Below are 72,089 nucleotides of genomic sequence, written 5' to 3' on the forward strand. Positions count from 1 at the left end.
TATGGCCTATTTATAGCCATACCTCCCTATCTTACTACATTTGCACACACTGTAAATAGACTTTTCTATTGTGTTATTGACTGTACGTTTGTTTATCCCATGTGTTTGTGTCGCACTGCTTTGCTTTATCTTGGCCAGGTCGTAGTTGTAAATGAGAACTTGTTCTCAACTGGCCTACCTGGTTAAATTAAGGTGAAATATAAAAATAGAAAATGTTTTTTTAAAGTCCCTGGTAGTTTTTGATGTCATATTCCATATCAAGGAGAACACAGCTTTTCATGTCCTTTGTTGTTCTAGAATGTGTCTCAGTTGCAGGATTCGCCCCCAACTGTTGAGTGCGTGCGCGCATTCATGCTTCAGCAGATTAGAGTGCAAACAGCAGACACGGCTGCAGAACTGGCAGAAGTATTCATCATAGTTTTGTGTGTGCGGCAGTGCTGCAGGTAGGTTGAACGATGGGTGAAGTTCCCTCCACAGCCCTCATCCAGGCAGACAAAGGTCCTGCTTCCCTTGTTGAACTGCACATGGTCCCTGAGTGACGCCTCCCATTTAAAAGGTGCGACCACAAATGGTGCAACCGAAGAGGTAATCTTTGGTGTGGACTTTCTGATGCTTGGTCATGCAGCCTGCCATCTTGAAGCATTTACCACACTGGTCACAGGCAAAGGGAAGAACATCTTCATGTACCACCAGATGCTGGTTGACATCACCTTGCAGCTTAAAGACTTTGCCGCAGGTGGGGCAGGAGTATGGTCTTTGGCCAGAGTGGAACTTCGGATGAAGCGCTTGTGATACTGGGAGCACTCATATTGTCACACCCTGATCTGTTTCACCTGTCCATATGATTGTCTCCACCCCTTCCAGGTGTCGCTTATTTTCCCCAGTGTATTAATCCCTGTGTTTCCTGTCTCTATGTGCCAGTTCGTCTTGTATGTTTAGTCAAGTGAACCAGCATGTTTTTCCCTGTACTCCTTTTCTATTCTCTTTTGCTAGTCTTCCCGGTTTTGACCAATGCCTGACTCTGGACTACTTTCCCGCCTGTCTGATCATCCTGCCTGCCCTGACCTTGTATTTGCATGCCCTTCGGTACCTAATGGACTCTGAACTGTTTTTGCCCTTTTGCCTGTACACGACCATTCTCTTGCCTACCCCTTTGGATTATTAAACATTGTAAGACTCCAACCATCTGCCTCCTATGTCTGCATCTGGGTCTTGCCTTGTGCCTTGATACGTTTGGCCTCTCTCCACCATGTGTCTGCAGCTGATCCTACAGGACATAATGCAAAAAACCCTACTTTTTGACACAAGGATTCTATGGGTGTGCTCTAAATAGCCTATAAGCAGGATTTACATTTTTGAAATGTAGTGAAATCACATTGATACTATGGACAACAAATCATATTTGGGATACTGTGATATGAACTACATAAACTGACCTGATTGTGCAGAACATTTTTTATATCCTTGGGTTATAGTTTCACAGTGTGTGGTGGTGAAATGACGAGATTATGTTATAATACTGTTATTGCATCAAATGTTTGTTTTATGCAACATAATAGGGGGTTCTTAGAACTATATTGTGTCTGTGTGAACTGAAAGGAGCTTTTGAGATTTAACTCTGGCAATTGATTCACTACACAATATTTTGTTTCATGTCTGCCAGGAGTTTGCCCAAATGTGCCGAATTGGTCAATTTATACATTTTCAAGTACATAACTACAGAGAACATACGAAAAAGCTATGGTATTAAAAAATGTAAGTTTACAGTCATGGCCAAGTTTTTGAGAATGACACAAGTATTAATTTTCACAAAGTCTGCTGCCTCAGTTTGTATGATGGTAATTTGCATATACTCCAGAATGTTATGAAGAGTGATCAGATTAATTGCAATTAAATGCAAAATCCCTCTTTGCCATGCAATTGAACTGAATCCCCCCAAAAACTTTACCACTGCATTTCAGCCCTGCCTCAAAAGGACCAGCTGACATCATGTCAGTGATTCTCGCGTTAACACAGGTGTGAGTGTTGACGAGAACAAGGCTGGAGATCACTCTGTCATGCTGATTGAGTTCGAATAACAGACTGGAAGCTTCAAAAGGAGGGTGGTGCTTGGAATCATTGTTCTTCATCTGTCAACCATGGTTACCTGGAAGGAAACACGTACCGTCATCATTGCTTTGCACAAAAAGGGCTTCACAGGCAAGGATATTGCTGCCAGTAAGATTGCACCTAAATCAACCATTTATCGGATCATCAAGAACTTCAAGGAGAGCAGTTCAATTGTTGTGAAGAAGGCTTCAGGGCGCCCAAGAAAGTCCAACAAGCGTCAGGACCGGCTCCTAAAGTTGATTCAGCTGCGGGATCGGGGCACCACCAGTACAGAGCTTGCTCAGGAATGGCAGCAGGCAGGTGTGAGTGCATCTGCACGCACAGTGAGGCGAAGACTTTTGGAGGATGGCCTGGTGTCAAGAAGGGCAGCAAAGAAGCCACTTCTCTCCAGGAAAAACATTAGGGACAGACTGATATTCTGCAAAAGGTACAGGGATTGGACTGCTGAGGACTGGGGTAAAGTCATTTTCTCTGATGAATCCTCTTTCCAATTGTTTGGGGCATACGGAAAAAAAAGTTGTTCGGAGAAGACAAGGTGAGTGCTACCATCAGTCCTGTGTCATGCCAATAGTAAAGCATCCTGAGACCATTCATGTGTGGGGTTGCTTCTCAGCCAAGGGAGTGGGCTCACTCACAATTTAGCCTAAGAACATAGCCATGAATAAAGAATGGTACCAACACATCCTCCGAGAGCAACTTCTCCCAACCATCCAGGAACAGTTTGGTGACAAACAATGCCTTTTTCCAGCATGATGGAGCACCTTGCCATAAGGCAAAAGTGATAACTAAGTGGTTCAGGGAACAAAACATCAATATTTTGGGTCCATGGCCAGGAAATTCCCTAGACCTTAATCCCATTGAGAACTTGTGGTCAATCTTCAAGAGGCAGGTGGACAAACATAAACCCACAAATTCTGACAAACTCCAAGCATTGATTATGCAAGAATGGGCTGCCATCAGTCAGGATGTGGCCCAGAAGTTAATTGACAGCATACCAGGGTGGATTGCAGAGGTCTTGAAAAAGAAGGGTCAACACTGCAAATATTGACTCTTTTCATCAACTTCATGTAATTGTCAATAAAAACCTTTGACACATATGAAATGCTTGTAATTATACTTCAGTATTCCATAGTAACATCTGACAAAAATATCTAAAGACACTGAAGCAGCAAACTTTGTGGAAATAAATATTTGTGTCATTCTCAAAACTTTTGGCCACGACTGTACACACTCCCAGGAATGTCATTCATGATAGATCATTAGCTTCCCTCTAGAAAAGACACTAACCTTCACACATCCAGATGGCCGGGCGGGGTGGGTGTGGAGCCAGAGACAGCAATGGGGTCAAACTGTAGAACCAATTCCTACAATTGAATATAGAAATGTCTTTTTTCAACCAAAACTACACTACATTTTATCTCTGGGAGCCTCAAGATGACAAATCAGAGTAAGATTACTGAATGTTAGTACATTATTTACCTTCAGAGGTGAATGTATCAAACCAGTTACCGTGATAAAAGTATTTTGTTGTCATCAAACAATAGCATGGTATTCTTTTGCTGTAATAGCTACTGTATATTCGACACTGCAGTTAGATGAACAAGAATTTAAGCTTTCTGCCCATATAAGATATGTCTATGTCCCGGAAGTTGGCTGTTGTTTACAACATTTTCTAGTCACATTATCGCATATTGAGCAACAACTGCCCCGGTTTAGGGACACCGATCCTGTAGAGGTTAAATAATTTCTTCAGTTGTTTAATATGAATTAGTATATTGCAAATAACTAACCTATGGGTCATTCCATGTTATTTTACCCACCATCTCAGATTGTTCTGAAATCATTTCTTATGTTCGAAACAGATAAGATTAGCATTCCTGATTTTTTTGTTGTTTAAATTGTATTTGATCTCTGATAAATTAGGCTAATTTCTTGCACCCAAATTGGCAATTTTTTATTTATAGGATTCACATAATATTCAACAAATATAGTACCCAACTACCGATTTGGACCAAAATTCTTCCTACCCTTGAGTAAGACATGAGGAATCCAAAAAAGTGTTAAGTCACCCATGGACCCCCACACTCCACAGCAATCCCACCCCAACAACCAGTAAACAGCATCAGTTCTCCATGTTTGATAAGTAGTATTGAGCTGAGGCTTGGAGTATTGTTCTTCACCCTTTGATATATATTACCTGTGAATATGTTGATGTTTTTCCCCCCTTGTTCAGAGAAATTTGACATTGAAGTCGCTTGCATTATCTACCATAAGTTAGTGTGAAAGTACCAGATTTTGTCCACTAGATGCTGCTGTTTTAGTCACAACATTTTAATCACAATCCAGACCTTTTTTTGAACGGAATGAATCACACACAGTTTCCAGGACAAATTAAGCCTAAGAGAAGGACAAACTGAATTGCTTGAATTGTGAGGATGGCCATACAATGTATTTTATCATGAGCAAAATCTATTGGTTTTCTACCCAAAGTTACAAAGAAAATGTTGTGATCCATTTAATAAACACAAAAGACCAGCAACACGGATAAAATAGTGTGGTGTCAGTAGCAGGAACAGTGGCATCATGTGGGCAAAACGTGGTACTTTCCCACTAATTATTACAGTAAATAATGCATCAACTTCAATTCTCTAATTTCTTTGAAAGGAAAAAGAACATCACCAGATTCACAGGGAATACATTACAAAGGATGAAGAAGCAATAGTCTAAGCAGAAGCTGCACACTACTTGTCAAACATAGAGACCTGATACTGTATACTGCATGTTGGGGTGAGATTGGCGTGGGGTGTGTGAGGTCCGTTGGTGGCTTTTGATTATTTCATTGGATTCTCCGTGTCTTATTCATTGTTAGATGTAGTTATGGTCCAAATCAGATTAAGATACTATATTTATTGAAGATTACAAGAATCCTATAAATTAAAATGGCTAATTTGGGTGCAATACATAAGATTTGGAATGCTAATCTTAACCATTTCTAACTACAGAAACGATTTCAGAACAATCTGAGATGGTGGCTATCGAAATCCTCTTTCTTGTGCTTTTTTGAGATGTAATGACTTCTTTCTCTGTCATTGGGCGTCATCATTCTCATCCCTATGACAAGTATACCTTGAGGATCAAAAGGCACCGGGTCAGGGAGGGTATCTCACCGTTGGCTCTCCCTCAATGAAATGCTGTGATATAACAATTTTAAGTCAATCAATGTTGAGTTGTTAAATCCCAATGTAGACATACTGTAGTTCAGGGGTACTCAACTCTTACAGTACGAGGTTCAGATCCTGCTGCTTTTTGTTCTATCTGATAATTAATTGCACACACCTGGTGTCACAGGTCTAAATCAGTCCCTGATTAGAGGGGAACAATGAAAAATGCAGTGGAACTGGCTTCGAGATCTAGAGTCGAGTTTGAGGCCTGTAGATGCTATACACTGAACTAAACTCCCATGTAAATTGTAATACAGTGAGGCTCACAGTAAAACTATGAGCAGTCAGGATCAAAGCCCTGGAAACCTGCTAACAAAACTGGTTAGTTGTGTCGGATTAGTTAGCTACATCCAAAATACACTACATGACCAAAAGTATGTGGACACCTGCTCGTCGAACATGACATTCCAAAATCATGGGCATTAATTTGGAGTTGATCCCACCTTTGCTGCTATAACAGCCTCCACTCTTCTGGGAAGGTTTCCACTAGATGTTGGAACATTGCTGCAGGGACTTGCTTCCATTCAGCCACAAACGATTAGGTCTGGCTTGCAGTCGGCGTTCCAATTCATCCCGAAGGTGTTGGATAGGATTTCTGTATGGACCTCACTTTGTGCACAGGGGCATTGTTATGCTGACACAGGAAAAGGGCTTTCCCCAAACTGTTGCCTCAAAGTTGGAAGCACAGAATCGTCTAGAATGTCATTGTATGCTGTAGCGTTAAGATTTCCTTTCACTGGAACTAAGGAGCCTAGCTCGAACCATGAAAAACAGCCCCAGACCCTTATTCCCCCTCCAAACTTTACAGTTGGCACTATGCATTGGAGCAGGTAGTATTCTCCTGGCATCCGCCAAACACAGATTTGTCCGTTGGACCGCCAGATGGGGAAGTGTGATTAATCACTCCAGAGAACGCGTTTCCAATGCTCTAGAGTTCAATGGCGGTGAGCTTTACACCACTCCAGCCGACGCTTGGCATTGTGCATGGTGATATTAGGCTTGTGTCTGGCTGCTCGGCCATGAAAACCCATTTCATGAAGCTCCCGACGAACAGTTCTTGTGCTGACAATGCTTCCAGAGGCAGTTTGGAACTCGGTAGTGAGTGTTGCAACCGAGGACAGACGATTTTTTACACGCTATGCATATCAGCACTCGGCGGTCCCGTTCTGTGAGCTTGTGTGGCCTACCACTTTGAGGCTGATCCGTTGTTGCTCCTCGATGTTGAATGTCACTGAGCCCTTCTGTATGGGCCATTATACTGCCATTATACTGCCAATGTTTGTCTATGGAGATTGCATGGCTATGCGCTCGATCTTATACACCTGTCAGCAACGGGTGTGGCTGAAATAGCCAAATACACTAACTTGAAGAGGTGTCCACAAACTTTTGGTGATGTAGTGTATATCTAGCCTAGCAAATGCACTGGCTAGCTACTCACCTCAGTGCAGACAAAATGTTTCTTAAGGTTCTACACATGTTACTGTCAGCTCTTCCGCAAAGTGTTATCCTCGGTTTAGGGAATGGCATACACCAACCGGACACCTGGCCAGAACTCAATATGTCCCAATATGTAATAACCCAATATGTCATGGTTAGTTGTTGTTTTAACTTTAACGGCACCTCTCCCAACTCTGCCTGCAGCGGTGCCACCGGGGAGATCCCAACTGCTCCACCACCTATTCATAGAGCTTGTGCCTGCCCCAGGAACATCGATCTTTTCACGGTCACCATTTTGGGAAATTTTTATCAAGTTGTGCCTTCTGTTGTGATTAGTGAGCCGGTTCTTGTTCATTAGGGGAGACAGTGTAAAAATGTTTGCAAGGAAAAGGGAATAAAACGTATCTTATTGGGCTAGTCCAGATAGTACCTTCCCGTTTTCTGACCATTTTTGTCCTTTCATGCGTACTGAACACCACCCTGGCTGTGTACTGCTAATTGGCATCCGTGTAGCAGCCCGGCGTGAGAAAGAGTTGGAGGAGACCCAGGCGGGAGTTTTACTGACTCTGTCCAAGGCCTGGGCTATTGCGGTGGAGGTGGTAAAACTCATGACTCATCGACTACGGCAGTGGTTTTCAAAGCTCTCTTTGGGGACCCCCAGTTTCACAATTAGGTTGTAGCCCTGAACTACACTAAACAGAAATATAAACGCAACATGCAACAATTTCAAAGATTTGACTGAGTTACAGTTACAGAAATCAGTAAATTCAAGTAAATGAATTCGGCCCTAATCTATGGATTTCACATGACTGGGAATACAGATGCATTTGGTGGTCACAGATATCTTTTTTTTTTTAAGGCAGGGGCGTGGATAAGAAAACCAGGCAGTATCTGGTGTGACCACCATTTGGCTCATGCAGCGTGACACATCTCCTTTGCATAGAGTTGATCAGGCTGTTGATTGTGGCCTGTGGAATGTTGTCCCACTCCTCCTAAGTGGCTGTGCGAAGTTGACGGATATTCCCGGGAACTGGGGCACTCTGTCGTACACGTCAAGCCACACTCTAGAGCACCCCAAACATGTTCAATGGGTGGCATGTCTGGTGAGTATGCAGGCCATGGAAGAACTGGGACATTTTCAGTTTCCAGGAATTGTGTACAGATCCTTGCGATATGGGGCTGTGCATAATCATGATGCCGGTGGATGAATGGCACGACAATGGGCCTCAGGATCTTGTCACGGTATCTCTGTGTATTCAAATTGTCAAAAAATGCAATTGTGTTTGTTGTCCTTAGCTTATGCCTGCCCATACCATAACCGCCACCATGGGGCACTGTTCACAACGTTGACATCTGCAAACCACTCACCCACACAACGCCATCGGCCCAGTACAGTTGAAACTGGGATTAATCCGCACACCTCCAGCGTGCCAGTGCTCATCAAAGGCAAGCACTTGCCCACTGAAGTCGGTTACAATGCCAAACTGCAGTCAGGTCAACACCCTGGTGAGGATGACAAGCACGCAGATGAGCTTCCCTGAGACGGTTTCTGACAGTTTGTGCATAAATTCTTTGGCTGTGCAAACCCACAGTTTCATCAGCTGTCCGGGTGGCTGGTCTCAGACGATCCCGCAGGTGAAGAAGCCGGATGTGGAGGTCCTGGGCTGGCGTGGTTGCATTTGGTCTGCGGTTGTGAGGCCGGTTGGTTGTACTGCCAAATTCTCTAAAACAACGTTGGAGGCGGCTTATGGTACAGAATTGAACATTAATAAAATCTCTGGTGGACATTCCTGCACGCTCCCTCAACAATTGAGACATCTATGGCATTGTGTTGGGTGACAAAACTGCACATTTTAGAGTGGCCTTCTATTGTCCCAAGCACAAGGTGTACCTGTGTAATGATCATCCTTGTCTCAGTATGTAAATGTAATAAAAAAATGTATGCACTCTACTGTAAGTCGCTCTGGATAAGAGCGTCTGCTAAATGACTAAAAATGTAAATGTAAATCATGCTGATTAATCAGCTACTTGATATGCCATACCTGTTAAGTGGATGGATTATTTTGGAAAAGGAGAAATGCTCACTAACATGGATGTAAACAAATTTGTGCACCTAATCAAGGGCTTGATAATTAGTTGCTTAGTTGAATCAGGTGTGCTAGCTCTGGAATAGTTCAAATACATGACTGGAGGTCCACTAGTAGAGGTTTGAAAACCCCCTAGAAGGCACTATAGCATTCACTCGCGCTACATCGGTTGGCTACATTGGTGGCAGCGATGGGATGCCTATAGGTATTTGTTTACCTTAGAACAATGCCTAATGCCTAGTGACTTCATCAAGTATTTTTGACCTTATGGTGTAATATGCAGTGTCAGGTTTGAGCTGCCTACACCCACCCTGAATTTGCTTCAATGGTCAGAAGTGGGGTTGCTCAAGACTTTATTTGGCTTTAATACCCTATTGAGTCTTCACATAGGAATTAATAGTGGCAGATGATCAATAGCTTTGTCCATTCATATATACAGTCATTGAACTCAAGTTGAAGGCGTTAACTCTCGCAAGGCTACCGGAACAGACGGCATCCCTAGCCGCGTCCTCAGAGCATGCACAGACCAGCTGGCTGGAGTGTTTACGGACATATTCAATCTCTCCCTATCCCAGTCTGCTGTCCCCACTTGCTTCAAGATGTCCACCATTGTTCCTGTACCCAAGAAATCAAAGGTAACCGAACTAAATGACTCTCGCCCCGTAGCACTCACTTCTGTCATCATGAAGTGCTTTGAGAGGCTAGTTAAGGATCATATCACCATTACCTTACCTGACACCGTAGATAGACCCACTTCAATTTGCTTACCGCCCCAATAGATCCGCAGATGATGCAATCGCCATCGCACTGCCCTATCCCGTCTGGACAAGAGGAATACCTATGTCAGAATGCTGTTCATTGTCTATAGCTCAGCATTCAACACCATAGTACCCTCCAAGCTCATAATTACGGTCCGGGCCCTGGGTCCTGGACTTCCTGATGGGCCGCCCCCCAGGTGGTGAAGGTAGGAAACAACACCTCCACTCAGCCCTCTCCTGTACTCAGTCCCCTCCTGTACTCCCTGTTCATCCATGACTGCATGGCCACACACGCCACCAACTCAATCATCAAGTTTGCTGACGACACACCAGTAGTAGGCCTGATTACCAACAATAACGAGACAGCCTACAGGGAGCAGGTGAGAGCCCTGGTAATGTCGACAAAACAAAGGAGCTGCTCATGGACTTCAGGAAACAGCAGAGCGAGCATGCTCCTATCCACATCGACGGAACCGCAGTTGAGCAGTTGGAAAGATTCAAGTTCCTCAGCGTACACATAACTGACGGTCCACTGCTCCATCGGAATTGGTCCAACCACACCGACAGTGTGGTGAAGAAGGTGCAACAGCGTCTCTTCAACCTTAGGAGGCTGAAGAAATTTGGCTTGGCACCTAAAACCCTAAACTTTTACAGATGCACAATTGAGATCATCCTGTCTGGCTGTATCACCGCCTGGCACGGCAACTGCACCGCCCGCAACCGCAGGGCTCTTCAGAGGGTGGTGCGGTCTGCCCAGCGCATCACCGGTGGCAAACTATCAGCCCTCCAGGGCAACAACCAGCCGAGCCACTGCCTGTTCACCCCGTTAAATAGCCATCACTAGGCGGCTTCCACCCAGTTACGTAACCCTGCACCTTAGAGGCTGCTGCCCTATACATGTAACCAATGTGAAATGGCTATCTAGTTAGCGGTGGTGCACGCTAATAGCCTTTCAATCGGTGACGTCACTTGCTCTGAGACCTTGAAGTAGTGGTTCCCCTTGCTCTGCAAGGGCTGCGGCTTTTGTGGAGCGATGGGTAACAATGCTTCGTAGGTGTCAGTTGTTGATGTGTGCAGAGGGTCCCTGGTTCACGCCCGGGTCGGGGAGAGGGAACGGACTAAAGTTAAATTGGTGCCGTGACCCGAATCACTGGTTGCTGTGGAAAAGGAGGAGGTCGAAAGGGGGGTGAGTGTAACGGATGTGAAATGGCTATCTAGTTAGCGGTGGTGCACGCTAATAGCCTTTCAATCGGTGACGTCACTTGCTCTGAGGCCTTGAAGTAGTGGTTCCCCTTGCTCTGCAAGGGCCGTGGCTTTTGTGGAGCGATGGTTAACGATGCTTCATGGGTGACTGTTGTTGATGTGTGCAGAGGGTCCCTGGTTCACGCCCGGGTCGGGGCGAGGGGACGGACTAAAGTTAAAACTGTTACATATACATAAGACTTGAAATTACTGGCCACTTTAATAATGTTTACAAATTTGTGCTTTACTCATCTCATGTGTATGTACTGTATTTGAGTCTATGCCACTCCGACATTGCTCATCCTAATATATTTATATATTCCTTAATTCCATTATTTTACTTTTAGGTTTGTATGTATTGTTGAGAATTGTTATATATTACTGCATTGTTGGAGCTAGAAAACAAGCATTTCGCTACACCCGCAATAACATCTGCTAAACATGTGTATGTGACCAATTACCTTTTGATTTGAAGGCCGACTGGGGTACTCCAGGCTGCAATTAGCAACTAAATTATCATTATTACTTTTTCTGTGTGTGATTTTAAAATATTTGGTTCAAGGAAATACATCTGGTCTATTAGAAGCAATTATTGGTAACATGATTATCTTAAAAACTTTTATTTACAAGAAGATTGACCACGAAGATCGCCATGTTTCGATTCACAATAATGAGGGATCCTATTTTCTGCTAACAATGCTGCAGTACCATGGTTGGCCTTGAACTCCTTGGCTTCAATGACAGGGAGTTCACCTCTGCTTGAGTTCAAGGGCCCAGGGTTCGACTGCTCCTACAGTTTTGCTTCGGTACTGCTGTTTAACACAGAAGTCAGATTTGAACATTGCTAATAAGACACATTAATTATCACCTTTGTGCTCAAAACATCCATTGAATTATTCAAATCATTGTAGCTGAGGCCGATTTATTTTTTCTATCACTCACAGCCGAGAATAACATTTTCTATTCATACAATGTCTGCCATGTTTTTGGATGACGTGTTGACCTTGTGCGCATTTGACGTTGTTTCCTATAAACCGGATGCAACCCGAATATAGCCGGTCCATGAATCGGCGTGTACGAATGTGAGTAGATTACCTTGAAAACAATGGTCAGATATCTTGGGAGCATTCTCCAGTTCATTTTATACCGCGGTGCTTAAATTAGTCAATGCAAGGGGGCAGCACTGACCTAGCCTGTAACGTCACTTCCTGGAGTAGCTCAAACGGTGCATGTTATGGGTGCGTTCCTCTGCACACTCATTGCTGACACATGCCATCTCTCATATTTTATTTTTTATTATTATTTTATTTTTATGCCATCTCTCATATGTTACAGTTATGTTAGTCGATGACGTGGCATGCAACCATTGGTTGATGTATGCAATGTTTGAGCAGGGGACACAACCTTTGTTTCCATGAGAAACCATTTTTAGGGTCATGTCTAGCTGGGATACAGCTTTTTTCAAAGTGTGTGTGTGTGTATATAAATATATACACTTTGACAAAAGCTATATATTTTTTTGTGGGGGTATTTTAGATAATCCTAACCTGCTACGTTAATTATCATAACCTGCTGCATAAATCATCCTAAACCTGCTACGAAAAGTCAATTTTGACAAAAGCTGTAACCCTTCTACACAACTCATTTTAATCGACTTAATTTGGCATCAATGCGCTATTGAGTCTAAACATAGGAATGAATGGTGTCACGTGATCAATGGCTTTGTCCATTCATATTATATACAGCCATTGGTTCCTTGATAAACACACTTTAAGTAAATTGAGGAAAGCAAACGACCTCGGTCTGCTCCATCCAAAACATTGTTTTTATTGTTCACTGTCATCATATGCAGTGAGTAATCGAGTAAAATGGTATCTCCCGCCAGTTGTCCGTTATTGTTCCCGGGAAATTCTAATTCAAACTGTTTTATACAGAGGAGAATGGTTGGTTGTTTTCGTCATACTCATCTTTCGAAAAGTAATAATCCGGTTGTACAGCCCCGGTAACCGTTGATACTTCCCATGCTCCGACTGCCGCCCCCCACATAGACATTGAAACAGGTCCCCCTCCCTGGCGTTTCTGTCCCTTTGGTAGTGACCGATTTTCACGCCGGGCAAGATGGCGGCTGTACTGCCGAGGTGTAGGAGCCGCTCGGCATGAAGTAATTTTTTAACAAATTGATTAAAATCAAACAAATATTTGAACACCTGACTACAGGGCGCGTGTACCACTTACCACTCATCGAGATATAATTTTATATGTTGTGATAAGGATTTTTTTCTGACAAAATGATAATTGTAGTAGCTCGGTAAACTAGCTAACGTTAGCAAACGCCGGAGAAAGTGTAGAATGGGAGAAAAGCTAGAACTCAAGCTGAAGTCGCCAGTTGGAGCAGAAGCTGCTGGCTACTCGTGGCCATTACCAGTATACGTGAGTATTTAATTAAACCAACCAAGTTGCCAGCTATAACTTGGCCAACCAAGTGAGGATTAGATGTAGCTATTCATCTCTTAATGTACCTACCTAGCTGTTGTTAGCTAGCTATGTGTATAGCTACTAGCTTATGTGTTAGCTAAGGTTACATACATACAGGCCAGACAGACGGTCCACCACAGGGCTAGCCAGAAGCTGTTCGAAGTGGGTATCATTAACGTTATATCCACCGATTCTCAGTGGAGTGTATAGCCAACAATATGGCTACTGACTGTGCGGAACATCTTACTAGTAACTAGATAACTAACGGATTAAAGTACACACATCGTTAGATGGAGCATGACACAAATTACACACGAGAAGCGCTGCACACTTGGCTAGCTAACTACAGTATATTAGCTAGTTATTGGTCCCGGTAACTCTTTAACAAGTCTAGAAGAGGCTCTCCACCATTTGGTTTCTGTTGGGGCAGTAAGTTAAGTTAACTAGTTAGCTACAGTACTTAGCTAAGGTTCAACCACAGAAAGGGTTAGTTATACATATATTTGGTAAAACTCGGCTAGCGAGTGTATTCTGAACGGCTTTCTTTGACTCGCATTATAGTTCTGAGTAACGTTAAGTATTTATTTAGCTAATTTAGAACGCTAACTCGCTAACTTGTTATTTTATGCACCTATCCATAATTTAATGTAACTAGCTACCATGCCATCATTTTAAAGTGAGTCAGAGAGCGATGTTTTAACACCACGGTCATTTGCAATACGTGTAATTCGACTCATGCATGCAATGCCTTTTTCCAGAACTTAAACAATATATAAAATATTGTACAATGTTTTGCAAAATATTTTGCTAAAACATTATTACTACGGTAGCTGGACTTCAAATGGCTCTCTGCCTGGTGCTCACTGTCTTGTTGATATCTACTGTTACTGTTATTGCACAGAAAGATAGTTGCATACTCCAGTCTGACTGAATCTAGGGTATAGCTGCCAGCTGGAATTATACCTAAAATCCTGCACTCATGATGCAATCCTGCACTCATGCCAATAGGGTACAATCTGAAGGTATAATTTGCGTTAACATAGCAGGAACACTACACAATTCCCCACAACTCTAGTCCCTTAAATGGAGATATAAGTTGCTTTTCCACTAGGTCCAAGAAATCAAATAAATAGGGCTTCTGGGAAGTACCATCCCATATGACTCACATGTGTCTCACATGGTTTGACCAGTTATCCATCCCACTTCTAAAAACCAGTTCCACAAATTCAGTGGATTAGCTGACAGACTTGAATTTGAAACCTAGTTTCAACCATAAATGTGAACATCCAATACTGTTTTGCTGTATGTAGATTATTCAAAACAAGTTTTAGTTAGTGTTGAGGAGACTGCTAACAGCCAACCGAAAGGGTGTTAGACAGAAGCCTAATTACAACTATTTTGGCATCCAGAAGAGAGCCTGATAGCCTGAGGACTAGGCTACGTTTTGGTTGTTCGAAGCAAGTGCCACTGAATAAACCGGTAGTGTGGGCAAAGGCCTACTGAATTCCATGTAAAAAAAAAAAAAGTTTTTACTTTTGCATGCACGTCATGTGTAGATTAAAAACAGTGAATCATTGCTGTGTGTTATGACATTATTACCAAGCTTCTCGATCTTCCGTAGATTGCTTTTTTGTTGTTGCATGCACATACTATGATGCTGTAGTATTTTAACCTATGTGGATCTTACTAGATAGGCTATATGTAAAAAATATATTTGCCTAGTTAGGCCCTAATGTGTTAAGGCAGAGTTGATTGTGTTTGCACCTTGAGTGTGTGCGGCATGCTTTGAACATATTTTTTTAGCTGAAGTTCATGCTATAGTTTGCCAGATTGTACAAAGGGGAACGGAAATGGAAGCAGATGAAATAATTGTGTTTTCTCTGGTGGCTTCACGTGTGTTTCAGCTGTTTTACTCATTTATAGTAAATTGCGGTAAGACGGTGCTGGGGGGGACTACCTGAAAGTGTATTTCTCAGAACGCCGGAGTGTTGTCTGTGGCGCGTCTAGTGTTCTGTGTCACACTGGGTAATACCCCTTAACGTCAGAGTTCAGGAACTAAGCAGTGCTGCTGCTTACGCAATCCTCCACAGTTGGCCTTGGCTGACTTCGCTCCCATTACACCAGAGACTGATATCGGACTGTTGCATGACTGGCATCCTCAGAAAAAGGCAACGCAAACAAATCAATATTTTATGTCACATGCTTCATAAACCGTTGTAGACTAACAGGGAAATGCTTGCTTACAGGCCCTTCCCAACAAAGCAGAGAGAATAGTAGAAAAATAATAACACAATCAATAAATACGTAATGGTTTGGTGATGGCACTGCCTCACAACAACTGCTTCGGTGTTATACCATGGCATTGTTGAATACTCGTTTCTAATTGACTTGAAGGGTATTATTTAAGTGATAATGCCTGAGAAACTGGTGTTTGGAGGATATATTGGCATGAGACTGCTTCGAGGGCATTATCACTTTTATACAATGGGTTACCAACATATTCAAATAATGATTGCTATATTTTCATAAACTTTATTTTGAAAAATTAATTAATACTGTTTCATCCTTCCACAAGATACAGTCCTGACAAATATAGGGTTGCTACTAGAGGTCGACCGATTATGATTTTTCAACGCCGATACCAATTATTGGAGGACCAAAAAAAGCCCATACCGATTAATTGGCCGGTTAAAAAATATAATTAAAATAAAAATTGTAATAATGACAATTACAACAATACTGAATGAACACTTATTTTAAGTTAATATAATACATCAATAAAATCAATTTAGCCTCAAATACATAATGAAACATGTTCAATTTGGTTTAAATAATGCAAAAACAAAGTGTTGTCCGTACCTCTCCTCACCCCTAGCTGGGCTCGAACCAGGAACACATCGACAACAGCCACCCTCGAAGCAGCGTTACCCATGCAGAGCAAGGGGAACAACTACTCCAAGTCTCAGAGCGAGTGACGTTTGAAACGCTATTAGTGCGCACCCTGCTAACTAGTTAGCCATTTCACATCGGTTACACCAGCCTAATCTCGGGAGATGATAGGCTTGAAGTCATAAACAGCGCAATAGCTGCTGGCAAACGCACGAAAGTGCTGTTTGAATGAATGCTTACGAGCCTGCTGGTGCTTACCATCGCTCAGTCAGACTGCTCTATCAAATCATAGACTTAATTATAACACACAAATACGAGCCGTAGGACATTAAAATGGTAGAATCCGGAAACTATCATTTCGAAAACAAAACATGTATTATTTCAGTGAAATGCGGAACCGTTCCGTATTTTATCTAATGGATGGCATAATCTAACGGATGGCTCCCTAAGTCTAAATATTGCTGTTACATTGTGCAACCTTCAATGTTATGTCATAATTATGTACAATTCTGGCAAATTAATTACGTTCTTTGTTAGGAATAAATGGACTTCACACAGTTCGCAATGAGCCAGGTGGCCCAAACTGCTGCATATACCCGGACTGCTTGCACGGAATGCAGGAGAAGTGACACAATTTCCCTAATTATAAGAAATTCATGTTAGCAGGCAATATTAACTGACTTGCCTAGTTAAATAAAGGTGAATTATTATTTAAAAAAATTATTTGGCAAATCGGTGTCCAAAAATACTGATTACAGTTTGTTGTTAAAACTTGAAATCAGCCATATTTAATCGGCCATTCCGATTAATCGGTCAACCTCTAGTTGCTACCTAAGCCGGCTGGTCGTTCATTCTATCGTTTCAGTTGCCAGGGACGTGTACCAGTTTTTGTTATAAATCTATGGACAAGATTGTTTGTTCTAAATGTTTCGTTGCCATGATGACTGGCACCATTCATATCCCTTTCTAGCTAGCCAACTTTGGCTAACACAGTCATGTCAAACAGTGCAACCAGAATAACAGCGAAGTAGTTGCAGTTGCGTTTATTGTAGCAATATGTAACTTTTTGGGCAAGCAATCAAATTCACATAGAAATTCTAGTTATGGATATCTCATTTTACTTGAAAGCAAGTTTAGGAAGGGGTAAATCTGTTCTATGTGCGCTATTTCTATGCTTCCCGTTAAGCACAGAGTTGTGGGGCAGCAGGTAGCCTAGTGGTTAGAGTGTTGGACTAGTAATCGTAAGGTTGCATGTTCGAATCCCCGAGGTGACAAGGTAAACATCTTTCGTTCTCCCCTGAAAAAGGCAGTTAGCCCACTGTTCCTACGCCTTCATTGAAAATAAGAATTTGTTCTTAAACGACTTGCCTAGTTAAATTTAAGGTAAAACATTATTTTTTTAATTTTAGAGTTTGTCTTTTACATTCGGTTTTGTACACCAGCTTCTAAAAGCTGAAACAACATTATTTTTGTTTATGGAAAGTATAGTTCACAGTGGCTTTGATGGTACAATGTTACTCTGCACTATACTAGCTTATTTTGTCACATAAACTGAAGTGAGGCGAACTATTAGTTCTAACAACCAGGAAATGGCGGAGCTTTTTTGGTATAGTGTAAACATTTTTGGGGGGTGGTGGATACATCCATAACAATGCATGAGCTAATGATGTGCAATTTCGCCTGGCATAGAACATGTGCTCTCTCTCCAGGCCACTCTTCAGAACAGAGCCAACTAACACAATCACTTCAAACTGAAGCTGGAATGTCAGCATACTTGCTGAATTTTGTGTGTTTTCTATTGACATTTCTGTGTATATATCCATAAAATATTATGCCAGCTTATTCATGATTTTGCCTGGCTGAGAAGCTGCCAGCCTGTCTGTTTCGTACTAACTCCCAACGCGTTTACCATAGGACAGATGGAGATCAAATTTCAATATTATAACAATGTTGCAGATAAGAGACAGGCAGCATGGTTATTACAAATCTCCGCTGTTGAAAACCAACTGCTCGTCGAACATCTCATTCCAAAATCATGGGCATTAATATGGATTTGGTCCCCCCTTTGCTGCTACAACAGCCTCCACTCTTCTGGGAAGAATTTCCACAAGATGTTTGAACATTGCTGCGGGGACTTGCTTCCATTCAGCCACGTGTATTAGTGAGTGCGCGCACTGATGTTTGACAATTAGTCATGGCTCGTAGTCAGCTTTCCAATTCATCCCAAAGGTGTTGAGGTCAGGGCGTTGCAGGCCAGTCAGGTTCTTCTGCACTGATATTGACAATTTCTGTATGGACCTTGCTTTGTGCACAGGGGAATTGTCATGCTAAAACAAAGGGCCTTCCCCAACTGTTGCCACAAATGTTGGCGGCACAGAATTATCTAGAATGTCATTGTTTGCTGTAGCGTTAAGATTTGCCTTCACTGGAACGAAGGGGCCTAGCCCGAACCATGAAAAAACGCTCCAGACCATTATTCCTCCTCCACCAAACTTAACAGTTGGCACTATGCATTCAGGCAGGTAGCGTTTTCCTGGAATCTGCCAAACCCAGATTGGTCCGTTGGACTGCAAGATGGTGAAGCGTGATTAATTCCAGAGGACGATTTTTCACGCCCTTCCTGTTCTGTGAGCTTGTGTGGCCTACCACTTCGCGGCTGAGCTGTTATGCCTAAACGTTTCCATTTCACAATAACACCACTTAGTTGGAGGAGGAATAATGATCTGGGGCTGTTTTTTCATGGTTAAAGCAAACACTGACATTCTAGACAATTCTGTGCTTCCAACTTTGTGGCAACAGTTTGTGGAATGCCTCCTGTTTCCAACAAGACAATGCCCCTGTGCACAAAGTTAGGTACATAAAGAAATGGTTTGTTGAGATCAGTGTGGAAGAACTTGACTGATCTGCACAGAGCCATGACCTCAACCCCATTGAACACCTTTGGGATTAATTGGAACGCCAACTGCGAGCCAGGCCTAACTGCCCAACATCAGTGCCCGACCTCACTAATGCTCTTGTGGCTGAATGGAAGCAAGTCCCCGCAGCAATGTTCCATCATCTAGCAGAAAGCCTTCCCAGAAGAGTGGAGGCTGTTTTATATCTAGCTTAAGGGGGACCAACTCCATATTAATGCCCAGGATTTTGGAATGGGATGTTCGATGAGCAGGTGTCCACATACACTACATGACCAAAAGTATCTTTCTGCATTTTCTAAAGGCAGATTTAAAATGCTTCTAATTGTAATTTCCGCACGGCATCAGACTAACTGGATTCCAGTCTTTATCTGTGTGGTGTTCTAGCCATCTCAATATGCACCACTGGGAGGGGCAGAAGATAAGATCAGCATTACAAAGCACTTGATTAGCTGCAGATTCTGCCTGGCTCTGCAGTCTACACATCACAAGCCTGTGGATGTTTCATTGGGGCGGTTTATTTTGACTATGTGACTAACTCCTGAGCATATTAATGTATAATGGTGCAATATTTTGGTATTCATTGGGTTGTATTTGGTTAGTTCATCTTTCTCAGTAATAATGCTTCAGGCCAGGGGTGTCACTCATTCCATAGATGACCTAGTGTCTGCTGGTTTTTGATTTTCTTTCAATGAAGACCTAGACAACCAGGCAAGGGGAGTTTCATACTAATCAGTGACTTTTTAATTCTTCAAGTTCAAGGGAGGAGTGGAAACCCACAGATACTCGGCCCTCCGTGGAATGAGTTTGACACGTGCTTTAGGCCCTGTGCTCCTGCCCAGCCAAAAGATGCTGTACATCATACATATTCCAGTATTTCTGACCAAATTGCTCCACTCCCCCCACAGAGAAGGAACATGCACTGTTCTGTTCTGTTCACTGAACAACATGATAGTAATATATGCTGCCTTCCTCTCTCCCCACGCTGAAGCTGCTACCAATCACATGCTTAAACGCTCATTCTCTCACTGTCACCATCTGCGGATTTAAATATGTAACTGCGTCCATATGAGGAACAGCTCTTGTGCTGCGGATCCCTTAGTTCAATTATTTTCTTGGCTAAGCCAGAATGCTTTCGCACATGACTGCATTTGAATCGATGTCATCTTGCCTATTTTGTGTTGTCAGTTGTGTTTCTTCTTCCAGTATTTCTACCTGTGTTAAAGTGAAACTAACAAGCTATACATCGATGAATTAAGAAGCACTCCTTGGGCCAACATGTGACCTGTGGTGTTATCAGGGAAGATCAGGCATATTAAGGCAGTTCTGCCTAAGAACTAGACTGATGGATGGGTTAATGAATCAGTTTTTCTCTGTTGTAATATCGCTGCTGCACCTGGTTAGTTACTTGTTCATTGGTTGTGAGTAATGCGTAGTGGACCGGTATTTTTCCTCTGCAGTGCGTCATGGTGAGGTAACGAGAGAATGAAAAGGCGGGGAAGGTAGTGAGTGGTTGAGTCAGTTCCTTCGTCGTGCCCACAACAGGGGGCTAGGAGGGGAAGAGAGGATGATTGGCCGTTAGTGCCTCTCAGGCGTCACACGCATTCTTTCTCTAAGCCAGCGTTTATTTTTAGAAGCAGCGCTGGTGTTGCTGCGTGCTGTCTGTGTGTGAGCGGCAGGAACTCCCCTCTCTCGCCGCCTCCACACACACACTGAAGAGACTGATTTGTATGTGCAACCGCTGTCTGTCTGGGACCAGCACATTAACCCTTCACAAAATTGTAGCACAGTAAATTCATTGGAGCCCTCTAATTTAGAGGTCGACCGATTTAGGATTTTTCAACGCCAATACTGATTATTGGAGGACCAAAAAAGGCCGATATCGATTAATCTGCCTATTTATTTGTAATTATGACACTTACAACAATACTGAATGAACACTTATTTTAATATAATACATCAACATCAATTTAGCCTCAAATAAATAATGAAACTTGTTCAATTTGGTTTAAATAATGCAACAAAAAAAAGTGTTGGAGGAGAAAGTAAATGTGCAATATGTGTCATGTAAGAAAGCTAACGTTGAAGTTCCTTGCTCAGAACATGAGAACATATGAAAGCTGGTGGTTCCTTTTAACACGAGTCTTCAATATTCCCAGGTAAGACGTTTTAGGTTGTAGTTATTATAGGAGTATTTCTCTCTCTACGATTTGTATTTCATATACCTATGACTATTGGATGTTCTTATAGGCACTTTAGTATTGCCAATGTAACAGTATAGCTTCCATACCTTTCCTCGCCCCTACCTGGGCTCGAACCAGGAACACATCGACAGCAGCCACCCTCGAAGCAGCGTTACCCATGCAGAGCAAGGGGAACAACAACTCCAAGTCTCATAGCGAGTGATGTTTGAAACGCTATTAGTGCGCACCCCGCTAACTAGTTAGCCATTTCACATCGGTTACACCAGCCTAATCTCGGGAGATGATAGGCTTGAAGTCATAAACAGCGCAATAGCTGCTGGCAAACGCACGAAAGTGCTGTTTGAATGAATGCTTACGAGCCTGCTGGTGCTTACCATCGCTCAGTCAGACTGCTCTATCAAATCATAGACTTAATTATAACACACAGAAATACGAGCCGTAGGTCATTAAATTCTACTTCCTCCCAATCCCGGGTCCGGGAGCACCCCCACCAGTAAAAAAGCTGACTAGCATAGCCTAGCATAGCGTCACAAGTAAATAGTAGCATCTAAATATCATTAAATCACAAGTCCAAGACACCAGATGAAAGATACACATCGTGTGAATCCAGCCATCATTTCTGATTTTTAAAATGTTTTACAGGGAAGACACAATATGTAAATCTATTAGGTAACCACGATAGCAAAAGACACAACTTTTGTCCACAATTTTTTTCCTGCATAGGTAGCTATCACAATTTCTACCAAATAAAGATATAAATAGCCACTAACCAAGAAACAACTTCCCCAGATGACAGTCTGATAACATATTTATTGTATAGCATATGTTTTGTTAGAAAAAGGTGTATATTTCGGGTATAAATCATAGTTTACCATTGCAGCCACCATCACAACTCTTACCAAAGTAACTAGAATAACTACAGAGACCATCGTGTATTATCTAATTACTCATCATAAAACATTTCTTAAAAATACACAGCGTACAGCAAATGAAAGACACAGATCTTGTGAATCCAGCCAATATTTCAGATTTTCTAAGTATTTTACAGCGAAAACACAATATAGCGTTATTAGCTTACCACAATAGCAAACATCACAACAGCAGTGATTCAAGTCAAAAATAGAGATAACGTATAAACCACCAAAATATATAAAACATTTTCACTAACCTTCTCAGAATTCTTCAGATGACAGTCCTATAACATCATATTACACAATGCATATAGAGTTTGTTCGAAAATGTGCATATTTAGCGGCGCAATTCGTGGTTATACAATGTGATTAGTGGCCAAAACTTCAAGCAATCTGTCCGGCGCCATCTTGGAGAGGCACCTATTCTAATCGAAAACTATTCATAAACTTGACTAAAAAATACAAGTTGGACAGCAAATGAAAGACAAATTAGTTCTTAATGCAATCGCTGTGTTACATTTTTAAAATGAACGTTACTTCAGCATACAGCGTGCGCTAAAGCGAGACCGCACCGAAATTCCGCCATGAATTATTATTTGACATTTGTCAACATAAATACGAATTAACATAAAGATTGCTTACTATTTGCCGAGCTTCCATCAGAATCTTGGGCAAGGTGTCCTTTCTCCAGAACAATCGTCTTTTGGTTGAAAGATGTCCTCTTCTCATTGAGAAATAGCAGCTAACGATAGCCACTCACTGGAGAGGTGTCCAACTAGTGAAAGCGCGTCACAAAGAAATCCAGGAAAATCGCAATAAACTGATATAAACTGCTATACGTCTGTTTAAATTAACTACCTTATGATGTCTTTAACACCTATAACGAATAAAAACATGACCGGAGATATAGAACTGCTAAAACGAAAGCGTTTGCAGGACGCCATTGTGATGTCCCCTTGCGCCAGATGCCCAGTTGAAAAGAATGGTACTTCCGTTCCATGACCATTTATAGTGGCCCAGATTGCGCAATCCACTCCATTCAAATTCTCCCCGCTTACTGACATCTAGAGGAAGGCGCATGCAGTGCATGTAGCCCGATGGCTTACATGGGGACTTATAAACTGGCCTCAGAACAGGGACCTCGATTTCTGAAATCTCACTCCCTGACAGGAAATGTGCTGCAGAATGAGTTCTGTTTCACTCAGAGAAATAATTAAAACGGTTTTAGAAACTAGAGTGTTTTCTATCCAATAGTAATAATAATATGCATATTGTTCGAGCAAGAATGAGTACGAGGCAGTTTAATTTGTGAATGTAAATATTACAAAGTCCCAACAGCACCCCCTATTGAGAAAAGGTTTTAATATGGTCGAATCCGGAAACTATCATCTTGAAAACAAGACATTTATTCTTTCAGTGAAATACGGAACCGTTCCATCATTTATCTAACGAGTGGCATCCATAAGTCTAAATATTCCTGTTACATTGGACAACCTTCAATATTATATCATAATTATGTAAAATTCTGGCAAATTAGTTCGCAACGAGCCAGGCGGCACAAACTGTTGCATATACCATGACTCTGTGTGCAAGAGAAGTGACACAATTTCACCTGGTTAATATTGCCTGCTAACCTGGATTTCTTTTAGCTAATTATGCAGGTTTAAAAATGTATACTTCTGTGTATTGCTTTTAAGAAAGGCTTTGATGTTTATGGTTAGGTACAGTCGTGCAACGATTGTGCTTTTTTCACAAATGCGCTTTTGTTAAATCATCCCCCATTTGGCGAAGTTGGCTGTCTTTGTTAGGAAGAAATATTCTTCACACAGTTCGCAACGAGCCAGGTGGCACAAACTGCTGCATATACCCTGACTCTGTTGCAAGAGAAGTGACACCATTTCCCTAGTTAAAAGAAATTCATGTTAGCAGGCGATATTAACTAAATAGGAGGTTGCAGGTTTAAAAATATATACTAGTGAATTGATTTTAAGAAAGGCATTGATGTTTATGGTTAGGTATACGTTGGAGCAACAACAGTCCTTTTTCGCAAATGTGCACTGCATTGATTATATGCAATGCAGGACACGCTAGATAAACTAGTAATATCATCAACCATGTGTAGTTAATCAATCATAATCACTAGATGTTTTTTATAAGATAAGTTTAATGCTAGCTAGCAACTTACCTTGGCTTCTTACTGCATTCGTGTAACAGACAGGCTCCTCGTGGAGTGCAATGTAAAGCAGGTGGTTAGAGCATTGGACTAGTTAACTGTAAGGTTGCAAGATTGAATCCCCGAGCTGACAAGGTAAAAATCTGTCGTTCTGCCCCTGAACAAGGCAGTTAACCCACCGTTCTTAGGCCGTCATTGAAAATAAGAATGCGTTCTTAACTGACTTGCCTAGTTAAATAAAGGTGTAAAATATATATATATTCAAAAACCGGCCAAATCAGTGCCCAAAAATACAGATTTCCGATTGTTATGAAAACTTGAAATCATCCCTAATTAATCGGCCAATCCGATTAATCAGTCAACCTCTATTCAAATTTTTGTGCCTTCAAAATATTCATACCCCTTGACTGACTTCACATTTTGTTGTTATAGCCTGAATTCAAAATAGATTAAATAGATTTCTCATCCAGCTTCTTTTTTTAATTTTTTATTAGTCAAGTCAGTTAAGAAATTTGTATTTACAATGACGGCCTACCCCGGCCAAACCCTCCCCTAACCCGGACGACGATGGGCCAGTTGTGTACTGTCCTATGGGACTCTCGATTACTGCCGGAACCCGGGTCTGTAGTGACGCCTCTAGCACTGCGATGCAGTGCCTTAGACCGCTGCGCCACTCAGGATCCATACATACAATACCCCATAATGACAAAGTGGAAACACGTTTCTAGAAGTATTGAAATGTGTAAATGAGATTTCTTTTAAGTATTCACACCCCTGGGTCATTACTTTTGTAGAAGCACCTTTGGCAATGGTTACAGCTGTGAGTTTTTCTGGGTAAGTCACTAAGTGCTTTCCACACCTGGATTGTGCAGCATTTGCCTTTAAAAAAAAAAAAGTTTTTATTCTTCATGCTCTGTCAAATTGGTGGTTGATCATTGCTAGATGAGCCATTTTCAGGTCTTGCCATAGATTTTGAAGTAGATTTAAGTCAACTAACTCAGCCGCTCAGGAACATTCACTGTCTTCTTGTTAAGCAACTCCTGTGTTAAACACTATTGTACAAAAGCTGAAGAACATGCCCACATCCAGGTGCTGGAGTTGTAGGCAAACTAATGGAAAACAGAGAGGAAAACGCTGCTCATGCTCCCAGGTGCTTTTATTTATAACATTTCGACCCGTAGGTCTTCATGGGGCATCCATATCCCAGGCAAGTGGAAGGTCCTATACAGTGCCTTAAATTATTCAGACCCCTTGAATTTTTTCACATTTTGTTATGTTACAGCCTTACTCTAAAATGGATTGAATACATCAAACATCCTCATCAATCTACACCCAATACCCCAGAATGACAAAGCCAAAACAGGTTTTTAGAAATGTTCGCAATGTATTTATAAAAAAAAAACGGATACCTTATTTACACAAGCATTCCCTTTGCCACAGACCCTTTTTATTTACACACGCATTCCCACAGACCCTTTGACTCTAAATTGAGCTCAAGTGGTCATCCTTGATGTTCCTACAACTTGATTTGGAGTCCACCTGTGGTAAGTTCAATTGATTGGACATGATTTGGAGAGGCACACCTGTCTATATAAGGTCCCATAGCTGACTATGCATGTCAGAGCAAAAACCCAAGCTATGCGGTTGAAGAAATTGTCCATAGAGCTTAGACAGGATTGTGTCGGCTTTTCTGCGGCATTGAAGGTCCCCAAGAACACAATGGCCTCCGTCATTCTTAAATGGAAGAAGTTTGGAACCACCAAGACTCTTCCTAGAGCTGGCTGCCCAGCCAAACTGGGCAATTGGGGAAGGAGGGCCTTTGTCAGGGAGGTGACCAAGAACCTGATGGTCACTCTGACAGAGCTCCAGAGTTCTCTATCGAGATGGGAGAACCTTCCAGAAGGACAACCATCTCTGCAGCACTCCACCAAATCAGGCCTTTATGGTAGACTAGCCAGACGAAAGCCACTCTTCAGTAAAAGGCACATGACAGCCCTCTTGGCGTTTGACAAAAGGCATCTAAAGACTCAAACCATGAGAAACAAGATTCTCTTGTGTGATGAAACCAAGATTGAACTTTTTGGCCTGGATGCCAAGCGTCACGTCTGGAGAAAACCTGGCACCATCTCTATGGTGGTGGTAGCATCATGCTGTGGGGATGTTTTTCAGCGACTGGGAGACGAGTCCGGATTGAGAAAGCTGAACGCAGCAAAGTGTATAGCAATCCTTGATTGAAATCCTGCTCCAGAGCGCTCAGGACCTCTGACTGGGGGAGAAGGTTCACCTTCCAACAGGACAATGACCCTAAGCACACAGCCAAGACAACGTAGGAGTGGCTTCGGGGCAAGTCTCTGAATGTTCTTGAGTGGCCCAGCTAGAGCCTCAACTTGAACCTGTTCTAACGTCTCTGGAGAGACCTGAAAACAGCTGTGCAGCAACGCTCCCCATCTCACCTGACATGGCTTGAGAGGATCTGCAGACAAGAATGGGAGAAACGCCCCAAATATAGGTGTGCCAAGCTTGTAGCGTCTTACCCTAGAAAAATCGATGCTGTAATCGCTGCCAAAGATGCTTCAAAGTACTTAGTAAAGGGTCTGAATACTCAAATAAATGTGATATTTCAGTTGTATTTTTAATAAATTAGCAACATTTCTAAACCTTTTTTTTTGGTGTGTAGAGATGACAATTTTAGAATAAGGCTGTAACACAATTTGGAGAAAGACAAGGGGTCTGAATACTTTCCGAAGGCACTGTATATAGGGGCAGTACCCAGTGACCTCACTTCCTGAAATAGGTGGTAAATGTAACATGGGTTCACAATATTAACATTCAATGTATCAAAATATGTTAACATAAACCCTTGACTTTTTCCATGTTTTGTTACGTTACAGCCTTTTTCTAAAATGGATTCATATTTTTTTCCCCTCCAATCTACACACAATACCCCATAATGATAATGCGAAAACAGGTTTTTTGATTTTTTTGCAAATGTATGAATTAAATAACCTACCGTATTTACGTTAGTATGCTATGAGACTTGAAATTGAGCTCCGGTGCATTGGGGTGGCAGGTAGCCTTGTGGTTAGTGTTGGGCCAGTAGACAAAAGGTTGCTAGATCGACTCCCCAAGCTGACAAGGTAAACATCTGTCATTCTGTCCCTGAACAAGGCAGTTAACCCACTGTTCCTGGCCGTCATTGTAAGTAAGAATTTGTTCTGAACTGACTTGCCTAGTTAAATATAAAAATTCTGTTTCCATTGATCATCCTTGATGTTTCTACAACTTGATTTGGAGTCCACCTGTGGTAAATTCAATTAAGTAAACAAGATTTAGAAAGGCACACCTGTCTATATAAGGTCCCACAGTTGACAGTGCATGTCAGAGCAAAAACCAAGCAACAACATAATTCAACCTTGACATTATGGGGTGTAGGCCAGTGGCGTCAAATCTCCATTTAATTCTGTTTGTAAGACAACATGTGGAATAAGTCAAGGGGTGTGAATACTTTCTGAAGGCACTGTTTTCATTGGTTATTTTATTATTAGGCTATTCATAGCAGCGTTTGCCTGTTTTGTGAAATGCTTTGCTTCCCTTGTGGCTAAATATATTTTATTTCATGACATGCTCTCTGGTCCTGTAATCTCAGACCTGATGTTATTGTAAGCGTTATTGTAAGCGTGGAGGTATTGGGCAGGAAAAGCAGAGCCCTGTAACTGTAGCCTGCTGTTGTGCCAGAGCCAGTCCAGCTGAGTGTAGCTAGGCCTGGCTTTCTACCACCTTCCCTTCTTCCTTCCCGCCGAGGCCCTCCCAGGAGGTCCCTTGTTGCAGCAGGGAGCAGAAAGTAGGTCACTGGGTTATCTTAGGTTGCTGGCAACCAGACTGACTGAAATACTGCAGTTCCTCCCATGCTGCAATGGCAGTAGGTACAGCAGTGGCCTGACAACCCAGCTAAATAAGTTACTGAGCTTTAAATGCACTCATTCTCCCAGACCACAGCCATTTTAGAGAATGTCAGCTTGATAAGTGATACACTCAGTGGTCTCTTGAATTGTTATGCTGGCAGTCATAGTGAATGAGTCACACTAACTACTGTGGTTTGCACTGTGTGGATTATTAAGTCATTGAGTGCTGCTGGCCTTATATGAGCCAGTTGTCTGAACTCGTGTTGGTAGCTGTTAGCACATCTGTGTACATTCTTTGTCTCCTATTTGGATTCTGACTAGGGCTGTTGTGGTGACTGTATTACCGCCACACCGGCGGTCACAGGTCATGAAGGCAGTCAACAAATATGATCTTAGCAACTGTTCAAGCAAGAATCATATCATTGTTAAGCGTATGAGAACCAAAAAAGTAATTTTGTTTGGAAGTAATAAAAACGTAAATATGTTGAATGGCAGCAGTAAGAAAGCCATCTGCAGCCAAGAGTCGTGTGTGACGTCAGTGTGTCATGTACTGGAAAAGGGTCTATACAAACCCACTATCTTTTCTCCCCTTTTTGTTTACTTTATCTCCAGGATAAACACCATGATGCTGCTCATGAAATCATTGAGACCATTCGGTAAGTAACTACCACCTTTCTATCTCAAAAGCATGGTGCATTGAGTGACTGCACTTCTTGACTGAGTTAGGCTAGGTCTTTGTAAACTAAACCCTGTATTGATCATTGTTCTCAGTTGGGTGTGTGAGGAGATCCCAGACCTTAAGCTGGCCATGGAGAACTATGTCCTCATCGACTACGACACCAAGAGGTGAGCTGAGCGTCAGACTATGAAGAACAAGGACTGTGATGCTGATCTTAAGCACAGTCTACCAGAGCACCCGTAGTCACAGTCCAATACCATAGTAACATCCAGAGTATGAACAGAATGGACTTGCACTCCACTTTCTTTACATGTAAATGTTCTTCCCAGGGGGGTAATGCAGACGCTAATGACATGGATGCTCATTTAGGAATATTTTGGTTTGGTGTGGCAGCAGCCCAAGAGATGAGTCTAGTAGAGTGGAGGCAAACTGATTGTATCTGATTTCTATCTTGTATCCACTGTCCTGGCCAAACTAACATTAGCACAAAAATACAAGTCATGGGCTGCTAGCTTCCTTATCCGTGTCTTGTCATAAGATGTTGATAGATGTCATCCCCACCCATGTTATTTCTTTTTCTGTGTGTTACAGTTTTGAGAGTATGCAAAGACTTTGTGACAAATACAACAGAGCCATCGACAGCATCCACCAGCTGGTGAGTTGGAATGTCCACAGTTTAGTCGAAAGCTTATTTCTGAACACGTTATGTTAAAAACGCTGAAATGTTACATTTAATGATTTTTCTTGTTGCCGTTTGTCACCGAAGGGAAAACCTAGCCCCCTTGTGCACAGCGACATGTTTATAACCTAGCTATGTAATATAGTCATACTGAACTCCCTGTCCTGTGTGTCACAGTGGAAAGGCACCACCCCGCCCCTGAAGCTGAACAAGCGACCGTCCAACGGGCTGCTCAGGCATATCCTGCAGCAGGTGTACAACCACTCGGTCACGGACCCAGAGAAGCTCAACAACTATGAGCCATTCTCCCCCGAGGTGTACGGTGAGACTTCCTTTGACCTGGTGGCCCAGATCATCAACGAGATGGAAATGATGGAGGACGACACCTTCGTAGACCTCGGCAGCGGTCAGTGTTTACCTCAATGTTTAGTTCCTAATGAGATAATCAGTCTTAATGTGACTCGCAGCCCGGTGCATTATTTGCCATCTTAATCATCTGTAATTGCAGGAGTGGGACAAGTGGTGCTGCAGGTTGCTGCAGCAACAAACTGTAAACACTACTTTGGTGTGGAGAAGGCAGACATTCCAGCCACTTATGCGGAGGTAAGTTCCTAACATCCCACAACAAGCATGATGGTTTTTGTAATCTATTCCAGATGGTTATCATAAGTAATCTGTGTGCTTTTTCTTTCAGTCCATGGACAAAGAATTTAAGAGGTGGATGAAGTGGTATGGGAAGAAACATGGGGACTACTCGGTAAGATTCTGAGTTGATCTGACAGAAGTGTCATTTGGAAATAAACATGGTTTCGGATTGCAGACGTGCAACTTATTTTCCTGTTTATTTTCAAGCTGGAGAGGGGTGATTTCCTGTCTGAGGTGTGGAAGGAAAGGATAGCCAACACAAGGTACAGTACCTCTATATAATCTGGAGGCTTCCACTCCCACTGAGATGTCACTGTGTATTTACACACGTCTGAACACAAGGGAAACGTCTGCACAGCTTTAACTCTAAATCGTTTTCTCCTCTTCTCCCTTCTCTTCTCTTCCCCGTTTGTCTAGTAGTGTTATTTTTGTGAACAACTTTGCTTTTGGTCCAGAGGTTGATCACCAGCTGAAGGAGCGCTTTGCTAACATGAAGGAAGGTATGTAGTAAATGGCCCTTTTGTTACCCTATGTCAAGCCCACCCTGCCATATTGTTACAGCGAATTAAGAACCTTGGATCATTTCAATAGGTTATTGATTCAACTGCTTTCATTAGTGATAACAAGAGAGAGGGTAACATGCAGGTAGCTAATGTCAGCTGTGTCAATACCACACACTTGACCTCTGAACCCTCAGTCATTTGACCTCTCCTCCACATACCCCTTGTGTTTTCAAAGCTAGACATGAAAGCATGATCTATGCTGCCATTGATTATTTATTGCAGCCACATACACAGATCAATCTGGGAATCATTATAGATGAGTGTTTGTATTGTTTAGTTTTAAGCTGTCATTCTCAAATAGCCTTTTGTGAAGTGCCTTCATGGGAAGATCATGTTTTTTCTCTTTTAGGTGGGAAAATTGTATCCTCAAAACCTTTTGCACCTCTAAATTTTAGAATCAACAGTCGAAACTTGAGTGGTAGGTTTTCATCATGTGCATATCATTCTTATGGATCTCAAAGATTCTAGTGTGTTTTCATGAACTAAATAGATTGCCTTTCTGCTCTTTGTTTCTCCTTTTCAGACATTGGCACAATAATGAGAGTCGTGGAGTTGTCTCCGTTGAGGGGTTCAGTGTCCTGGACGGGAAAGCCAGTTTCCTACTACCTTCATACGATAGACCGCACCATAGTGAGTCAAGCTTTCCCCTCTTGTACTCTCATCCCCTCCGTCCCAATACACTCACAATGTTGCAATGGCAGTTGCTCTACAGTGCCACCATTTTACTCATGCGCCTAAATATGTTGCTGTACGACCTAGAATTTTTATTTGGGAGCACCCGTGCGCCTACAAAAAAAATATAAGGATTCTAGCTTTATTACCTCCAATATTTTTTCATTGTGCTCCTACATTTCTATGTGCGCCTACATGTTCCAACTTAGGTGCACATGTGCTCCTTGTAAAAAAAGGTCTGTTTATAGTAGGGCAACTGAATTGAATGAGAGCTCTCAATCAGTTCATGTATATAAAATACCAATGCGTACGGTAGCAGTACTCAGAACATGTTTAGTCGGACATATCCCTGCAGGAAACAACTGTATCTGCTGGTATAGCCCTGCAGTGGACAGAGGAGAGGTGATACTGAGACAGGTGATGGCGCAACCAACATTACTACTAGCCTACATGTTGTACCATGAGTGTTTTCAACTTGTTTAGAAACATTAAAAACAGGACTTGCTTGCTTACTTTTCCACTCAGTTAGCCTGACTGCAAGCAGGAAATCTTCACTTTTCTGCCTGTTGGTCGTGGCGGAATATTGTGCCAATAGAACCTAGAACAGGCCACTCCAACCCTGTTCCTGGAGAGCTATCGTCCTGTAGGGTTTCTTGCCAATCCTAAAGTAGCGCACCTGATTCTAATAATTATACTGAAAAAAAATATAAACACCATGTAAAGTGTTGGTTTTATGAGCTGAGATAATGTCTACATTTTTCCATATGCACAAAAAGCTTAATTATAAAATTGTCCATGAATTTGTTTACATCCCTGTTAGTAAACATTATGCCTTTGCCAAGATAATCCATCCACCTGACAGGTGTGGCATATCAAATAGCTGACACAGGTGTAGCTTGTGCTGGGGGACTATAAAAGGCCACTCTAAAATGTGCAGTTGTCACAACACAATGCCACATGTCTCAAGTTTTGAGGGAGCGTGCAATTGACATGCTGACTGCAGGAATGTCCACCAGAGCTGTTGCCAGAGAATTTAATGTTCATGTCTCTGCCATAAGCCGCTTCCAATGTCGTTTTAAATAATTTGGCAGTAGGTCCAACTAGCCTCACAACCACAGACCACGTTTAACCACGCCAGCCCAGGACCTCCACATCCGGCTTCTTCACCTGTGGGATCGTCTTACATGCTGACTGAACCGGGGCACGCAAATGTTGATTTCTGTCCATCCACACCAGACGCGATCAGGAAACGCAGGTTAAAATATGAAAATGAACGCTGATCCAACTCATTTGCGGACAGGTTAATAGGCATCAAACATTCATTCTAATTTGTCCTGGGATATAAACATTGGATTATTTTACCTGAAATGCACAAGGTCCTCTACTCCCGACAATTAATCCACAGATAAAAGGGTAAACCTAGTTAGTTTCTAGTAATCTTTCCATTCATCTGTGGACTTTATATGGCAGTTGGCAACCAACTAAGGTGCATTACCACCACCAACTGGGCCGGAGTGTGGACCTCACTTCATCTTTCAATCATCCACGTGGGTATATGCTCCTAAAAACCAATGAGTAGATGGGAGAGGTGTGTAGGCAGAGGAGAGGTGTGTAGGCAGCACATCAATCATAAAAATTATACCAAGTTCAGTGAGCAGTTTGGATTGAATAACGTGTACATTTTATTTTGCAACTTGCCCGTAACAAGAGCGGTGTGGTCTGCATGTTAGACCAGCCACATGGACAGCTGATGAAACATAGTATTTTTGTCCGTAATAAAGCCCTTTTTGTGGGGAAAACTTCTGGTTGGCTGGGCCTATGGCTGTCCAGTGGCTGGGCCCCTGCCCATTCATGTGAAATCCATAAATTAGGGCCTAATGATTTTTTTTTTAAATTGACTGATTTGATTTATATGAACTGTAACTCGGTAAAATCGTTTCATGTTATGTTTTATTTTTGTTCAGTATTGCTGGTTGATAAGATGAATCAGGTTAGTAAGACAACCTACAGGACGGTAAGCTCTCCAGGAACAGGGTTGGAGAATCCTGACCTAGAAATGTTTAGTTATGTTTTGTCTTGATACTGGTCTGTACCGGTTTGTACCATCTCAGTGCAAGTGAAACATCTGGCTAAGTCTTTAATCCTTAAATCTATTTACGCATCCGTCAGTTTTAAGATAGAGATATCTGTTTTTTTGCATGGGCTGCGTCTCAATCCACCATCTGCCTATGTCGGCCTTCCGCACCTGCGGTGGAAGGTGGCTGAGCTACAGCGGTGTTTGTCAGACCATGAGACATCCTGAAAATCGATCTTCTCACAAACGTCTGTAGCGTCCGAACGGTTTGGCCTACAAACTAATATGACCACTCTATGGAAAGATGACTCTTTTGCTCTACGGGACTCGTCTGAAGGTAACCCATACAAACAAATAGAAGTATGGAGGTAGTTTTGTGAACAAAAATAAGGGGTTTAATGTGTCCAGAAAACAAATATTTCCTGAGCTTTCTTATGTCCTAGAAATAGGACAGACAATTCAAAAACGTATTCCTAATGATTTATTTTGATATTTGTTATATCAAAGTTATTCATTGCATTTCTGTGAGCTGTAGTAGACAATTTATTTTTAACATTTAATTAAATTATGGAATAGTTAAAAAGAAATTATAACTAGGTGCCCTAAAATTCACAATCAAATAGCTAAATGAGCCAACGGCTTAGACTTAGTGGTTAATGTATCCATTCACTGGAGGCAGTGGAAACGGTAAGGTCATCGCTGTATTGTTTCTGTAGCTCCTCACTAACTCATGCACGTGTTGGAGGGATTATGGACAGTGTCAAACAAGGTCACTGCACTTAGATAGCAGAGGCCACTCTCCCCTATGTCCTTGTGCAATACTTGATACCTTCTTTTTCCTTTTCAGCTTGAAAACTATTTTCATAGTCTCAAAAATCCAAAACTCAGGGTAAGCTAAACATTTTTTGTTCCTTTTGCACTATTTTATATTGTCATTACTCTGTGGGCAATCTTGGTCACCTCCAGCTTGTCTTTACAATTGCTCCTAGTTCGTGCCCTGCTGAACAATTCACATTGTAAACAACACAGATGTTCCTATGTGTTTTTAGGAGGAGCAAGAAGCAGCTAGGCGTCGTCAAGAAAAGAATAGTAAAAGCAACAGTGCCACGCCAACCAAGGCAAAGGAGCACAAGGCAAGTGACTTAGCTGACTTTATAGTCTTTTCACGTCTCTATGCTAAGTTCTTACGCTTTTCCCTATGATATGAGATCACTTCTAGCAGCTCTAGGTCAGCTTTTTCTCTCTCATGCTGGTCCCTTCTCTGTATGTCTCTCAGGATTCCTGTGAGGAGGTTGAGCGACCAGGCCTGTTGGCAGTCGTGAAGGCGCCACCCAAACCGCGGCGCGCCAAACTCCTCAACAAGGGCCGCAAGCTGAGTGCTCGGAAGCGCGGGCGTCCCAAGAAGGCTGCTGTGGCCGCAGCTGAGCGAAAGAGCAAGAGCAGCCAGAGTGCCCTGGATCTGCTGCATGCCAAGACCCTCTCAGCAGCACCCCCTCAGGGTGAGCCACCTGCTGACAGTTTTACTCAGGGCTGTGTCCATATACCCTTGTGCATTTGTGTTATTCAGCCCTTTACTCATTGTGTTCCATGTTTGTTTAGCTGATTTTGTGTTTCTACAGATGCATACAGGTCACCTCAAAGTCCCTTCTACCAGCTACCTCCCAAAGTTCAGCACTATGCGTCTGGCCAACTTCTGCTGGGCCCCAGTCCTCCTGGCCTACAACAGCTTCTAGGTGAGCACCGCTACCCTGACCCCACCCTTAGTTATCACATCCATCAGTCAGTCAGAGCCAGCAGTCCTGATAAGCCATCGCTCTCTCCTCACACAGACAACATTAAAGTCCAGTACCTCCAGTTCATGGCCTACATGAAGACACCTCAGTACCGCAACAACCTGCAGCAAGTCCTGGAGCAGGAAAAGGTAAATGGAATGTCCAAATCACTCATTCCATCTTGTGAACTCTGACAATCACTCTAATGGTATCGCCACCTTTAAAAAAAGTAATAGATTACTCACTCCCTCAGACTCACACCGCAACTCTCGGCCCTCTAACAGTCATGTTGGATGAGACTATCCTTCTGGGAATGTTGCCTCTGATTTAGCCTCAACCTGTAAACCTTCCTCTCATGTTTCTCCTTCTGTCTCCCTCTCCTCCAGCTCAAACACAGAGGGCTTTCTGGGCAGGCGGAGCATCTGCAGACTGCGTGTCAGACCCACAAAGAGAAAATCAAAGGGCTCTTCCACCACAAACTGGATGAGGTAGGCAGACAGTGGTGACTGTCTAATGAAACAAGCTGATATTGAGTCGCAAATAGTGGTTGAGTACTCGATCCCTGAAAGTGGTACCCTGTCTGTTCCACTCAGCTGGGAGTGAAGGCCCTCACCATGGAGGACCTATTGGAGGCCCAGAAGGAGATCTCGGCCCACAACCGTCAACTGAAGGAGCAGACCAAGCATCTGGAGAGGGACATGGCCGAGCTGAGGGATCACAGCCTGCTCCTGGTGAGACCTCTCTGCCTTTTTGTCATTTAGGAGACGCTCTTATCCAGAGCGACTTATACTGTACTCCTGGCTGCCTTCTCTCTGGCCGCTTTCACATTGGATTTCATCTGCATGCTTGACACTGTCGGACAGTTGGACCAGAGGCATGTAACTAACTGGTGGTGTCTATGTTTGTCTCAGTTGAAGTCTCGGTGTGAGGAGCTGAAGCTGGACTGGAGCTCTCTGTGTCTTGAGAGCCTGCTGAAGGAGAAGCAGGCCCTGCGTAGACAGATCTCAGAGAAACAGCGCCACTGCCTCGAGCTGCAGGTACACCTCACTTCTATCCAGGACTCTAAAGTGTGGCCATGTTGGTCGCTTATGCTCCTTAAAATTTTACTGTGCGTCCTGGATTTTTTAAATTTGTGACCACATGTGCATCTAGGGAAAAAAATATCCCAGATAATTGTAGTGATTAGGCTTTTCTGTACTGTTGCGAAGTGTTTTAAAGAAAAAAAAAGCCCCAGCACAGATTCGTTAGTGTTGTGATTGCTCCATTAAAATCAAATTTTATTTGTCACATACACATGGTTAGCAGATGTTAATGCGAGTGTAGCGAAATGCTTGTGCTTCTAGTTCCGACAATGCAGTAATAACCAATGAGTAATCTAACCTAACAATTCCACAACTACTACCTTATACACAGAAGTGTAAAGGGATAAAGAATATGTACATAAAGATAAATGAATGAGTGATGGTACAGAACGGCATAGGTAAGATGCAGTAGATGGTATCGAGTACAGTATATACATATGAGATGAGTAATGTAGGGTATGTAAACTAAAGTGCATAGTTTAAAGTGGCTAGTGATACATTTTTGATAAATTTCCATCAATTTCCATTATTAAAGTGAGCTGGAGTTGAATCAGTATGTTGGCAGCAGCCACTCAATGTTAGTGGTGGCTGTTTAACAGTCTGATGGCCTTGAGATAGAAGCTGTTTTTCAGTCTCTCGGTCCCTGCTTTGATGCACCTGTACTGACCTCGCCTTCTGGATGATAGCGGGGTGAACAGACAGTGGCTCGGGTGGTTGTTGTCCTTGATGATCTTTATGGCCTTCCTGTGACATCGGGTGGTGTAGGTGTCCTGGGGGGCAGGTAGTTTGCCCCCGGTGATGCGTTGTGCAGACCTCACTACCCTCTGGAGAGCCTTACGGTTGTGGGCGGAGCAGTTGTCGTACCAGGCGGTGATACAGCCCGACAGGATGCTCTCGATTGTGCATCTGTAGAAGTTTGTGGGTGCTTTTGGTGACAAGCCAAATTTCTTCAGCCTCCTGAGGTTAAAGAGGCACTGCTGCGCCTTCTTCACAACGCTGTCTGTGTGGGTGGACCAATTCAGTTTGTCCGTGATGTGTACGCAGAGGAACTTAACTTACTACCCTCTCCACTACTGTCCCGTCGATGTGGATAGGGGGTGCTCCCTCTGCTGTTTCCTGAAGTCCACAATCATCTCCTTTGTTTTGAGTGTGAGGTTATTTTCCTGACACCACACTCCTCCCTGTAGGCCGTCTTGTCGTTGTTGGTAATCAAGCCTACCACTGTAGTGTCATCCGCAAACTTGATGATTGTGTTGGAGGCGTGCATGGCCACGCAGTCGTGGGTGAACAGGGAGTACAGGAGAGGGCTGAGAACGCACCCTTGTGGGGCCCCAGTGTTGAGGATCAGCGGGGTGGAGATGTTGTTACCTACCCTCACCACCTGGGGGTGTCCCGTCAGGAAGTCCAGTACCCAGTTGCACAGGGCGGGGTCAAGATCCAGGGTCTGGAGCTTGATGATGAGTTTGGAGGGTACAATGGTGTTAAATGCTGAGCTGTAGTCGACGAACAGCATTCTCACATAGGTATTCCTCTTGTCCAGATGGGTTAGGGCAGTGTGGTTGCGATTGCGTCGTCTGTGGATCTATTGGGGCGGTAAGCAAATTGGAGTGGGTCTAGGGTGTCAGGTAGGGTGGAGGTGATATGGTCCTTGACTAGTCTCTCAAAGGCCTTCATTAATGACGGAAGTTAGTGCTATGGGGCGGTAGTCATTTAGCTCAGTTACCTTAGCTTTCTTGGGAACAGGAACAAAGGTGGCCCTCTTGAAGCATGTGGGAACAGCAGACTGGGATAAGGATTGATTGAATATGTCCGTAAACACACCAGCCAGCTGGTCTGCGCATGCTCTGAGGACGCGGCTGGGGATACCGTCTGGGCCTGCAGCCTTGTGAGGGTTAACACGTTTAAATGTTTTACTCACGTCGGCTGCAGTGAAGGAGAGTCCGCGGGTTTTGGTAGGGGGCCGTGTCAGTGGCACTGTATTGTCTTCAAAGCGAGCAAAGAAGTTATTTAGTCGGTCAGGGAGCAAGACATCCTGGTCTGCGGCGGGGCTGCTTTTCTTTTTGTAATCTGTGATTGACTGTAGACCCTGCCACATACCTCTTGTGTCTGAGCCGTTGAATTCCAACTCTACTTTGTCTCTATACTGACGCTTGTTTGATTGCCTTGCGGAGGGAATAGCTACACTGTAATAGCTACACTGTTTGTATTCGGTCATGTTTCCGGTCACCTTGCCCTGGTTAAAAGCAGTGGTTCGAGCTTTCAGTTTCGGGCGAATGCTGTCATCAATCCACGGTTTCTGGTTTGGGAATATTTTATTATTTGCTGTGGGTACGACATCGCCAATGCACTTTCTAATGAACATTACTAGGCTACATAGAAAACAGATTGTTGCTAGGCAGTTCAAAAGATTAAATTGCTTAAGTGTATCATAAGACATGAACAGAATGCGTCAGTGATTCGTATTTCCTGCAACTTTCTGAAGAGGCAACGCACAGGAATGCCCGTCTGTGCGGTTTGAGTATTTCTACCACTTTGTGTTGTGACGTTAATGGTAGATTGAAATGCTTTCTCAAAAACCTCAATTAAATGTTAAGTACATAGTAGCTTATGCCTACCCGGCAGCAAGACATCATGATTTTTTGCATCCATTTGTTTTGCAAACCCTACAGACGTGAGCTACAGAAACACTGATAACCAAACAATAGTCTGTTGCTATAGAGGGGCATGGTGCGCACTTAAATTAAAGGTTAACTACACTCAACAACAAGTGGTCAGCTGATGTGGTTTAAGCATGGTTGTGGACATGGAACATGCTTTTTAGTTTTGATTAAAAAAAATGTTTTTGTTTGAGGGCACAACCTGACAACTTACATAACCTAATCAACAAATTACTTGGAAATTTCAATGAGTTATTTGTATCAACATTTTTGCTTTTTATAATAAGCAGATGTATTTACAGGGTTACTTTTTTGGTTTGTAGGGCACAACATGTGCTTCAGAAGTAGCTCACATTCATATAGGCCAGCTATAGGCTATATCTCAATCTATTTAAAGAATTGTATTTTCTGGTGCTCCAACTTTTTTTTAAATTTTATTTTATATGACCCTGCCTGAATCCCCTCTTTCCTCCCCTGCCTGTTTCTACTGACATACTCAGAAATAATTGAAGGAATCCGTCAACTGTTAATTGTGAAGCGGTGGCATGTTCTCATAAAGCTATGTTCCTCTCCTTACCTTATGCAATGGCTCCCCCTGTTGTCGGTTCTCAGATCAGCATCGTGGAACTGGAGAAGAGTCAGAGGCAACAGGAGCTGCTCCAGCTCAAGTCCTACAGTCCCTGTGAGGGCTCCCTCTACCACAAGGGCCTCCCCGGCCTGGAGGCCCTCCCTCGTCCTCCCCTGGACCACCACACCCCCAAACTCAGCCTGGCTGCGGCCGGCCTCAACAGTCTTAGCCCTGAGCTGTCCATCAACAGCATCGCCTCGCCCTGCTTCCACAGGGATGGTGGGGGGATCAAGGGAGAGTTGCTCTCCCGCTACCTGCCCATCTCGCCCGACCACGAGATTGTACCCCCCACCCCGGATGCCCGGCACAGGCAGCTGGGTCACCCCCTCCCCGACTACACCCGCTACTCCCCAGCTAAGATCGCCCTGCGCAGACACCTGAACCAGGACTCAAGTATGGCACACTTCAGAGGCCTGGGCTTCACTGGTCTCAGGTTAGTCAGGTTTAAAATCTACAACCACTGTAGGGACTTTGCTGTTAGGTTTGTTACATGTTTGTATAGTACTGTATTTCTGACAGTTCTGCTCCTGCAGGGATATGGTTGCTGTCACCTCTCCATTAGGAGCTAAACTGAGCTGCCTCTCTCCCAACTCATCAGACAGTCTGCAGAACAACACACCCAGGAGTGCTGAGAGGGTAACTCTGTCCACTCTGTTCCCACACTGTCTGACTCCGTCTGTCCCCTGGCCTGACACACAGCCTACCATGCTGACTCAAACACTATTTACTCTCCCTGTATGTTCCTCCCTAAGTTGTCCTCTATCTGTGTGTGATATCCAGGGGGGCCAGGGTGACACCATCACCAGCCTGCCCATCAGTATCCCCCTCAGCACGGTGCACCCCAGCAAGCTCCCTGTTAGCATCCCCCTGGCCAGTGTGGTGCTGCCCAGCCGAGCTGAGAGACTGGTGGGTACATGTAGAGCTAGGGTTTGATTTTGGACTGGGTAATAAAGGTCACGTGTGCTGTAATAAAACACTGTTGACTCGAACGCTCTGTTTGTTTTTGTAGAGGAGCACACCGAGTCCTTTGTCCCAGACGGGCCAGACCAACGGTAAGCAGCCCCAAATACACTAGTACCTTAACCACATCCATTGAAACCTGCATGTTTTGACAGACATCTATTGAAGGACCAGTGTCTAACGCTCTCTGTCCTTCCTCAGGGTACTCCTCTAGCTCAGGGCTGATGAACGGAGGCTCTCACTCTGAGGACCAGGACAGTGCTGCCCTCTCCCCTCCCCCTCACGGTGCCCCTCTAACGGGACCAACACAAGGCCACAGCCCCCCTCTCAGCACCGGGGGGGTCCTCCAGTACGCTGACGGCCCCCCCAGAATCCTCCCTGAGGACTGGGCCGAGCGGCACGGCGAGTCTGACTCTGAGCCCCAGGACAGCGAGTCCAGACGCCGCGTGTTCTTCTCTTCATCCTCCTCGTCCTCCTCTTCATCCTCTTCAGGGGGTGCAGCCACTCGCCTACACCTCGGCACGGCCAGGCAGGGCAAGCATCACCACGGCAACCACAACACCAATAACCACCACCACTCGCCGGGCTCCCAGCACACACACTCCCACGGCCATGGATCACAAGAGGGGCGCAAGCGTGGGAGGAGAAAGCGCAGCTCCACGGGGGCTCAACTTGCCAGCGGCTCCCCAAAGAGGAGGTCCTTTCCTGCGCTCAGCTCCACCAGCCAACCCTCAGGATCCCCACTCAACATCAACTCCATGGTGAGTCAAGCCACATTCAAGTTGCTTCCCTGTCCTTCAGTATGTGGTCCATGGCTAAGTTGGTTGCAGCGTCGTACTTGCTACAGGAGTTGTTTGATTCCCAAATATCTACTCTATACATATTTTAACAAGAGTTGTATGTTTGATTCCCTAATGTTTTCTGTGTTTGTCGTGTCAGGTGAACAACATAAACCAGCCTCTGGAGATCGCTGCCATTTCTTCCCCGGAGCAGTCTGGTTGTAGCCCCTGTGGGCCGGACATGGACCAGCCCCCCGTACTGAAGAGAGAACGCCCTCTGGAGATCAACGGCTCAGGACACTACTCCTCTGCACCCAGCTCCGACGACGACTCTGGCTACCCTGCTGACAGCTCCAGCTCAAGGTATAGTAAATGGTGAAGCAGAAAAGCCACGTGGCTGCATCTCTACACAAGAGTACATTTTAAGTTTTATATTTTCTTTCATTTGTCTATTTTAAGAATTGAAAGGAAGATTGCCACTATTTCCTTGGAGAGCAGAGATGGAGCAGGCAGACCAGGGAACAGCGAGCGGGGTAAGGAACGTCCAAATGTGACCGCTGAAGCCTGCATAATAAACTTGATATTATAGAGCTAGCCGATATGGACAAAGAGTCATATCATGATAAATGTTACTATTTTGCCCGATAACAATAAATTCAATGATAAAAATGTTTACTTTACAGGGCTCTTTTTCAGTCCCAATTAAGACAACTGAGATCGTAGCCTATGGTTTAAAAAGTAAGCTATTTCATCTCACATATCCAGGGAATGCATGATTTAAATAGGGTCCAGAATTATCTGCATTATAATTTGGGGGGGGCTCTTCAGAGAATTTGCTGACATCTTTGTGCATATTGGCCTTTAGGCTTTATTATTCACTACCTGAGGAAGTGGGAACTCAAAGCGTTTGACTCAAAATACAAGCTAGATTGCTAACTCAAAATAATATATTGTTGCGTTTATATTGTTGCCATGTAGGCTAATGGATTCAGTAAATCAGTATATCAGTAAATGTAGGCTGATGACTTACAGAAACCATGTTTCATTAGCTGAAATAAAATATCCCAGAAATGTTCCATACACACAAAGCGTATTTCTCAACTTTAGTGCACAAATTTGTTTACCACCCGGTTAGAGCATTTCTCCTTTGCCAAGATAATCCATCCAATTGACAGGTGGCATATCAAGAAGCTGATTTAAACAGCATGATCATTACACATGTGCACAATAAAATGCCACTATAAAATGTGCAGTTTTGGCACAACACAATGCCACAGATGTCTCAAGATGTGAGGGAGCGTGCAATTGTCATGCTGACTGCTGGAATGTCCACGAGTTGTTGCCAGAGAATTCAAATGTTAATTATTTATCTACCATAAACAGCCTCCAATGTTGTTTTAGAGAATTTGGCAGTAAGTCCAACCAGCCTCATAACTGCAGACCACGTGTAAACACAACAGCCCAGGACCTCCACATCAGCTTTCTTCACCTGCGGGATCGTCTGAGACCAGTCACCCAGACAGCTGATAAAACTGGGTTTGCGCAACCAATCATTTCTGCACAAACTGTCAGAAACCGTCTCTGGGAAGCTCATCCACGTGCTCGTCGTCCTCTCCGGGGTCTTGACCTGACTGCAGTTTGGCGTCGTAACCGACTTCAGTGGGCAAATGCTCACCTTCGATGGTCACTGGCACGCGGAATAAATATCTTGATTTATGATGGATCTCTATTAGCTGCTCCCAAGGTAACAGCTACTCTTCCTGTGGTCTGGCAAAATTAACGTAGTTATACGATTTTTAATACATTACAATACATTTATAAGATTCCAGAACACACTAAGTGATTCCCGGTTTCAACTGTACCGGGCAGATGGCAGCAGTGTGTATGTGGGTGAGCAGTTTGTGGATGTCAACATTGTGAACAGAGTGCCCCATGGTGGCGGTGGGGTTATGGTATGGGCAGGCATAAGCTACGGACAACGAACACACTTGCATTTTGCCGATAGCAATTAAAATGCATAGATACGGTGACGAGATCCTGAGGCCCATTGTTGTGCCATTCATCCGCCGCCATCACCTCATGTTTCAGCATGATAATGCAAGGCTCCATGTCACAAGTATCTGTGAACAGTTCCTGGAAACTGAAAATGTCCCCGTTCTTCCATGGCCTGCATACTCACCAGTCATGTAACCCATTGAGCCTGTTGGAGATGCTCTGGATTGATGTGTACGACAGCGTGTTCCCGCCAATAACCAGCAACTTCCTACAGCCATTGAAGATGGGTGGGACAACATTCCACAGGTCACAATCAACAGCCTGATCAACTCTATGCGAAGGAGATGTGTCCAGCTGCATCAGGCAAATGGTGGTCACACCAGATACTAACTGGTTTTCTGATCCACACCAATATATATATTTTTAGGTATCTGTGACCTTCAACTGCATATCTGTATTCCCAGTCATGTGAAATCTATAGTTTAGGACCTGATTTAATTTATTTCCATTGACAGATTTTCTTATGGCCTGAACCTCAGTAAAATCTTTGAAAATGTTGCATGTTAGGTTTGTTTTTCAGTGTAGAACAAAAGTAGTTGCTTAAACGGTGTATTCCCCCACAATTGCATTTTTAGCAACAGTTATCCTTGTGCTTCTCAAAAGGCATCTCTCTGTGCTCTGAGTGGCTTGCTCACACAGCAGGCGATAGTGAAACGGGGACAGGCAGATAATGTCATAGCAGGAATCAACATAATGCGTAGGCTCTTACTGTTGACCAAATAATGGTTTTAGAACAATCTACAGGAACGTTGTGTAGAAAAATGACCAACGTACACAAACTGCATCGGAAAGAGGAAGGCCGTGTCGCTAACTTTCAGTTTATCGTTCCAGCTCTGTCACTTGTCCGATGTCTACTGTACTTTGTCCTTTTGCTCTTTTTATCCCACTTTTCTCTCTATTGGGTCAACAGGAAGGAAATCGGGAGGCAGCAGCGGGAACAGCACCGGCAGTGAAGTCTCCTCTTCATCCTCATCTTCCAACAGCAAGTGGAAGTCTACCTTCTCCCCCATCTCAGACACCAAGCAGCCCCCAGGCGAGCTGAGGCAGGAGGGCTCCCCCTTCGGTATGGGGAGAGAGCCACCGGGCTTAGGCACCGACTCAGACTCTGATCACAAACCGCAGCAGAGGAGGGGGGGTGAGTCCTCAGCATCTCCGTACATTCCCCCTAGCCCCTTCCTCAGCCAGGAGGCTGGTGGCCGGCCGGGGGCAGGCCCCCAGGGAGGAAGCAGCTCAGAGAGGCAGGCTATGCCCAAACAGAAGCCCAGGGGGGAGTGGGAGCTGAAGACATCCAGCAGCCTAGGAAACAGCCAAAACCTCTTCATCTCTGCGGCGGCCAGCGGGGGTATCCTGAGCGGGAAGGTGGGGGGAAGCCCAGTAGCTGTGTCCTCAGCCTCAGGGGCTTCTGTGGGACAGTACCTGGGGGCCCAGTTTCCCCTCGGGGGGGCCTCTGTCCTTCAGTCCCTATTTGGGGCCCAGACGCCCAGCACCTCGGTGAGCGGGGCCTCTCGCCTGGTCAACGGACACTCTTCCCTGGGGAGCTTCTCCAGCGCTGGGCTGGCAGGTGGAGCAGCTGGAGGTGAGGCCCACTGACATATTCTAACCAGTTACCTTCCCTTCAGCAGCATTGTTAGCTATGGGTTGGGATAGAGGATTTAGCATTTATTAGGATTCCCATTAGCTGAAGCAGGGGAGCTACTCTTCCTGTGAGATCAGTCCTCATGTTAGACAGCTACAGAGGGATTCAATGGAGAGGCCCGAAGTTGGACACAGGTAAGTGTGGGAGCCCTGTGCTGCTGCCTGTCTCAATGCCCTTGCTGCTTTGCTTTGCCATGGACTGGCTGTACAGAAGCTGAGTTAGACACCCTTGGGAAATGCCTACTACTTCAATGAGAGTACAGATCCTTAAGATGACAAACTTGGTTCATGAAGTCATGGCCACGGACATGGGAAATGTCCTTTAATATAATAAAGAAATACTGCATCTGTGATTATTTGTGTTGGTAAGATATAGATCTCTCAAGCATTGAAAATTGATGAATCAAAGAAACCTAATCAACATGGCCATTTTCTATGGGTGTTGGTGTCACTTTCTGGTATTCTGTGTAATTTAGAGACATTTCACTATGATTTGCCACATTGCGATTTTATTAGGACTCAACAATAAATTTAAAGCAGAGGAATGGCCATTGAGCTATATTGTAATACTTGATTGAGTTGATGTGTCAAAGTGAAATGTCTGTGCTTTCTGTGTGCTTGTCTGTATGACTTGCTTGGCGCTATGCAAATCCTGGCTCAGCCCCTCTGTCTCTCTGTCCCCCCCCCCATCTCTCTGTCCCCCCCCCATCTCTCTGTCCTCCCACCATCTCTCTGTCCTCCCCCCATCTCTCTGTCCTCCCCCATCTCTCTCTTGCTGTTTAATCCGCAGGTATCTTTCACCACGTGGTGCCCTCAGTGTCGTCCCATCAGTTTGGGGCTGTGCTGCCAGCCACAGGAGGCCTCAGCTCTCTGCTCAGTCTCTCCTCCCAGCAGCATCACCACATTGCCCCTCACTCATGCTCCTCCTTCCTGGCCTCTGTGTCCTCCACCATCCCCCTGCCCCTCTCACAGGCCCAGCACAGCCGCACCCAGACAGTACTGCACACTCCTCTGCCCCCCATGCGCTCCCTTCCACCTCCCCCGCCTCTACTTAATGTCTCCTACTCTTCCTCTGTCCCCTTTTCCTCTGAGCCCACTCCCTCGTCTCGCTCTGAGTCCTTCCTCTCCTCCCGACTGGTCGCCTCTTCCCTCCAACATCAGAGGGCACAGTCCTCCTCAATCTCTCTCTCTGGTTCCTCTGCTACTGCTTCTACCCCCCTTCCTCCTTCCTCTCGTAACTTCACAGTACACCACCCCCCTCACCTGCTCCCTCCAACCCCGGCCAGTATATCAGGAGGTGGGGGCATCATGTGGAGGACTCTGGGCTTGCCTGCTTCCTACATGTCGTCCTCTCAGCACACCGGTTCCCGGCCTAGATAGGTCACGGGTGGGGGGGTGGGGGGGGGTTAGGTCAGTCAGAGGGATAAGGAGGAGAGATCTGGTTGTCCCTGTTCTCCCCAAGCTGCTATTCAGTCCCAACAAGGTAAGTTAGACTCCTACTGTAGGTTTGTGAATAGATTAGATTATTAGCTCTTTGATAAATCCGTTCTTCATGAGCCGTCTCATGTCTGCCATGTCCTATCCTGTTAAGTGCTATTGGTCACGGCAGAATTTTGTCTTGTTTTCTGAACCTGGCTCTTTCCTCTCCCTGGCAGGTAACTGAAGAATATCTACCTCAACCCAACGTAACCTATGCAAATGGCCAGGTGTGGACCAAGGTACTCTTTCACTGGTGCTCCTAAGCCTGTTAAATTGCCACTGATTTGGGACTCTACACACACACACACACACACACACACACACACACACACACACACACACACACACACACACACACACACACACACACACACACACACACACACACACACACACACAGAGAGCTGAGAACACACACACACACACACACACATATATATATATCACACACACATATATATATATCACACACACACACACATATATCACACACACTCACGTTGACACACACAGCATGGCATCCTGAGCGGAGTTGAGCGGTCACGGGGGTTTTTGTGTCGTGGGTTGAGGCTGACCGTAATCCGTGAGTTGTGTACCTACCATCCTGAATGAATTGGTATGCTGCCTGCTATAAACATTAACGTTATAGAGACACAGGACATGCACTGTTTCCATGGCAGTAAGTTGTACAGGTACATCACTGTCACCATGTAACCTGGTGCTACTAAATATGAAATATAGATAACTATATTGAGCTTTAAGACTCAATTCAGACATTTGATGACAGAAGAAAGCACAGTTAGCAGTGTAGTTGTACATGTTATATTACTAAAGACAGACTGTAAATGGCGGGAGACTCCTGTGGTACCATCATCCCGGTATCATCTTTGTTCTGTTATTATCTGACCACCAGGGTGCTTTCTTAGCCCCCCCCCCACACACACACACACACAAAGAATGCGTTTACACAGGCAGACCTATTCTGATCTTTTTTCCAGTAATTGGTCGTTTGAACCTATCAGCTCTGAAAAAGATCTGATGTGATTGGTCAAAAGACCAATTAGTGTTAAAAAATAAATAAATAATATATATATAATTTGTCTGCCTGTGTAAATGCATCTATATATACACAGTCTAGACCAGTTTAACCCAACTCTGTACAGGACTAGGGACCATGCAGCGGTGACTCTGCATCTCTATCGCTCTGCTAGCTAACCTTTAACCCTGATAACTTCAGTGAATTTAGTATGATTTGACCACATTAGCTTTTGGCTACAGTATGAAACGAGAAGCTGTTTGTTCAAACACACTGGATCACATATCTGTGTACCCTCACTGTGGAAACATCCCTGGTGCAGGGACAGCACTATAGTCGGCTCAGAGTAAAAAAGTTGTTGGTGTGATCATTTATGTGAATAACGACAGTTTCTGGAAATGTAATAGTAAGCCTCTAGGGTGTTCTCATTCATTTGAATGCTGTGTCAAAATGTATGGAAGTGAACAGCAGAAAGACTTGAGGATGTAATGGGGAAACAGGATTCAATTACTGAGACAGTCAGTTGGTAATCACTACTTATAGAGCCAGCTAGGGAGTAGGGACCTGCAACGCAATGTGCATTCTTCACAAGTAGGAATCTCAACTACTCTAACTTAAGCTTCTTGGTTTTGTTTTTATAGCCCTGCTGAAACACTGATACGATGAAAAATGCAGGTGTAATTTTGGGACTTTTAATATTGTCCGTGTTGTATTCAGGCAAGTCTCTGGAACCCTATCTCACGGAGTTCACAGGGGACGGGTATTTTTTTATATATTTTTTTTATACGTGTCAACCTTTTGTCCACTGAAGGCTATAGTGGTACTTTCTGCAGCCTGTCCAACCTGCACACACTGATGTACGAACATCCTCACTCACACACTGGTATACGGACATCCTCACTCACACACTGGTATACGGACATCCTCACTCACACACTGGTAAATGCATGAATAACAACAAACTACTGGGCAATTTTCACTTTTGATTTATTTCATTTTTGTAAACAACATTGTACTGTGAATGGGAGACATTCTGACTGTTTAATTGTGTATAATTTTGATCATTATATTTATGCTGTCATGTTTTTTGTTTATTTTGTTCTCCTGAAATGTATAACAGTGTAGAATGCAATAGGTATAAGTGTGTACTTAACGTAGTCTGAAAACATTGGTGCTACAATCTGTAACTCTGGACTGTGCCTCATTTTATTTATACAATATTAAGAACATCAATAACTGTCTATACTTGGTGCTTCTTGTACACAGGGACGTTTTAAATGCCATTTTCTGGCATTCTTTCTCGTATTTAAAGTGTAGTTATCAGATTTTTGAATTGTTGTACTAGTGTACAACTGCAGACGATTTGGCTCAGAGTTAAGACAAAAGGTAACGCTCTCATTCGATGCGTTTTCACACAGTATTTTTGGCATACTGCGAATCACCCTTTTGCTTTCAAACTTGCCACTTGTTCCGGACTATTTGTAAATGTTTTTTTTTTTTTGACCGTTTGTTTATTAAGGGTGTGTTGCTGATTTAAGAAACGCCTAGATTGCTTTGGGGTATTATTTAATTACTATATTTTTTGGGGGGGGCCTGACATGTGGCAAACTTCTACAACCTGTCAAACAGGTTGGGCCAGCACCCAAGGGAGACAGAGGTGTGCAGAGTTGTTAAGCCAGTGCTTTAATAGTGAGAAACACCATGACTATTCAGTGTCAATGAGGGCTCCTCTGAGATGTGTACTGTACAAGTTAAAAGTTTAGACACTTTTTTTGGTTACTACATGATTCCGTATGTTTTATTTCATAGTTTGATCTATTCACTATTCTACAATGTATAAAATGGTAAAAATAAAAACCCTTGAATGAGTAGGTGTCTAAACTTTTGACTGGTACTGTATATATTTATCTAGAGAGTACAAGCGTTGAGTATATGTGCTTAACCTATGCAGACAGAGATTTTGTGCTGAAACTAGCCTGTCTGGATTGTATCAGATTGACTATGCTTTTTAAAGAAAAATGTATACTGGTGCTCTTTCAACCACACAAACAGATTTCTGAAAATGTTCTGGGTGCATCCAAAAACCAAATGTCTTCTCATTTCTGCTACTTGTCCTGGGATATGTCTTAAAACTGCCTCCTTCCCATAGCGTGAGCATATTACATCTGTTTGTGATTACAAGTTAATTGTTCCAATATAACTGGTAGTAGAATAACTAGTAGGTATTATGTGATTTTGCAACAATCAGGCTTCCTTTTGATCTGATTGCCAAATGAGTCTTTACTAATTGAGGATGTGAAGCAGCAGGACATTCATTTCTCTTCATTGTTTTGTTCGTTTCACCTATGCCCTCAATGAAAAATTACTCATCAAAGCATTAGTCACAATGTGGTCCGGTAGGCAAGTGCTTTGTAACCAGGAATGTGTATATCAACCCTTCTGTTCAAGTAAAGTGAGGACAATGATTTGTTCATGTCAGACATGAACAAAAAAGCGAATTCCATTGTTAACAGCGCTGACGGGCCTTTTTGTAATTATTGTTAAAATTTTTTTTTGGTGTTTGATATAATCGCAGTTGGTATCAATTATGCTTTTATTATGACAAGATTCAGATCAAGTTTTAATACTCTTAAACAGACAGTGCGGTGCTCTCCTACACTTAAAATGAGGGAAAATGCAGCTATTGATTAATACACTTCTGTTGTGCTAGAGGGGAAAGGTTTAAACTTCAACACAGGCTATTTAATCAGAAAATATACTTCCTAGTTGGCTGGAGTGGTGTGTGTGTGTGTGGGAGTGAGAATAGTATTGGGTAGTGAATATTGTTACTTCAGCTTTCAACAAACTTTTACAACATGCCCTGTTTCTAATATGTCCACTGAAGAACTACGCCTATGATCTCTCTGGCAAATATGGATGAATTATATTGAAGTCATATAGTGCTCTATACATTTTCTCAATGCATTACTTTACAGTTAAGACTTTTCCACATACCAAGACTGAATCCTGCCAAGTCTCTCTCAGGAACTTATCAGATATCTTGAAATGCTATAACACTTTGAATACTGTATGTCCCACTTAACTTTAAACTGGGACTTATGTTTCTCCCTTTCTCAGGACCAGGGACCGCATTTATATTTTGATGTACGGTAACTTAAATTGATATTGGTGCTTTGAGTTGACTAACTGCCTTAGATGTATGTTTGTCTCCTCAATTTCTCACTGTCACACACATCCAGCCACACCAGCAAAAGACTGCAGGTTTGTTCGACTAGTCTGAAGATGTCGTGGAAAAGCCTCATCTCTTCCTACTCTCACACATGTCTCAATCCCTTTCCTCTTTCTCAAAATGAAATGTCCTTTGACCTTCAGTGTTGTGATCCTTACATAGGAGAACGCTGTGTAGTTGAAGGAATTAATTTAACTCTCTCAGTAAAGCCAGGGCAGGTTTGAGGTGCAATAGGCAAACCTACGTTCCAAAACACCCTGGGTTGTCATGGAAACTCTTGGTGTTGGTGCTTTTATCTTAAATATGATTAATGACAAATTGAAATTTGTTTAGCTTTTTATGATTAATAAAATGTTTTCTTATAAAGTGTTTCATTTGCGTCTCTGCTTATTGGTGATATTATGCATATTAAAAAGGTGATTTTCTTTGTTTTTCCCCAAGTTTTTTTAGGCTTTAAACTGAAGGAGCCCGACAATGACGCTATGTAGGTTTGGGATTAGTTCATTATTTTTCTACTATTAGAGTAGTACGTTCTGTACAAAGCTAGGCTTATCGGTTTGCCCAACAATGGACAGTAGTGTTTTGAGAAATTGCTCTTCATTTCTGTCTAGTGGGGAATGCACATTTCAGAAAGAAATGTCCACAATTGGGGAAATAATGTACTGCTTTACCATTTCCTGTAGGCCTAGTAAATAAAAGCAACATTTGATGTAATGTTCTGGGATTACTCTGAAATACACATTGTTAAATAGTGTTTTGCATTATTACGTGTTTTTTTTCAAGCCGTTAAATTATTGTTTTTTCATTTTGTTTGTGGATTTGTGAATCCCTGCAGGAATTTGTAAATTAACCTTGGTTTTATCACTTGGCCTGGTTGACCACCAAGCAGGACAGACTCAACTCAATGACCTTGGTCGTCTGCAAAATAAGGCTGCAGCTGTGGAATTTGTCCATGAGGCCCTTCTCAACCCCAGAGGTCTCAACAGCAGCATCTCATGGTCTGGCCATCAGAGATCCTTTAATCGGTCAGATGTAAAGAGCGCTCCTATTTAGCACACACACTTGTAATCTATCTGGCATGTAGCACATCCACACTCCACCCCACTGTCCTTAGAATAACTGCTGAGAGGACTTTTGAATGCAAATGTGTCTATCATCCAATTACAGTCACCTTTAAAAGCAGCCACTTGAGGCAATTCAGAGAACATTCCAATATCTGTTTGTGCATTGCTAGAAAAAACATTGTGTAGAAAAACTAAGAAAAGGCAGGAGATTGAAACGATAGGATAGTGTTTAGAGTCGGCCAGTTGTCAATGAAAGGCCTTTAGAAATGTGATTACATTCATGTTTTTAGGTCTCCAAGCGTCCTTGCCTTAGGTGTTTGTCAGTCCCCAGTCTATCCTCACCCACAGGGAGGGCAGGTGTCAATCTGCAACACACACAACGCTCCGTAGTCTTGCTTCCTTTCCATAGCTTTCTCAGCCCACCATAGTATTCACAGAATTGGGTGGCAGGTAGCCTAGCGGTTAGTGTTGGGCCAGTAACCGAAAGATTGCTTCTTTGAATACCTGCGCCGACAAGGGGAAAAATCTGTCGGTTTGCAGTTGAGCACGGCACTTAACCCTAATTTGCCCCAGGGGGGCCGTACTACTATGGCTGACCCTGTAAAACAACCCATTTCACTGCACCTACCCAGGTGTCTGACAGAACATTTACTCTAGCATACTGTTCCTCAACATGTTGAGGAAACAATGTTTCCCCCATCTTTCAATGGACACAGCACATGGTATTGAGGAAGTGTACTACACAAAACCCTTCTCCCTTGCTAAACCAAGTGTTTGATCCAGACATGAGGGGCTGCCATGAGGCTGTGGTGCGCATTCTGCCTGATACTGATGAGTGTCCCCACACTGGACAGCCATATTTTGGAAGTACACCAGCTCATGTAGAGGTAGTTGAGAATATGCTTTCAGAAATTTGAAGTTTAGGTCCAGGAAAGCGAGCTGAGAGGATTTGACTTGGTTTTGGAGTTTGCTCACACTGATGGTGCTCAAATCTAGCTGAAGAAGCCAACAAAGAGAAACATGGGATACATGTTTGGCACCCAACCAGATACGGATCTGATTCTGAATGAAATGGGATGTTATGTCTTGTCTACTCTCCACCTTCCCTCCAAGATCAAGTTCATACTGCTCCTTGCCTTTAGAAACCTTAGAACAGCAGCCTTAAGCGTCATCACTTTCACCAGTCAATCTACAGCCTTACAGGTTAGAACTCATTACCTACTCATTTACAACATTACTGAACTTCTTGTCTTTTACATTTTAGAAGTCTCTTGTCTTACCATAGACCATTTAAAGACTGGTGTAATGCTGTTGGTATCGGACTGACCACCTTTCCCCATTTCAGACAGTATGTATTTTAAGAGAACACAGTTCCTCATCCTAACAGGAAAGCTATCAGAGGGCAAAAGTCACCTGAAATGGCAACTCAATGTTGACACAAAAACACCAGATACAGGTAAGAAGAACACTTCATCTTGTACAGCTTATTGTGTTCCAAGTTACATGCTGATGGAAGGAAAGCATATTATAAAGCTTATTTACCCTTCTCAGGGCTAAAGTTGTCTGAACTACAAGGTATCATGATTGGTGAAGGAGCAAGAAGTGATGTCATTGTCATTCCCCTGGTGCTTTTCTCAATGGCTGAAGGATTTAATGAAAGGGCAGTTGGCTTTGGCTTTTCTTTTATATATTTTTTTCTTTTAAGTAATTGATTCTTAAATTTGTGTAATTGTCCTTCTCCCAGTGACACGCCAAAGCCCCTTCCCTTCCTCCTCCAGGACCTATGCTTTTCTGTGTGAGCTGCAGGAGTTCCTCAGTGCTGTCCAGCCACCACAGATGCAGTCACAACCACGGCCTGCTCCGGTCCCGCTGTATACCTTGCATTATCTCCCCACCCTGTCCCTTGGGGTGTTGTCCAGTGAGACCGTCCTGGCCGGGCTGCTCAACTCCTCAGCTCTCACGCTGTTCTCCTTTCCCACACTGGGCTCTGTTCCAGGGGCATCACAGGGAGCTGGCCCTGCGGCCTGCCCTGCTGGAGGTGCTCAGGCAGAGGCTGTGATCCAGATGAGGACGGAGGAGGTGGGCAGGGATGGACAAGCTGTGGAGGCTCCGGGAACTATGTTCTTCCCAAAGAAGGTGAGGAACCACCAGCAGGTGAGCAGGCCTCAATGTAAATTCATGATACATGTCTGTGCATTACCATGTCATTTAAAGTATTTTTTTCTTTCACACCCATAGGTGTGAAAGCAGGCCAGGAGGGCCCAGGGAAGGGACACCTGTGTCGGCTGCACAGCCTCACCGTGTCCCCGGAGAAATTCCGGCTGGCTCATCTACAACTACCAGGGAGTCTGCCGCTTTCCCCTGACCAACGGTAACAACCAGGCATCCTTCTGAACAGCCAGGTCCAGAGGGGCCCTGGAGCGCTCACCTTTGTGTGCCTATAGACAATGAGGACCTCAAGGTGGTGGAGTTGGATCAGGGTGGAACCAAGATCTCCATCAAACCCAACATGGTGGCCAAGGAGTGTGGTTGCCACTGTTTCCTCCATGTGGTCCAATGACCGTAATAATGGCTAGGGCCAGGCCAACTGAATGGGTGGACCATTACTCATAAGTCAATTTTGTTTAATGTAAATACATCACCACATCTAATTCTCCATTTGTGCTCAATCATGTTCTGCCAAATATTAGCTGATTTTACATTTTAATACACTTTTTGTTACTCGTCAATTTCAAACTCAATGGCACAATGCATATATTGGATCTTTCAAATACCATTTGATAATTATCAATTTGCATCCAATGAAAAGGCATATTAAAGGCAAAAATAATATTTATTTGAATATGAGATGGGAACCAGCAAATGTTATTCATTTGTATTGATTTTTGTATACCCTCTAAATATGAAAAACATTTATGCAGACAGATTATGCATGATCAGATAAGACAGTGTATGGGTGTAATTTAAATTCATTGTGAAGTATGTGTGACTTTTTGACTCTGCATTGTTGGGAAAGAGCCCGTAAGTAAGCATTTTGCTGTTAAGTCTACCCCTGTTATATTTGGCGCATGCGACAAGTAAAATTGTATTTGATGTTTGGTAATTGTTCTGTAAATTGGTTCTTTCTACAGTAGTAAACTACAATATACAGTGGGGAGAACAAGTATTTGATACACTGCCGATTTTGCAGGTTTTCCTACTTACAAAGCATGTAGAGGTCTGTAATTTTTATCATAGGTACACTTCCACTGTGAGAGACGGAATCTAAAACAAAAATCCAGAAAATCACATTGTATGATTTTTAAGTGATTAATTTGCATTTTATTGCATGACATAAGTATTTGATCACCTACCAACCAGTAAGAATTCCGCCTCTCACAGACCTGTTAGTTTTTCTTTAAGAAGCCCTCCTGTTCTCCACTCATTACCTGTATTAACTGCATCTGTTTGAACTCGTTACCTGTATAAAAGACACCTGTCCACACACTCAAACAGACTCCAACCTCTCCACAATGGCCAAGACCAGAGAGCTGTGTAAGGACATCAGGGATAAAATTTTGTAGACCTCTACAAGGCTGAGATGGGCTACAGGACAATAGGCAAGCAGCTTGGTGAGAAGGCAACAACATTTGATTTTTGTTTTAGATTCCGTCTCTCACAGTAGAAGTGTACCTATGATAAAAAAATACAGACCTCTACATGCTTTGTAAGTAGGAAAACCTGCAAAATCTGCAGTGTATCAAATACTTGTTCTCCCCACTGTATATACTTTGATAGAATAAACACCCTGGCAAACTGACATTATTTGATTATTCTTTCTGAAAATGTCAGCCTATTTGTTGTATGCCTCTACCATTCTCCATAATGCTCTCTTTCTATCATTCCTTCACAGCCCTTTGTCAGACATCTCTATTTCTGATCCTCAAGACTCCCCCTCTTCTCTCTGGTTTTCCTTTTGTTCCATGGTCTGATCCCCGACTCAGCAAGCTGTCCCACAGAGAGGCTGGAGGGCGAGAAGAGGAAACACCAGGCACACAACATAAGGTTCCAAAGCAGAGCACTTATAACTAACACACTGAATAACAAATGAGAAGGACACAGAAAATACACTGAGTGTACAAAACATTAGGAGCACCTAATGCTCTTTCCATGAGACTGACCAGGTGAATCCATGGCAAAGCGATGATCCCTTATTGATGTCATGTTGCAACTCAATATTAGGAATGTGATCCTTATGTTTGGTATACTCGGTGTAAGCTATAAGTCCCTGTACTTGAGCTGTGCCATCTGGCTGTGGATCTGTACCTCCAAGTAACATCTCAGTAAGATCATTCTCCTCTAGAAATATTTCCAGAGCATCTAAACCACAAGAGATAATGCATGAGCTAGTCTGTGTGCATTGATTATATTTTTAATATCATATGTTTCAACACTCACCATGTACTTCATTCACCCCTGAGCTCACAAGCACAATGTTGATGACCTACACTATGCAATGGTTTAGTCTAATGCCTTTCCATGGGTTCTCAACCTCTTTCAAACTTTGGATGGACAAAATACCTTCATATGACACTAGAAGTAGACAGTAGTAGGTCAACACGGGACAAAATATACTATTACTGAATGTAGAAATGGAAATGTAATGAATAAGGATTTTATTACTGCTAAGACACTCCGATGATGTTCTGGATCTTTGTCCTGTAAATTCAGGTAATATTAGGGTTTTGTTAATGCAAGATATTTGAAAGGTAAACTTATTAAACATCACAGTGACGGGATAGATTAAATCTTTTACTTTCAGAGTGTTTTAACTCAACTGAACATTTGCTCTAATCAATCTACACACAATGGTATCTACACAATGAAGACAGTATTTACAGCAGATACTGTTTGCTGTGAATTATTAGTAACCTTGTGACCCATTCCATACTTCTGTTTGTCATGAACATCCAGGAGGATGGACTTTGCTATAAAATGCTCGTTGATGAGTGTTTTCATTGAGAGGGACATGATTTTAGAAACTATAAGAGGAAATTGTTTGTCACACCCTGATCTGTTTCACCTGTCTTTGTGATTGTCTCCACCCACCTCCAGGTGTCACCTGTTTTCCCCATTAGTCCCCGGTGTATTTATCCCTGTTTCCTGTCTCTCAGTGCTAGTTCATCTTGTTTTGCCAAGTCAACCAGTGGTTTTGCCAAGTCAACCAGTGGTTTTTCCTAGCCCTCCTGGTTTTGACCCTTACTTGTCCTGATGCTGTATCAGCCTGCCTGACCACTCAGCCTGTTCTGACCTCGAGCCTGCCTATCCCCTTGTACTGTTTGGACTCGGACCTGTTCACTGAACGCCTGCCTGTTCTGACCTCGAGCTTGCCTGGTACTGTTTGGTCTCTGACCTGGTTTATGAACTCTCGCCTGTCCCCGACCTTCCTTTTGCCTACCCCTTTTGTTATAATAAATATTGCTCAACCATCTGCCTCCTGTTTCTGGATTTGGGTCTCGCCTTGTGCCCTTATAGTTTCTATAACTTTGTACAAGTAAGTAGTCACTGCGCCCTTGAGTGAGGACCGAAAGTGTCAGCCTGATAGAGCTGCCCCTTTTTGAACAAACTGTATAAAATTATGGGTTAAGAATTAACATAGCAGACTAGAAAGACTTCAAGCTGCAGCTCACGTTTTAAAGTGGTTTGAACTCAGAATCTCAACACAAGGTAGAGATGATAAAGTCACCTCCCGGACAATCACTGGTATGGCTGATTAGCTGTCCTAATAAAAGTATCTAGAAAAGCAAACTGAAGTGGAACCATTCTATTACTTGGCTCAATCCACCGTAGTACGCTACTCTTATCACCCTACTGGGAACCATCTTCACCGCTGGCTATCCAAATCTTTAAAGAAGCATCTTTCAGAGCGAATGGAAGTAAAATAAACACAAGTCACCGGATGACTGCAGAGGAGAACAACAGTAGAAGATGGGTGTGGACCTCTTTCGGACAATCAGAGCCTTACAAGCGTGCCGCAAAAAGGCCCAACACTCTTTCCAAGAAGGCCTGATTCCGACAGAAATACACAAAGAACCTAGGCATTTACACGTAAATACATTCATGATTTCTTACTCCAAGCGGGCGGTGGTTCGTGTGCAAAGTATATTATTACTGTGAGAGTAGTTTCTAAATGTACTAAGTATTATGTCTCTGTCTCTCTGCCCACCGCCCACCTCTATCTCTTTTGTACAAGCAGCCATGTTGTCAGTCCGCTAGGGACCTGTTTCTAATGTATTAAGTGTGTATGTCTATCCTGTGTTACCATTTAATTAGCTAGTAAATTGTTTTAGTTTTTAATTCGGGGAGATGGTAACTCTTTAAAACCTCTACGGGGTGGGTGTCCCTAAACCGGGCCGGTTGTTGCTAACGTGTGCTAATGTGACTAGAATGACGTTGTATACAACAGCCAACTTTCCGGGACATGGACATGTCTTATATGGCCAGAAAGCATAAATTATTGTTAATCTAACTGCAGTGTCCAATTAACAGTAGCTATTACAGTGAAATACCATGCTATTGTTTGAGGAGAGTGCTCAACAACAACAAAAACTTATCACGGCAACTGGTTTAATACATTCATCTCTGAAGGTAAATGATGTACTTACATTCAGTAATCTTGCTCTGATTTGTCATCCTGAAGGTCTCAGAGATAAAATGTAACAGTTTTATTTAATACAATCAATGTTTAATTCAAATGTAGGAACTGGGATCTACAGTTTGACCCCACTGCTGTCTCTGGCTCCACACCCACCCCGCTCTGGCCAACTAGATTTGTGAAAGTTAGTGTATAAGCTAATGATCCATCATGTATGACATTTCTGTAAATGTACATTTTTTATTACCATAGCATTTTTTTTTGTTCTCAATAGTTATGTACTTAAATGTATACATTGACCAATTCGGCACATTTGGGCAAACTCCTGGCAGACTTAATACAAAATATTGTGCAGTATTGTAATTATTCACTGGATCAGTCTGAAACTTTGCACACACACTGCTGCCATCTGTTGGCCAAAATCTAAATTACACCTAGACTCCTATCTGAAAGTATGGCCTTTCTCTTGCATTTCAAATGTTTTTTTGTTTGTATTATCTTTTTACCAGGTCTAATGTATTATTTTCTCCTACATTCATTTCACATTTCCACAAACTTCAAATAGTTTCCTTTCAAATGGTATCAAGAATATGCATATCCTTGCCTCAGATCCTGAGATACCCAAATCTAACTGCCTGTATGTCATTTTGGGATAACATTTTTTTTAAACGGTACGATCCTTAAAGAACCGCTCTTGTGGTCCCCCAAATCCTAATGAGTTAATTGTTACATGATTAATTTAATCGGCTAATAATGAAACCTAGTTGATTAGATAAATAACTCATCAGATTAATGAAAGTAAAGTCACGACAATAGAGATCCTATTAAATTATTGTAATTCCCAATTCTATGGTTTAATTCCAAAGTTGAATTCATCAAACGTCATGGTTTTAGGACACTCCCTTTGGTTTGTGACTGCTGACTCGAGCAGCCCTCCCTTTTATGCTCTGGCAGCCTGAGCCTACGAGAAAAATCATTTGGTGAGGAGAGAAGCAAAAGGGATCTGCAGTCTTGGACGCTGTTGGCCTTATGGTTAAATCCAACCTTCAGACGATATTAAATAGCCACTGTTTTGTCAGAGAAAAAGAGAAAACCACATCCACAATGCCAGTTAACGAACTGCCCGGCAATAACACCGAGAGTGAAAGGTAAGTTGAGATAGTGTAGTAATTGTCAGAAGGACTATGATTACTCATTGAGTCAGTAGCCACAGAGGCCTAGCTAACTGAAACGTAACGTTACTCAGATAGCATAACTTGTTTACTGTTTTTACAGTTGATATTATGTAAGTCAGTGGAACAATATTGGGCTGAACTGCCTTTTTATCTCAAAGTTGACTATTTAACTCTAATCGAAGTCTGTAATTTATTAAAGTTGGTTCTGGTTTATTTCGAACAAATTGTCATTTAGCATTATGCTGACGTTGGCTAACGCGTTAACGTTAGGTAGCTAGTTAGGTTACCAGCTAATGCTAACTAGACAGCTCGTTCTATAACTAGTTACCTTTGGCTTTGTCAATGCACTGTTTAACGCCAATTGCATAATTTGCGATGCATTAATAATCCAACTAACGTTAGCCACGGCAACATGTTTTCACAATAATGTTGGGATAATTGGAGTAACACTATTTCGTCGAATGTTCTGGAAGACGTTTGTCGACGTTGGTAGCTAGAAACGTAGTGACAGTGCGTTTTAAGCAATAGTCACACAGCCAGTTAGCCAACGTTAGTTAGCTACTACTAGCCATTGCGGCAAATATGTAGCTTCAACACTTGTAGCATCTCACCTGCAGGTATCATTATCATATCTGTGCACTCACATATGTTTGGCCAATAAAAACCCTTGACGACTTGACAAGGTCGACAATATACTTTCGACCTAGGTTAGCTAGGTAACATGAGTGACAACTAATTAACTTACCTATTGGCTCAGTTCCCAGTCAGTACTTGTGCCTAAAAACCAAAGTACAGGATGTGCAGTCTAAAAGTAGGTTATTTAACTAAAAACAACCCAGCTAAGGAACAGCAGTGTACACCAACCCTATCAGAATGTACATCCCTTCTCATCTGTGGTAATTAAAACTAGTATAGACCAATAAAGCCTAGACAACACTAAAGACCTTGCCCTAACACAAGTAGGCTCACCATGGAGTATTTTCCATTGATTATTCTCAATAGTTGCACATCGTCATGATTAGCCTCGACAGTCTGAGTCTCACTAAGTACAACTACTGTTGACTTGTGTAGTATGGTTATAGTATTCCATCAGAATGGACACAGCACTATTTGCACATTTTGATCAAGTCTGTGCCCAATGGGTGTGAAATGCTGTTATGGTTTTTTGCATGGGTGGGGCATTGAGCAGCTGTCTGTTACTAGAGGAAGAGGGCTCTTGCAACTAAGTCCCCAGCACCACCATTTAAGTGCTTTGAGTACAGGTTGCAAGGTGTCCATAACTGCCCCAAAATCATTCCCCTTTGGCCAAATATGTAGTCTAATTTCTGCCAGGCAGTATTTTTCCACATCAGATTCATTCAACTGGTAAAGGCTGTTACGCAAGTGGTGGACTCATCTCCCACCTGACTAAGCCAGCTGTCAAGTTAAGGCGCTTCATGAATGGTTTGTGTCTGGGGATTTTGAGGAATATTGTGAATGGTGTAGAATATCAGTGCAGTTGAATCTGTGGGAACAATTTACAGGTGTAATGTGAATGGCCAGGGATTTTACATAAGGATGCAAGTTGGTTATTATTTGCAATTATCTGGTCAGGTTGTTTCCAAAGGAACCTCGTTCACTAGAACCACAAGTGATTCCAGTCAATATACCGTAGAAATGAGGGATGAGCCTATGACGTCTCTCATACTTAATATCACTGTTACTCTGATTTTGAGCTCCAAGGTTGACAATGGTTTTTACTTTGATTTCACATGTCTGCTCCACATATAACACTGGAGTGGCGTTTGCGTATGAGTCTGTGAACAGTAACACTACCGCTAATGGGTTATGGGTTTTGTTCCCGTTTGGGGCTCGGAGAATAGACCTACTCTCAGCTCTGCTAGCGCAACCCCAACAGAAAAGCTTATTATGGACAAGATCACACTGTTGTGGCTTAGGCAAAATGGCTGATCAGTGCAGTCGGTAATCTGGCACATGTCTCAGTGATGTAAGAGGTTGGACTTTTTGTCACTAGTGCAGACTTGAATTAGGTTATGAACTCCACCTGTTTTTTGCCACCCTCGTTTTTAGCCCGGGTAGCTGAAATTGTTCTCAGTATTTTTCCATTAATGTTGTTTCCCGAAATGATGCCGACAGTGGCACTTGTCTCTTCCCCCATAGGCCACTGTGACAGTTCACGCTGCTTAATCAGTGATATGTCAACAGGGAATCAGTCACCATGGCAGCCATCTCTGACAACCAAGCTGAGTGAAGGCAGTTATGTTGTTTATTGACTCATCACCAGGGACTGAAACTAACATTTTGGTCCACTAGCCACTGTGGCAGGTAGATTCTTTTTTTACTAGCTATAATTATTTGCTATATTTACCCCAAAAACCACATACGGATGAGCATGCTTTGAAATGTTTCAATAACAATGCATGTGTTAATAGTAAGAAGTGATGTGGTACAGTGCCTTCTGAAAGTATTCACACCCCTTTACTTTTTCCAAATGTTGTTCCACACTGAATTTTGAATTGATTAAATAATGTTGTCACTGGCCTACACACAACACCCCATAATGTCAGTGGAATTATCTTTTTAGAAATCTATACTGAAGAAAAATATAAATGCATCATGTAAAGATCCCAGAAATGTTCCATAAGCACAAAAAGCTTATTTCTCTCAATTTGTGCACAAATTTGTTTACATCCCTTTTAGTGAGCATTTCTCTTTTGCAAAGATAATCTTCTATCCACCTGACAGGTGTGGCATATCAAGAAGCTGATTAAACATCATGATCAAAACACAGGTGCACCTTGTGCTGGAGACAAAATGCAGCTCTAAAATGTGTAGTTTTGTCACAGAACACAATGCCACAGATGTCAATTTGAGGGAGCGTGCAATTACCATGCTGAGTGCAGGAATGTCCACCGTTGCCAGATAATTGAATGTTAATTTCTCTACCATAAGCCGCCTCAATGTCATTTTAGAGAATTTGGCAGTACGTCCAACCGGCCTCACAACCGCAGACCACGTGCAACCAGGCCAGCCCAGGACCGCCACGTCTGGCTTCTTCACCTACAGGATCTTCTTGGACCAGACACACGGGCAGCTGATGAAACTGTGGGTTTGCACAACTGAAGAATTTCTGCACAAACTGTCAGAAACCGTCTCAGGGAAGCTCACCTGCATGCTCGTCGTCCTCAACAGGGTGTTGACTTCACTGCAGTTCTGTGTCGTAAACCGACTTTAGAGGGAAAATGCTCACCTTCAATGGCCATTGGCACGCTGGAGAAGTGTGCTCTTCACCGGTGGATCCCGGTTTCAACTACTGAGCAGATGGTGTCATGTGGGCTAGTGGTTTGCTGATGTCAACATTGTGAAAAGAGTGCGCCATGGTGGGGTTTTGGTATGGGCTGGCATAACCACGGACATGAATACAATTGCATTTTATTGATGGTAATTTGAATGAAGAGATAACATGACGAGATCCTGAGCCCCATTGTCTTGCCATTCCTCCGCCATCACCTCATGTTTCAGCATAATGCACAGCCTCCATGTCGCAAGGATCTGTAAACAATTCCTGGAAGTTGAAAATGTCCCTGTTATTCCATAGCCTTTATACTCACCAGACGTGTCACCCATTGAGCATGTTTGGGATGCTTTGGATCGACGTGTACGACAGTGTGTTCCATTACCCGCCAATATTCAGCAACTTCACACAACCATTGAAGAGGAGTGGGACAACATTCCACGATCAACAGCCTGTTCAACTCTGTGAAGGAGATGTCAAGCTGCATGAGGCAAATGGTAGTCACACAAGATGCTGACTGGTTTTCTGATCCACACCCTTTTTTTTAAGGTGTCTGTGAGCAACAGATGCGTATCTGTATTCCCAGTCATGTGAAAGCCATAGATTAGGGCCTAATGAATTGACTGATTTTCTTTATATGAACTTAGTGAAATCTTTGAAATTGTTGCGTTTTTTAAAATATTTTCAGTGTAAAATGAAAATCTGAAATGTCTTGAGTATATAAGTAAGTAACTCATTTTGTTATGTTAAGCCTAAATAAATTCAGGAGTAATGTGCTTAACCCCCCAGAGTTGATTGACACTCCGGTTGATTTTGTTTTTGACCCTCTTTGCCATTTTATGAATGTGTTATTCAATGTGTTTCTATGGGCTTTAGTAGTAAATGCCAATGTCAATATTTTATCAATAAAAAAATAAATATTTATCTGATACCTAAAGGGGTCCTAAAATCAAATGCCTAAATGATCCATTGTATGACCATTTTTGAAACAATTCCTGATATAAATTATTTTATGTTGAAAGATAATAATTCAATAATTCCACTCTGAAACCATATTGTATGAAATTGATTAGAATCATAAAATTATAATCTGATGTGTGTAGTTTTAGTCAGAATTAGATTAAATAATGTATCTGTATAGTGGAAAAACAGACTGTCTGAGCAAGGCGTAGCTTAGGATTTGAACTTGTATGTGTGTGCCGAAGAAAAAAACAGAACAATTAAACTGTTTGAACTGACTTGGCTAGGCCTCTGAGAAACTTATGATAGCATAGGGAGAACTTCTCAAGGTTTCCCTAATCTCGGAATGGAACTGTCGGCTGGATAGTGATACACAGTGGTGAGAACTATGGAGAAGGATAAAACTCACCTACTGTTTGTGTATGTATGTGCGTAGGATACCTACTGTTTGTGTGGAAGTATGTGCGCAGCTATAAAAATTGATGTCTTTGTATAATGGACTTCAGAGCGTTCTCGTGAATAAACTGTACTATCTTTTTGCATAAGCTGAGTCTGACTAATTCTTATTAAACCCATGGTCTTACAGATCTCGGATTGGTCAGAGCTATTGATTGTCAGTTATTATCATTGGGATTGAAAATTCTCGTGACAATTCCATATGTCAGTTTAGCACCCCCCTTCCCCCAAAGACATTAAATATCCCTTTGAGCATGGTGAAGTTATTAATTACACCCAGTCACTACTAAGATACTGGTGTCCTTCCTAACTCAGTTGCTGGAGAGAGAGGAAACTGTTCATGGATTTCACCATGGGGCCAATAGTGACTTTAGAACACTGAGTTTAATGGCTGTGATAGAACTGAGGATCAACAACATTGTACTTACACCACAATACTAAGCTAAATGACACCTGGGGGTCCTATACAGATTCTTTTTTTTCTTCCATAACATCCATCCGGTTTGCAATAAGGCACTAAAAACTGCATCAAATTTAGTAAAGAAATTAACTTTGTCCTGAATTTTGGCTGCATCATGTTATGGGTATGCTTGTCATTGGCAAAGACTAGGGAGGTTTTTTTAGGATAAAAATAAACTGAATAGAGCACAGGGAAAATCCTAAAGGAAAACCAGGTTGTCTGCTTTCCAGCACACTGGGAGACATTCATCTTTCAGCAGGACAGTAACCTAAAATACAAGGCCAAATATACACGAGTTGCTTACTAAGATAATAATTGAATGTTCCTTAGTGGCCTCGTTACAGCTTTGACTTAAATCATATTAAAAATCTATGGCAATGGCTGTCTAACAATGATCAACAACCAACTTGACAGAGCTTGAAGAATTTACAAAGTGTGTACAACAATGCTGTTTTCACTTTGCTTCTTAATATAAATTCAAGGGGGAATACCTAGTCAGTTGTACAACTGAATGCATTCAACTGAAATGTGTCTTACGCGTTTAATCCAACTAAACTCAGCAAAAAAAAGAAATGTCCTCTCACTGTCAACTGCGTTTATTTTCAGCAAACTTAACATGTAAATATTTGTATGAACATAAGATTCAACAACTGAGCCCTAAACTGAACAAGCTCCACAGACAAAGGGGGATCAAAATCAAAAGTAACGGTCAGTATCTGGTGTGGCCACCAGCTGCATTAAGTACTGCAGTTCATCTCCTCCTCATGGACTGCCCCAGATTCTCATGGACTGCCAGTTCTTAATGTGAGATGTTACCCTACTCTTCCACCAAGGCACCTGCAAGAACCCGAACATTTCTGTGGGGAATGGCTCTAGACCTCACCCTCCGATCCAACAGGTCCCAGATGTGCTCAATGGGATTGAGATCCGGGCTCTTCGCTGGCCATGGCAGAACACTGACTTTCCTGTCTTGCAGGAAATCACTCACAGAACGAGCAGTATGGCTGATGGCATTGTCATGCTGGAGGGTCATGTCAGGATGAGCCTGCAGGAAGTGTACCACATGAGGGAGGAGGATGTCTTCCCTGTAACGCACAGTGTTGAGATTGTCTGCAATGACAACAAGCTCAGTCCGATGATGCTGTGACACACCGCCCCCAGACCATGACAGGCCCTCCACCTCCAAATCGATCCCGCTCCAGAGTACAGGCTTCGGTGTAATGCTCATTCCTTCGACTATAAACGCAAATCCGACCATCACCCCTGGTGAGACAAAACCGCAGCTCGTCAGTGAGGAGCCCATAGGCAAAGTTGTTGCCGGTGATGTCTGGTGAGGACCTGCCTTACAACAGGCCTACAAGGCCTCAGTCCAGCCTCTCTCAGCCTATTGCGGACAGTCTGAGCACTGATGGAGGGATTGTTTGTTCCTTGTGTAACTCAGGCAGTTGTTGTTGCCCTCCTGTACCTGTCCCACAGGTATGATGTTGGGATGTACCGATCCTGTGCAGATGTTGTTAGACATGGTCTGCCACTGCGAGGACGATCAGCTGTCCGTCCTGTCTCCCTGTAGCGCTGTCTTAGGCGTCTCACAGTACGTACATTGCAATTTATTGCCGTGACCACATCTGCAGTCCTCATCTCATGCCTCCTTGCAGTATGCCTAAGGCACGTTCACGCAGATGTGCAGGGACCCTGGGCATCTTTCGTTTGGTGTTCTTCAGAGTCAGTAGAAAGGCCTCTTTAGTGACCTAAGTTTTCATAACTGTGACCTTAATTGCCCACAGTCTAAGCTGTTAGTGTCTTAACGACCGTTCCACAGGTGCATTTTGATTGTTTATGGTCCATTGAACAAGCATGGGAAACCGTGTTTAAACACTTTACAATGAAAATCTGTGAAGTTATTTGGATTTTTACGAATTGTCTTTGAAGACCAGGTCCTGAAAAAGGGACATTTCATTTTTTGCTGGCTTTAGAAAGGTGTGTGGGCTGCCTTAATCAACATCCACGTCATCGGTGCCCGGGAACAGTGGGTTAACTGCCTTGCTCGGGGGCAGAACAACAGATTTTTACCTTGTCATCTCAGGGATTTGATCCAGCAACCTTTTGGTTACTGACCCAACGCTCCTCTAGTGTTATGTAATTACACTACACAATTAGTTTGTGTTTGTTACATCTGCAAACGGCTAGTTTCTTAGCGAGTTGAGCTTAAGTTGTTAGCTGCTAATGCTAATTGATAGTTAGCTGGCTGAATAGCTAGCTAATAAATGTGCTGCGTCAGTGCAAACGTAACTATCTATACAGCCTGATAATTCCAGTGATGGTGTAGACCTAAATCGGCATATGCAAGCGTATCTTCTAAATCAAAAAGGAATACGCGAAGCATGAGTATGTTAGCTACTAGAGGTCGGCCGATTAATCGGAATGGCCGATATTAGGGCCGATTTTCAATTTTTCATAATCGGAAATCTGTATTTTTGGACACCGATTTGGCAGATTTTTTTTTTTTTTTTTTTTTTACAGCTTTATTTAATCTTTATTTAACTAGGCAAGTCAGTTAAGAACACATTCTTATTTTTAATGATGGCCTAGGAACGGTGGGTGAACTGCCTTGTTCAGGGGCAGAACGACAGATTTTTACCTTGTCAGCTCGGGGGATTCAACCTTGCAACCTTACAGTTAACTAGTCCAACGCTCTAACCACCTGCCTCTCATTGCACTCCACGAGGAGACTGCCTGTTACGCGAATGCAGTAAACCAAGGTAAGTTGCTAGCTAGCATTAAACTTATCTTATAAAAAACAATCAATCAATGACTGTCATTGCTCCAATGTGTACTTAACCATAAACATCAATGCCTTTCTTAAAATCAATATACAAGTATATGTTTTTTAAACCTGCATATTTAGCTAAAAGAAATCCCGGTTAGCACGCAATATTAACCAGGTGAAAGTGTCATTTCTCTTGCGTTAATTGCACGCAGAGTCGGGGTATATGCAACAGTTTGGGCCGCCTGGCTCTTTGCGAACTAATTTGCCAGAATTTTATGTAATTATGACATAACATTGAAGGTTGTGCAATGTAACAGGAATATTTAGACTCATGGATGCCACTCGTTAGATAAAATATGGAACGGAATAAACGTTTTGTTTTCGAGGTGATAGTTTCCGGATTTGTAAAAGGTATATGGTTTAGAGAGAAACAGTCGACGCGTTATAATGCCTGTAATAACTTACGGCTGAACTCGAAAGGGGTTCCTTCGTTATTTTACCGTTCATGTCTTCCATAGAGAATGTCTTGATCTACTTCAAATAAGGTCTGTGTTTCGCGGAGGAGCAGACTGACAGGGGACCATGCAGACAAGCTCTGCTTTATGCACTACAACCTAAAACTTAACTGGGAATATTGAAGACCCATGAAAGCTGGTGGTTCGTTTTAACATATGTTCTCATGTTATTTGAGACTAAATTGATTTTATTTATGTATTATATTAAGTTAAAATAAGTGTTCATTCAGTATTGTTGCAATTGTCATTATTACAAAAATGTGTGTGTGTGTATGAGAGATATATATATATATATATATATATATAGATATATACATATAGATATATATATATATATATATATAGATATATATATATATATACACATATATACACTGCTCAAAAAAATAAAGGGAACACTTAAACAACACAATGTAACTCCAAGTCAATCACACTTCTGTGAAATCAAACTGTCCACTTAGGAAGCAACACTGATTGACAATAAATTTCACAGGCTGTTGTGCAAATGGAATGGACAAAAGGTGGAAATTATAGGCAATTAGCAAGACACCCCCAAAAAAGGAGTGATTCTGCAGGTGGTGACCACAGACCACTTCTCAGTTCCTATGCTTCCTGGCTGATGTTTTGGTCACTTGAATGCTGGCGGTGCTCTCACTCTAGTGGTAGCATGAGACGGCGTCTACAACCCACACAAGTGGCTCAGGTAGTGCAGTTCATCCAGGATGGCACATCAATGCGAGCTGTGGCAAAAAGGTTTGCTGTGTCTGTCAGCGTAGTGTCCAGAGCATGGAGGCGCTACCAGGAGACAGGCCAGTACATCAGGAGACGTGGAGGAGGCCGACAACCCAGCAGCAGGACCGCTACCGCTATTCAAAGTGCCCGCTATTATATTCTAACTATAGAATTAGAATAATCATATTTCAATGATTCCAACAGTTACCCAAATGTTTTGCTCCAAATCTCAATTGCAACATTTGGTTAAGAATAAGGCCTAGATTGTTTGCCCAAATCATGCAGCCCTACAGTGTGGAATTTTTTTCAAATGAGCACAATAAATGGATAAATGCAAAACTATTTATGGTTTTATACGGTTCAATTCAATCAAAATGGAGAAAGACCCATTGAAATCACTTAGAATGTATGTGTTGCCACCCTAGGGTTACGCACCACTTATAAAGTAAATTTAGAACTTTCATTATTAGAATACCGCTATACTGTCCAATTTTCTTTTAAACACAGTGATTATTATATTTTGGCCATATCGCCCAGCCCCAGACTTGGGTGTGAATACGATTGGGTGTGAATACGATATTTCTTTATTTTATTGTCAATAAATATGGAAACATTTATGAAAACATGTTTTCACTTCGTCATTATGGGGTATTGTGTAGATGGGTGAGAAAATGTATTTAATCCATTTTGAATTCAGGCTGTCACGCAGCCAAGTGCAGAATAAGTCAAGGAGTATGAATATATTCTGATGGTGCTATATATTGCTCAATGTAAAAGTTGTATGACTCCTTTAGTAATAATGGCTCTGTTCTTCTGTGTTCTCCAACACCTCCAGTCAGAGGCGGTGTTCCCGCTGTTGCAGTAACCCCTGTCCGGGGCCTCTGTGGTGTTCCTGATGCCCCTCGCCCACCCCTGAAGATCCCAGGTGGGCGAGGAAATGACCAGCGGGATCGCAATCTTTCAGCTAAGCTATTCTACTCTGTGAGTCCACGCTCCTTCACATCCTCTGGCATTAGGATGCCTACCTGTGTCAAACCTCTCTTCGTACCTGCTCATTTCTAAAAAAAAAAGAAATCTTGCAGGATGCTCGGTTGCTGGTTCTTGAGGAGCCTCCACCCATCAACGGCAGAGTGCGTTTCCTGCTCTTTGAGCCCCGTCGCTCAGTGGGCAAGCACTGTGTCTGGAGGGGGGCGCTGAAAGGGAGGAATGTCTACATCGAGATCCCCCCTGGAGCTCTGCCTGAGGGCAGCAAAGACAGGTCAGTGATCCAATGCAAATGCAACATTTCTTTTGTCCTCTGGTTTCCTACATTCTCCTTTTCAGCTCATTTATCACCTAATTTACTTAAAGGAAAATCCACCCAAAACAACTCATTCCTTTAGTTAATTAATACTAATATGTGAGAACAATGGTTTCATTTTGGCCGTATAATGAGGTTGGTAGCAACGTGGTACATTATTGTGGGAATCTGTTGCAGCTCAAGTCGACTACAAAATCCGCAATGCTCTCTTTATGGGCTGGCTAGGTAGCTAGCTAGAAAATGTAGCTACACACAATAATCCCAAAGATAATATCAGCTTGTAAAGTAGCTAGTTAGTGCCGTTTGTTTAGGTAATTCATGTTCAACCTGCAAATCGATGTGCCTCAGTGGAGTCCAACATTCACAACTACAGATATACTTTTGAGGAGATGGGGAAACTTTGCCCATGCTACGTCAATGGGCCGTGTGGTGCATTCTGGGTGATTCTGGGACAAAGAGCGCTCTCCTTCAAGGAGTGAATGGGAGTCTTGCCCGCAATCTAAAAAAACAACAACATTGGCACAGATTTTGTCAACAAGAAGTACAACATTACAAATATTTTCAGAGATATAAGATCAAAAAAAGAAAGTATCAATGAGATGTCCAAAAACAATATAACGTTCAAAACGGGTGACCCTTTAACAAAAGGAACATCTCGATATGTGGTCCAGGTATTCTCATGAAATAGTGGGCATTTACTCTTTTCTCTATTGTTCCTCAAGCAAGCGGAGGCCAATGACATCACCAATCCCCATTAGTCCAACTTGAATGCCCTACTCTTTCTGCAGTTGTCTAAAACCTTATTTTGTTCAAATTGTATTTTTTTTACCCTTTAGTGTGTGTATTTTACTGTATTAAGTTATACTTGGGATATTGCTTTACAACAGGAAACCTTTTTTAAATTGTTTATCGCTGGATGATGTCTTGTCTTTAAACCAGTTTACATGGTTGTTTCTTGCTAGATGGACTGTTTCTATTGCACTGCCTTAATAGCTCATTGGTTTACTTCCCTTCTCCAGTTTCGCTCTCCTGCTGGAGTTTGCGGAAGAGAAGCTGCAAGTTGACCATGTCTTCATCTGCTTCCATAAGAACCGAGACGACAGAGGTAAGTCCCTGTGTGTCCAGTCAACCCCTCTTTTTATACTTTATTTTTTTGTTATGAGTCTTCTCACACTACCTTCTCTCTCTCGCTCCAGCATCTCTGCTGCGTACCTTCAGCTTCCTGGGCTTTGAGATTGTGAGACCAGGTCATCCCCTCGTCCCTACCCGTCCTGACGCTTTCTTCATGGCTTACAGCATCGAACGAGACTCCTCTGACGACGAATAACTGATCACACACAAGTTTGCTTTTATGTACCCTTCCCCATCCCACTCTATCACTTAAAGAAAATGCATATTATCAAAACTCAGTAAGGTTGAGGTTTCCTGTGAAATTGTTTTTGTTGATTACCTTTGATGTGCTGTATTACAATGACATTTGCACTAGTGTATAATGTTAAACCAGGAATGTACACATCTGGAAAATGTTTCCTCACCACTGTAATAATTTCCATGTGTAGTGCTGATTTCCCACTCCCCCATCCACCACAATGATAATCGCTAGGATGTAATATATATGGTAATTTCCATGATGCATACTCATGTGACTAGTTGTTTTTTTCTGGCTATTTGAAGTTGATTTTCATGTTTTAGTTAAAAAAAAAAAAAAAAGTTCATGAATTTTTTTGTTTTAGTTTTGATTCACTTGACTGAAATCTGCATGTAACAAGTGCGCGAATAAAAGTGCT

At 42.8% G+C, this 72,089-nt stretch overlaps 1 protein-coding gene and 1 pseudogene across 6 annotated transcripts; both read left to right on the forward strand.

The window, feature by feature from the left end:
• The first annotated feature begins 11,885 nt into the window (after nt 1-11,885).
• LOC129855160 (histone-lysine N-methyltransferase, H3 lysine-79 specific-like) lies at nt 11,886-51,313 on the forward strand. 6 transcript variants are annotated; one of them, XR_008759431.1, is made up of 29 exons: nt 11,886-11,936; nt 28,933-28,976; nt 29,092-29,166; nt 29,591-29,654; nt 29,856-30,084; nt 30,187-30,281; nt 30,373-30,435; nt 30,531-30,586; nt 30,741-30,823; nt 31,236-31,304; nt 31,410-31,516; nt 34,480-34,521; nt 34,682-34,765; nt 34,909-35,131; nt 35,252-35,365; nt 35,462-35,553; nt 35,791-35,892; nt 35,998-36,135; nt 36,316-36,441; nt 39,756-40,204; nt 40,305-40,407; nt 40,552-40,677; nt 40,781-40,823; nt 40,933-41,492; nt 41,671-41,873; nt 41,970-42,043; nt 44,476-45,141; nt 45,991-46,683; nt 46,856-51,313. XR_008759431.1 is itself a non-coding variant. In XM_055922534.1 (28 exons), exons 1-28 carry the CDS (start codon nt 13,204-13,206, stop codon nt 46,578-46,580), a joined length of 4,701 nt encoding a protein of 1,566 aa, XP_055778509.1. In that variant the 5' UTR covers nt 12,933-13,203; the 3' UTR covers nt 46,581-51,313. The 6 variants fall into 6 exon arrangements, 2 of the variants coding, with proteins under 2 accessions (XP_055778509.1, XP_055778510.1); XR_008759429.1 differs by lacking the exon at nt 11,886-11,936 and adding an exon at nt 12,933-13,284; XR_008759430.1 differs by lacking the exon at nt 11,886-11,936 and adding an exon at nt 12,933-13,284 and having other exon boundaries at nt 30,744-30,823.
• An 8,260-nt stretch (nt 51,314-59,573) lies between these two features.
• The window catches only part of LOC129855162 (ornithine decarboxylase antizyme 1-like), a 12,524-nt pseudogene continuing 8 nt past the window's right edge, over nt 59,574-72,089 (forward strand).

Source organism: Salvelinus fontinalis, chromosome 5 (genome assembly GCF_029448725.1).
Source record: "Salvelinus fontinalis isolate EN_2023a chromosome 5, ASM2944872v1, whole genome shotgun sequence".
Lineage (NCBI taxonomy): Eukaryota > Metazoa > Chordata > Actinopteri > Salmoniformes > Salmonidae > Salvelinus > Salvelinus fontinalis.

Excerpts from the sequence above, each read along its gene's own strand:
- LOC129855160 (XM_055922534.1), top strand. The coding sequence starts at position 13,204 with ATGGGAGAAAAGCTAGAACTCAAGCTGAAGTCGCCAGTTGGAGCAGAA. Across the intron at positions 28,977-29,091 it reads GAAATCATTGAGACCATTCG|TTGGGTGTGTGAGGAGATCC; the intron begins GTAAGTAACTAC and ends CATTGTTCTCAG. Across the intron at positions 29,167-29,590 it reads ATCGACTACGACACCAAGAG|TTTTGAGAGTATGCAAAGAC; the intron begins GTGAGCTGAGCG and ends TGTGTGTTACAG.